The following is a 58,059-nucleotide window of genomic DNA, read 5'->3' as shown; positions in this document are numbered from 1 at the left end:
AGAAAAAATAAACACACCTAAAAAACCACCTATAGATGTGTAATCACCACCAAGCCATATGGGTTAGTCAAAGCACTTGTCCTTATCTTTGGGCCCTAGATCACACACATCACATCACCACATTCCGATAGCTAAGGCTACTCTCATGCAGAGTAAGGAAATATCAAAGCACTAGGGCTTAAAATGGGTTAGGTGGCCCGGCCTAACCCCTAAAATCTAGTTTCATGTTCCTAAAATATGGCCTCAGTGCTGGCCCAAAGCATGGGCATTGCTATGGTTAGGGTAGCCCCACCCATTTTTTTTTCTCATGTTTGTGTTCTTTTTTTTTTTCACTATCTGCTAGGCCCGGTCCTACCCAAACCAGGCCGGAGGTTGCCTCGAGCTACCTTGCCAATGGCCCCACACGAATCTTGGGCCAGGCAGGTGGGCGGGCCTAGCTCAGACTAAGTTCAACCCCGCAAGGTTTAGCCCAAATCCATCACCAACCCTATAGAGTACCATACCTTATTAGAGAGAAAGGAAGTACTCAAAACAAAATATGGAAATATTTTGTTCTCTTAAGAAAAAGTGAGTTTTTTAGTTTATTTAAAAAAAAGGTAATTTAATAAAGTACACCTAACATTTCAACCATTTAGTACCTTTTTCAACTATTGTGTATTTTGATGGATACTTTGAAATTAAATCAAAACAAAATGTTAAATAGTTGATTACTTATGTATTTTGATGAAATTCCTCTTTTAAAAAGCATTCAAAATATTCCATAAAAAAAAAAGAATGGGGCACTCTGGAAGGAAGCATGTTTAAATTGGAGCATATTGCTAACTTTGGGAGGGAATGGTGATAGGAGAGTAGAGAACAGTCATTCGTATGTGGGTCCAAGTTCAAACAATTTCTAAGCAAATAAAGCAATGTCTTTACCTAATAATGATAGTCATTCGTCCCAAGAAAACGCGGATTGGAAGCATTGGGTGACAGGATCGGTGTTCATAAAATCAAACCGAAACAGTTAACCGAACCTGAGATTGGAAGCGGTTTAATCGGCCTAATTGGTAGACTGGCCGATTCAACCGTTTTAACCGGACAAGTCCCGGGTGGTCAAAAAAGTGTTGAAAAAAAAAAAAAATCTACTAAAATATGAAAAGCATATAAAGAATGATTAAAACAAAACACATTTAAATGAAATTGAAAATTAATGAAAAAAAAAGATTTTAACCCATTTTTTATTTTCTTAGGGCTATTTTTAAAATTTTCTGAAACAAATGGAAAAATATAAAAGTGAGTATTAATGACCAAAATAATTTTAAATATTTACCATAATGTAAAAAATATTTAAAAATGTATTACAAATCAAATTCCTTATTTATGAGAATTTATATATATTTTTTGAATTTTTTTTTTTTTAAATACCGATTGATCACCCTAACCGCCCAAAATTGGAACCGACCACTGGCCGGTTCCGATCTAACCGCGCGGTTAGCAATTAGATCGAACGCTTTTACGAACAATGGACATGATAGAGCTTTAAAGGTGAGGTGCGTTATCCCGATGAAGAATTTGGAAACTCCTTTTGTGAAAATTCTGAATAAGAGCTTTCCTTTAAGAGCTCAATTAAAGTCTAAAGAGCTAGAGAGTGACCTCTTATTTTCGGCTTCCTCCGCATTTATTATTATTATTATTATTTAGGTGAGTCAGTGGGCGAGGGCCCCTACCCATGGTAGGAATTGAACCTAGGACATAGGGCGGCAAAACCTCAACATTTAATTAGCTCGGAAAACAAAAGAAAAAGAGTGGGGATTGAAGCACCTCCACCCTACTTTAATGTTTTTTTCTAATGGAGAGCACGAGTAAATAAGGAAAAGTACATAAGAAACCATTTATTAGTAAATAAGGAAAAGTATATAAAAAACCAATAATTTTTAGTACAAGAAGTCACAATCATTCTAGTCTATTAGATTTTCTATTGCGTGGTTGAAATTGTGTCATTGCCTAGGCTCAAATTTAAGAAAAACAAATTCGAACTTCGTGACATGTCCCAACCCCAAACCATCTAATTTGGCATCTAATGACTATGGGAAGTTGTAACCTCCTTGAAATAATACTAAATGATCTTACAATACATAACAAGCTATAGCGAATTCTCACATCTCATGCATACATTTTTAATTATTATTTTAGATAATTATATCTCACTCAAAAATTACAACAATGGGTAGTATGATGTTAATAAACTTCTGAATAATACTCTAGGAAATATGTGTAGCAGTAAATTAGTAAATAGTAAGCAACATTGTGCATGGGAAATGGATGGAAATAGAACCTGCATCTACTTTTGGAGAAGGTTAACATGTGAAATTTTCTTTAAAAAACAAACTACGAAAATCAAACAAACGGAAAAGGCTCTTTCTAATTGGTAGTGCAATAAACGGAAAGGGCTCCTTGAGAGTGCATAGCATGGTCTCGCTGGAGCATATTGTGTTTCTACTCCACGGCACAAATTTTCTATTTAGGATGATTTTGTGGACATGAAATTTTGAGGTCCCCTCCAGAATCGTGAAATGAGTAGTTGTAAAAAATAAAGGATCTTCCAAAGCACTTAGATTAGTAGTAAAATTAGATGATTTTTATTTGACATTAGGATATTATTTTTTTCTCGTTACATAGATTTTTATTTATTTATTTATTTATTTATTGAGGTTGATCACTAAAGAGAAAAAAAATTATATCCTTTTTCTAAAATACGCCTAGCTAGGGTTTTACTCATAGGACTGAATCTAGGATATTTGCTCCCTTGGGAGCAAAGAATAGCTTGGGTTTTTCAAAAACTGATCTTGAAAAGTGGGTCCCGTAACTACCAAGGTTAAGTTGTAGAGTGCATAAGTCCAATGAATCTCATTGGGAGCAAAGAATAGCTTGGGTTCCAAAAACTGATCTCGAAAAGAGGGTCCCGTAACTACCAAGGTTAAGTTGTAAACTGTATAAGTCCCAATGGGGCTATATATATATATATATATATATATATATATATATATATATATATATATATATATATATATATATATATATATATATATATATATACTTGGTAGGATTAGGTGTCTTCATATGGATAGGTATCGGTTATGATAAAATTAAGTATTCCATCAACCCATAAATGTTAGTAGTTGCATATTTATGCTAGGACTTATTTATTCTTTATTCTTTGACATCAATATACATTGAGTTATCTGTATATTCTAAGATTCTATAACTCCCTATGGTATTCTTTATTCTTTGACATAAATATACCTAGAGTTATTTGCATATTCTAAGACTCTTATCACTCCCAATGTAAGGAGCGAAAGTGCCGCACTAGCGTCGCTGGTTATTTTAATTTTTTGCCAATTCCAATTAGAATTGCCCGAGTTCTACAAAACTTTCATGGGACTATTCATCTCACATCACTTTTTTATCTTTTTAAGAAAAGTGCTTCTAGTCTTGCTTATTTGAACTCGCTAAAAACGTAAAATAAATAAATAAATAAATAAAAAATAAGAAGGAAAGGGAAACGATCGGTTTTGGGGGAAGACTGTCCCGCTATCAGTACCTTGAATCGGTTCAATCGTTGTTGATTTCCGGTCTGGATCAACTATGCCTGATCTCAATCGGTGGGTTTAAAACATTGCTACAAACAAAAGATTCAAATAAAAACCATTTTAGGGCAACATTGTTCTATCAAAAACTAGCCATTTTAGAGCACCTTGATTCTCCTCCACCTGAAATCTTATTTTCGTAATCACTCTCTTATTATTTCACCAAATTGATTTAAATTTGTCTCGAAGTCTTCTTTTCTATAGATCTTCAATAGATTTATTTTTGCAGAAATAAACAAATCATAACTTTGAACGATCTATGCTAGAAATTAGAGTTTGAGGCTTTGAGCTTTAGGCAATTTATAACAAAAATCAAAAGGAATGTTTTGATATCCTGGCTTTTAAGATCGTGAAATCAAACCTGGTAGAGAAAAGTCAGATTCACATATTTTTGCGTTAAATGGTTTGTATCTCAAATGGGTTTTTCTTTTTGAACTTTTGAAGTGTGCTTTTTTATTTAAATAAATCTATCTTGATTCAAATTTCAAAAACAAATTCACTTTTGATTTAAATCATTTCGAAACAATCATTTTTATTTAAATTATAAAGTTTAAAAATTAAATAAAAAAGAAATCGATTTCAAACCCAACGATTTGGGGTTTTATGCAAGAGAGTGAACTGACTGGATAGGGTTCTATGCAAGGGAGTGAACTGAGGACATGCTCCCTCAGGAGCATAGTATCTTTTGAGCAAAAACAAACTGCCACATATTCTTGATACCTTGAGATATTGGTACATGTGGGTGTATGAATGTTGTGCGTTCTTGTAAAATCATTCATTCAATAGTGACAACAAATGATGTGGGGAGACCCATAAAAACAGATTGGCACTGATCAAATCGCTCTTAAAGCATTTCTCATTCAATTAACAGAAGAAATTTATCAAGGTTACAACAGCTATGCCAGGTCATCAACAATGCTGTGGAGGAGGAAACTAGGACTTGGAATGACGATCCTAAGCTAAAGGTGTGATTTATCATTGCGAGGAACTTGGGGGTTAAGGCAATCATTCTCCTCCTCCTCATCATCATCATCCAAGAATCCTTGTATTTGCACTTGTGCGAGCTGTTGGAACTTGGGGGCCATCGATTCCGGCTTCTTGTAATATTTCTTGGCCACAATAACAGCCCCAGCAATTGCTCCTAGGGAACATACAATTATGAATGTCACATACCACTGCATAAAACATGGTAGAATCAAATCAGTTAACTCTTTCACAATGACAGACAATCTCAGCTTGAATTGCACAAATTCAAGTATCTGGATGCAAGAAGAGAGTATTAAAACTTATAAAGCTTGTCCTACTATCCCAGCTGCATCAGTAGCAACCTCATTACCACATAATGTGACTGGAAAAATGTAATAATTAACAATCCTAGAACTATAAATTTTGTCAGGAAGTAGTAGGGGATAAGATACACCACTTGCCAAAAGAAATATAAGCAACACCTCATCTTGAGGAAGGAAAGTAAAAAACATAGACATACCTGAATTGTTGGAAGAACAAATGGGAAGTTGTTTATTGATCAATAAGAATGCAAATGGAAGAAGAAAATAATAAAAGAGAATATAACATTTTCTAAATAACACATTTGACATTTGCATCTTTAGATAGTGCGTTAAACCAAGTGACTGTAGACCAATACCAAGATTATGCAATACTTGCCACAGTGCTGCAAATGCAATCCAAACAATTGTGGCATCTCCAAAACCAATGTCTTAGATTTCACATTTTACCTAGTTTGTGTTTGCATCCTGCTCAACCATCGCCCATCGCCCCAAGAAAAGTTACAAATATATGAGTGAGAAACCATTATTCACCCATGCTTAACCATGTTCCAGTTGTAAAATGATAGGTTGCTATTTACAGTTATTCACTTGGCCCGCCTTAATGATGGGTTAACCGCATGGGATTTACAACATTGTGACACACCTAATTTTCACAATTAACATGTGTGAGAAGAAAGTTTGCAGTAAATTACAATTTGTTTTAACAGAATCTCAGTTTCTTTCTAACCAACCACGTTAATAAGAAGTAGTAACAAATTTGCACTCACTGTATTTAGCAGTTCTTTGATAGGGCAATAGAAAATCTAAGATAATATTAATTCTCATGAACAAAATGAAGGCTGCCCTTCCCACAGTTTATTACACAAGAAAGGCTATTTAGTAACTCCTTAAAAGCACAATATCAACATTACTAGATTCAACAAAGTGTATCAGAAATACACGCTTCCATACAAGAAAATGAAAATATCATTGCACAGCCTACTTGGTCCCCATTGCACGAGCCAAATCAAGACCTACAGTAAACCAACACATGTAGGGAATAAACCCATTGGTGAACAGTCCAATAATCTAGATATCAGGATGTATACAGAGCATTACTCTAGGGATTAGCTTTCAACCAGCATATTCCTTGCTTTTACCTCTATAGGACCAGGATAGCAGAAATAGCATAGCATTACTTGCCCTCTCTTAATAGGGCCGAATGGACACCCAGTTCAACAAAATTGTATAACGCAATTCTATCCATAGGGTAATGAAATAGGATTTGGTTGGAAGACCCTTCTAGTTGTGAATTTATTAGAAAAACTATAAATAGGAGACAGTTTTATCAACCATATGAAAACCATCTCTCTCCCGCTATCTTGTGATTGGTAATGGAAACCTTTAGAAAATGAAGTGGAACTAGACTTCTTTTCCAATTAAAACAACTCAACTCTTAAACTATTGAGTTAATGTTAATCCCTAAAGACATATCAAACATTTCGAATATGATTTCTGAAAAAGAAATAAACTCCGTTTATCATTACAATATTGGAAGGGTTAATTTCAGCAATAAACTACTTTTATCACAATAAAATAACTCCCATTGGTAGAATTATCACTTCAATATTTGTTTCTAAGAACAAAGGTATCCCAATGGGTAAACACCTTATGCCAGGGCATGCAGCATGTTAAATGACATGGCATAAGGAATTAAAGAGGAGAACGCGTGACTTCAACTGGGATCACAAGAACAAAATCCAACTATACAACACTGGCTTGATAAATGCATTTTATTGGGTATGTTTGGAATTTTTGATGAACTCATTATAACTAATAATGCAATGTTACAATAAAAATACTTGCATAAAGACTTATTTGATGGTTTGTAGCATCCCTTATAAAATTATTTGCAATAAATTTATCTATTAATAAATAAAATTAGTTTGCGATAGTCTTCTTGCTTGCTTCCCATATAACTCAATCTCTTTAAAAAGTTGATTTTGCTGTACTGCATATGAAGTTATCCTTTTGTTGGGGCTTTGGTTTGAACTTCGGGTTTTGGGTGGCTGTAGGTTTCACTCAAAACCTTTCATCTTTCGCCTCTCTCTCTCTCTCTCTCTCTCTCTCTCTCTCTCTCTGTGTATGAGGACCGGGACTTTTCCGGCATTAAGTAGGAATGACGCTGTGCGTGCAAGTGATACCGCCGTGTGTGCAAGGGATGTTGCCATGCGAGCAAGTGATACCATCGTGTGTGCAAGGGATGCCGTCGTGCGTGCAAATGATACCGCCGTGTGTGCAAGGGATGTCGTCGTGCGTGCAAGTGATACCGCCGTGTGTGTGCAAGGGATGCCGCCATACTTGTAAGCCACCGTGCGTGACAAGGAAGCCGTCGTGCGTGATGAGGATACCGCCGTGTGCGACTTTGCCGTGCGTGTTGCTACCAAGAGTGAATGTATAGGGCTGTCCAGGGAACTTCTATGAGTGCCATGTGGCACATGTACGCCACTTGTATGCCACTATAAGCCACCTAGATGCTACTGGATGCCACTTGAAGCCCCTTGTATGCCACCTGCTTGATGCCTCCCCCTCTTTGATTATATAACCCCCCCTTCACACCCCTCTCAAGAGTTTTGTTCTCTCTCTCTCACAACCTCCTTTCAAATAGTTAGAACCTTAGGCTTGGCCGTCCTTGGAAGCTTGGCATTTGTGGGGAACTTGTGTCGCGAACTTGGAGTTCTTTTGGATACAAGTAAGTCGATCTAGCATCCATAATTTTGTTTGATTGCTTAGTATGAAATCTAAGTATACATGTGAATGTAATTGTAAATATGGGGTGGATGTATACTAATGAAATTATGCTAGATTGTGCCCTGTTTTTCTAGAACCGTGACTCTTATTGGTGTGATAGTTTGTGTCTTGAAGACATCTCTGTTGGTCATAAAAATTGGTGGGAAAGCACCAATGTGAATCTATTTTAAGATAGAAAATACCTTGTGTTAATGCCTATTCAGGTTGGGAAGTTATCAGTCATTCTTTGAAGTATTGCAAAACTTTCAAATAAATTTACAGGAACCTTGCATGTTTTTAATTGGAGCTGTTCACTGGCCAATATGTCCCTGATTGAGGCCAAACCACTTTTAAATGAAAGATGAGCGAGTTTATTTTCAAAATAGCTTTTGAACTATAACCAAATTCTGTGTGGATTGGAAGTTATGCCCAATTTTCTAAGAGACTTTCACACTGAAATTCCTGTTCTTTTCCAGGATTGTTATATGCTTTTATGTGGAACTGTTCACTAACTATTATGTCCCTGATTGAGGCCAAACCACTTTTAAATGAAAGATGAGTGAGTCTATTTTCAAAATGGTTTTGGAACCATAACCAAATTCTCTATGGATTAGAAGTCATGCCCAATTTTCTAAGAGACAGTCACATTGGAATTCCTGCTATTTTCCAGGACTGTTATATGTTTTTATGTGGAACTATTCACTAACCAATATGTCGCTGATTGGGGCCAAACCACTTTTAAATGAAAGATGCGTGAGCCTATTTTCAAAATGGTTTTGGAACTATAGCAAATTATTTGTGGATTGGAAGTTATGGCCAATTTTCTAAGGGGCTATCATACTGAAGTTTCTGCTCTCTTGTGAATTATTGTAATAAGACATGCTTATGAATTATTGACTATGCATGGTTGAAATATGACATGTCCAGGGAATAGTGAATGCTTATGAAATGGTGAATGCTTATGAAATGGTGAATGTTTATGAAATAGTGAATGCTTATGAGAAAATGAATGTGCATGGTTCTAATAAGACATGCCTATGTGATAGTGAATGTGCATGGTTGCAATCAGACATGCCTCAGATGTGATATGAAGCACTATGCAATGGGTCATCCATCGGTAGTACGATGTTGTATGATAAGAATGTGGAATAAGGCACTACGCAACGGGTCATCCGTTGGTAGTATAATATAATGTAATATGATAAAAAAGTTGTGCCGGCAGTTGAGATCTTTCCCTGACTCCTCATGATAGGACGGGAGTTAGGATGTGAATGTGAATATTTGGGTGGGTTGCACCCTCCAAATCTATATGGGCACTATGCATTGGGTCACCCAGTGGTAGTGTAACGCTCTCCCGTTAAAAGGGCATAAGGAGAGGGTCGTGTCTTGCAAGGCCTCTGCCTATCAAAAGCCCCAAAGTGCGTTGGGGACTGTGTGTGTGTGTGTGTGTGAAGATATTACGAAATGGGTCATCCATTTGTCATTGTCTTCCCTCCTGAAAAATGATAGAAGTCTTAAGCAATGGGATTGGCTTGTCCTGATTGATTGGGCTACTACTTTGGGAGTATGCAACATTAGGATTGCATATAGTTAATATATGTTTGTCTGAATTTATTGATCTGTTATTTTAATGGAAAAGATTTGATAGACTGTTAGCTCATGGGATATCTGATATATGATTTCTGCTTACTTCACCATGAAAGAAATCACTTACGACATACTGCTAATGAAATTGATATACATGATTCCATGTTGAAACCTGCATGAATCTTGGGGACAGTTGTAAATAATAGTGTATAGGCAAGAATGCATGGTGTTTTGCTGGGCTTCATAGCTCATTCCTTTGACTTTCTTAAGTGTAGAGTGATAGCTTGCGAGTCGAGAACGGACGGTCGGGGTGATCGCAACTGACGGTTGAAGACCCACAGTGGACGAAGAACTTCCTTTTGATTGTAGGTGTCAGATGGCAATTGGCCATATAGCTGTTTTGTTGTGAAGCTATCTATTTTTGTTGTTGGCCCTTTGGTGCCTTGGACAATTTGTATTACTCTGGAATTATATATAATTTGGCTTTCTTTCTCCAACTTTATGTATGGTTGTGGTTGGAGTTTGGCTTTCTTTAGTAGTTTGCTTCGATTCCGTCTTTTTAAAAAGCGCGCACTCCTCCCTGAGTGGCATTCGCTACCTTTGGTCACAGCCCCATACCCTGTTGCCCTACGGTAAGTACGACAAGGGGGCAAGAGGCAGGGCTGTGACACTCTCTCTTTTCTTTCTCTCTCACACATACACTCACTTCTAAAACCTCTCATTTTCACTCCTCTCTCTCAAGCATCTTCTCTTCACTTCGTCTCTCTCTCTCTATAACTTCCATTTATTCTCTCTTGGGATCTTTTCTATAACTGTCTCTCTATCTTTCTCTCGCAGTGCCTCTCGGTCTCTAACTTTCATTCTCTCCCCAAGATCTCCTCTTAAAGTCTTAGTCTTCTTCATGGAGCCATTAAAGAGAGAGAAACAAGAGCGTATTTGAGAACTTGGACCCTGAAAAGAAAGATGAAAGGTGAAATGGGCTAATTTTTATGGGTGTTAGCTGTTGGGGGGAGAGAGAGAGAGAGAGAGAGAGAGAGCTAAGTCCATTGAGCCATGAGAGAATATACTTCCATCAAAGGCTGAATTGAAACCTTTAAATTTGAATTTTAATACTAATAGGGTTTTTGTAAATAAACATAAATCTAGAACTTCTAATCAGAAAATACATAAATCATTGCTAGGAAGACTCTAAACTTTGCTTAGGGTCAACCCCTTAGGACTGAATACACCCCACACCTGATTACCACACCGACGATGCACTGCTTGAACCTTTGGCCCTAAGAATTCTATTTACTAGGAAGCTCCTTAGGCAATAACCTTTAAAGAATTGGGGTAGTAGAGCATGAACTAAGTCTAGGGGTTTTTCTGAAAGCTCTTAGGGTATGGCACGATATAGCAACACCTCACTCAAACCTAGGTTGGGAATGTGGCCTTCCTCAGTTGGCGTGCAACCCTTTAAGGAAGAAACATGAGAGAGATATTACCCGAAGTAAATTATAAAATATCAATCTTCCCTTTCTAGTTTTTTTATAGCACAAAATAAATATTTAAAATTTCTAAAAAATTTCTAAAAATCACATAACTATAATTAAAGCTGAAAAATAATAATTTTGAGGTTTTCAAAAAACATTTCTAAAAGACACTCAGAGATATATCTAGAAGTGGATTGGTACTAAGGGATCAAGAAAAGCGACCATCAGGGCACTCCATCTAAGCTAGAAACCGTGATCCGCAACTAACTTCTCAAACCAACCCAATGGGACCCATGACCTACCCATCAAAGACAGCCAATAAAAAGTGGAATCACGAATCCAATATGTGGACTACAGGTTCCCCCCTTAAAAGAAAGTCTAATGCATGTATCCTTACAGTGCAAAGGGGACTCTCTCTATGCACATGTACATGTATCTTTCTACAGGGTTACTTCTCAAAATATGGTTGTCATTTGTACATACCATTCGGGAGTCTACTGAGGATTTTGGCCCTTGGTCCAAGGCTACAACCACACACAGGAGATCACGAAGCTCTTCTACCCTAAACCACCTTTTGGCATCTCTCCAACCTCAACAAAGGATGAACCTCCAGAAACCCTTAACAGTAGTGCATATGTCCAAAGGAAAGGGTTTTGGACAATGCTAGGGCTATAGACTACCAAACCCTGGTCAATCAACCAATCATATACTACCACTGAAGTGTACAATGTACTATATTTATTACATTTACATGTTCTCACGGGCTTTAAAAGCAACCAAACCCATCAATTTTAAAGCAAATTCGTAAATAGCATGTTAATTTGCACTTGTTATTGCCTGCTGAAATTGTAGATATTCAACCTTATTTAAATTTGAAGTGTTCTCAAAACAAGTTTTAGGGTCTTTTAATTGAAGATTACTGAGTGCCTGATTTTAGGATACACCGACCTACCACTAAAAACAGATAGTTCTGAGGATGGGTAAATCTAAAACCTTATCCATTAATATTACATTCCTAGATATAGTTTATATTTCAGCAGCAGGCCAGAAGTACATAAGATTATTAGCTTTAAAATAGTAACCCCAGGACATGGTAACCCAAAAATAAATAAATAGTTTCCCCAAAACATTCATGCTGTTGACATTCTTATGATTTATCTTTTAATACCGATCTCTCATACATAATAAATACGGTCAAAAGATGCTATACTTCCCCAAGAACATTTCCTCCATTCACTTCCTCATGTAGAATTCAATCTAGGAGCACTATTAGGCTCCCAAAATTTGAGGAAGTAGCCTCTTCAACCTAGCGGCCAACATCCAAAAAGAAAAATAAATAAAAATTCAAATTTGCACTCTGCATATGCCCAAAAAAAATAATGTCGTAAAAAATTGAACAAAGACCATCCAATTTTTTCGATTGGTTCAGATATAAGATTTTGAGTTCAAAGAACTCAAAATCCAATTTTTTCTTTTTGGAAATGGTCATATGGTGATTTTGTGGATCCAAAAATTTAGATAAAAGAAATCCTCCTCAGTAGCGCTATTACCCAAGGAAGCAAGGGTATAATATATGCTCCGGTGCGAGCATAATATAAAAATCATAAAAAATAGTGGAACCAATATCATTCCACTTTCAAATTTCAATACTTTTTAAACACAAGTTTCTAACGATTCGTACCAAATAATGAGAACACATTCAAAATGTAAATCATTAGAATGTTTTTTACAAGTAGGTATCTTTGTTGTATTGGGTGTCTTCATTGTCAAATTCCAGAAAAGTCACACTCACCATCTACAAACCCTTGACCATCGTTACACTTTTTAAAACCATGTTCTTATCCATGCACCATGTGTCAAAATGGTAAGGATTCAAATGGAAGTTTCCTTATTCCTGGGTCTTTATATAGAATGTCTATTTATAAGTTTCAATAAATTCTCTACAAATAATGAAATTTTCCCAAGAGAAGAACCGGTGTTTACGAACATAGAAACAAGTGAGGGCGGCCCAAATTAGCTCGCCAAGTCTGAAATCTGAAGGTCACGACTGAGACTAGAATCACTGGATATTTTAAAGACTCGGACAGACTTGGGAATGCTTCAGCAAACTCAGTGAAAGACTTGGGTTACATGAGTAGGGATCCTTTGGAACTGACAAGGTAGTGGCTCACGCAAGTCCGAGTAGGACTCTCAAGTCTAAAACAATGAAAAAATTATTCAACTTCGAAAACTTCAATATCGCTATCGAGAATTTGCACCCTTGTATCAAAAGAAATTAAAAAAAAAATTAAGAAGGAAATTATACAAAAATTTCGTATAGAAAGCTATTCAGCTTCGTAAATACATTTACTTTCTCTCATCATCCTATATAAATTTCTAGTTATCCAAGTCAGCTCAAAAAAACTGAATGCAAGAGTTGTAGCAAACGAAATTAAAACAAAATTTAAATAAGAAGATTATACAATTTTTTTATATTTGTATACTACTATATAATGCCACTGAACATTGAAATATTAATTATTAGAGAGATACACAATTTATAACCAGATGTTTTAAGCAGTCCATCAGAGGCAATGATCATATCTCCTCTATCAGGGGCAATCAAAGGACAGGATCATATCTCCTAATATAGTCTAAGCAATATGTTCTACGATCCATTCAATATTGAAGACTAGAGGGCACTACCTGTTTCTTTGGCATGGATTTAAACCAAAGGCGATGTTTTCTCTTTAGAATAATGATGCAAGGACCTGGTAAAAAAAACTTCTAGTTTCCAAGATGGGCAAATCCAAAAGGATGTCCACAAATGTTACATTCCTCGGATAGTTTTCTCATAAAAGGGTTAGAAAGTTCATAACATTAATATCCTTGATATCAATAATTTATATCCCTGGTGGACCTTTCTTTATTTATTATAGGAAATCATAAATTCTGAGAATCTGTATAACAATGGATATTAAAATGGAGTTCCATAAGCACATAAAATATTGGATCTCTGCAGTATTTAATTTGAACAGATTCCTCATCTCTCATACATGTTACAAATTCAGAGTACCATAATTGAAAAGCTTTATTTAAATCTCTTTTTAACTTTCTTAGGTAACGATTTGTCTCATGTTTCCATTTCATAGAGTTGTTTAGGATGATTAGGTTAATATTAAGTTTTGTTGTCTTATTAAAGAGTTAGAATTCACTATAAGAAAATGAAAGCCCTTTTAGATGCTTGTACAATGTTGAATAATTTTCTTCAGCTCCAAGTTATCTTTTGTTTTTAGAGAATTTATTGAAGCCTATAAGTAGCTTCTTGTGTAAAGATACTTTCATTGAAAGAAACAACATTAATGAGCATATAGATAAAAAGATGGTTCTAGAAAATTGAATTGATGGGAAAAGATTAACGAAGGTGAGGAAAATGACAATAACGGCGCCAATCTAGCAAAAGCGCAACCTACAAGAAATATTATAATTGTTTCTATCACCATTTTGTTCTTGCAATTATCAATATAATATTAGAAATTGGGGATTATATATTATTGACATTGCAACAGCATTGGTTCCTACTACCTTCAACAAAGTATTAGAGGTTCTTAAGTATTGCAAGAGAAACTATAAGAACATCAACTCTTTCCTACTACCTCCAACAAAGTACTAGAGGTTCTTAAGTATTGCAAGAGAAACTATAAGAACATCAACTCTATTTTATTTTATGATCATATGAATCTAAGATGCGATAAACCTAGGCAACCTACGCCAGGCAGTCCCAAGAAATCGAGATAACCCTGCACAGCAGGTTTAAGACCTCTCTTAGCTCAATTTCAATGTCATCTGGATTTTATGTGAGAAGTGACAGCCACCCTTGTCGCAAACAGAATTTACCAAAACCTTTGCAATCTGAATTACAATATGATCTTCACTGCTGAACATAAACTGTTGAACTGTAGTTAAAGACAATACAGTGGGACAACTAAGAAAAGAATCCTTCCAAATATTTTGCTTTCATTGTTTCATTAACAGGGAATTGGAACAGTATTTTGAATTATCTCCATTGTAATGATGTTGGAAAACACTCGCCAATACCTCCCCATTGGACCACCATAGAACCTTCAGCTATATTGCATTTAATTGCAATAAAAGCTCTTTCCGAAACTAGCCTTATTTTTTGTCATGAAATTCATACCAGTTTAACAGTAGAATATCAAACTTAAGGTCATAGTAACATTGACTTTAACCTATCCCTTGCATGAATGAATGTGTTCTGACAAATCATAGAACAGATAGAAATGGGAATGAGCTTTGCGGAAAAATGTAATGTGAAGGATAAAATTACGGTCCATGGTGGAAATGTGAAGCCACTTTGCATTCTTCATTCAAGGCTATTTTCAGAAAGCATGAGTCTTCCATTGAAGAAGTTACAACAATTGAAACATCCCATCAGTCTCCGCAAACATTGACCATATTCACTCCATATGGGATGATGGGAAACTTCCATGAGTTCGATTTATACTTTAAGCTTGTCAAAGAGAGAAACCTTCTACTCAGAGGTCAATGAAATCCCAATTATATTTACCGGAAAATTCAGACACCGATCTATGCTAAATAATATCCATAGGAAATGTATATGATGAGACCATTTGCTTTCGATATAAGAAGGTCACAATTATTACTAACCGTTGGATGTGAAATTGGATGGTTGGTGATGTGTCACTAGTTGAGCACAAAGTCTGAAACAAATTTTCTCAAAAGCTATGATACATTTTAATATATTAGATCTCATATCCAATGGCCAAGAAAAGTTGTGACCTTCTTGTATCAAAAATAAATGGTCTCATAGTATACAACCCCATATCTTTATCAGGTAATTAAAAGCTCAATGTCTGGATGCTTGGCACTTTAACAGTATTATTTGAATTTAAGTCAGACATTCATGACAAACAAGCTAATTCGAATTTTCTCTTTGGTAATATGAAATTAAGGGGGGGAGTGTACCACCGCAAATGGTCCTTCAAGAAAATTATTCAATTTGTGCAATTAATCACAATGGATCACCAAAACAAAAACTCTAAGTTATAAGGAAAAGGTACTAGATATGACTTTTCAGGATGCTCAAACATGTATTCATCCATTAGATGAGAAAAACTTTCAACCCAATGACTCCCAGCTTGTGCTCAAGCATTATGACAGCATATAAGTATTTCGTGCCCCAGTTGTTCAAAAAAAACAGGGTACAAACAAACAATGGTATCAACCATATGCTTAAAAGAGTAATGTACAGGGAGTAAGGTCCAGAAAGCTTACATTTCCATCTCCATTTCTATCTTCATGAGGCGGATTGCTATGGGTCGAGTTGACAACTGAAGCAGCTGTTCTCAAGAAATAATGAGAAGTTATATGAGACATAATTTTTGTTTAGCAATACAAGGTCAATTTTACTACATCCTTTCCAGAAAAGATTTCATTATACCTATTCACACCTTATACGCATCAAGAGATGAGAAAAAACAAAAAAAAATCATGGTAGATGCTCTAAGAAGACTAGAAAGTATTGAGTACAGATAGAGATTCTGAGAAAACGCCAGTCCCAATTCCCAAGACAAACCAAAAATGTTTTGGTTCAATAAAGTTTCTATTTCTCAAATCAATCTCAGTTGTTTTCTTAATATCCTGTTTCCAACACTCTCCTATGACCCTGCAAATTTCTTATGCACATCCTTGTGTGTTGATCAAATAATGGACACAACCAGGCAGCCTACAACTCTAATCACAATCCTACAACTAAAAAATTTACGGAACCATAATGGGTGGAAGCCCTTGATGTAGTACAAAGGCTAGTGGCGAATGACAGTAGTTGAACTAATTTCTAGCAATACATTTCTTAAGTAATCTGCTCCTCAATTGAAGAGAAAGATAATGTTCAAAGGATTCTTGTTTAGAACCCCAAAATTCATCAATGATATTTGCACTTAAATAACACTTGAAAATTAGGCTGCATGGTGGCCTAGAAGCCCGCCTAGGGGGCCAGGACACATGGCCACAGTGTAGCGCCTTAGAAGGTGATATGCTTAGGTGCCGCCTAGGCACTATAAGCGTCGCCTAGGCACCTGCTGTTCCTAGGCGGTGCCACGATGCCCTTGGGGAGCGGGTGGAAAATGCTCTCAGCCAAGGGAAAAATATGGAATTTTCCCCATAGGGGAGAAGGGGTTTGGGGGGTATTCCACCACACCAAACCATCTTTGATGTTTTAGAGAGAGGAAAGTCTCTAAGACACGATTTTGAGATTTGTTTTTAAGATTGAAAGAAATTTTGAAGTTCAATTTCACAAGAATCGGAAGGCATTCAACTATATACTTTTTGTGGATTGAAGTGGTTGGCAACAAGGACTTCCGGCAAACAATGGTCACCTCAATTGGAGCCAAGATCAATTGAAGACTTGAAGTAATTACTGGATTTTGAAACACTGAATTCACCCAACGTAGAGGAATATTATTCTTATTTTTTTTAAGGAAAAACCTAGAGGAATAATTGATAATTTACAAAATCAAATGATAATATTCAGAAGCGTTTTAGGAACCGGCAGGGCAGAATCACAAGTGCCTGGAAGATTCCTATTGGTAGGAAGCATCATCCGTACATATTGCAAGAATCGAGCTTCCTAATTTTTTGGAATCGCACTCCAACCCAATTGGAATCGAGATTCTTACCTTTTCAGTATCACGCACCCACCCAACTAGAACCATGTCAAGAATTATCAAGAAACAAGTTTCATAGGGCAAAAGGTTCAAGGTTTTAGAGTATCGCAAGAATCCCTAAGTATTGGAATAGCCAGGGTTCCTGTATTATTCGAGTTGACGTCCTCAAACGGTCCTAAAGACCTTACCAAGGGTTTCCCTAGTATTGAAATCGATGTATTGAGTGACCTTAATCACAGTTCCGAAAGGGATTGGAATCAAGGTCGAGTCCTTGAGCTTAGATTAGATTTACTGAGGTTCTAGGTTGAAATAATTGAATAAAGAAAGTAAAACACATGGTTTATTTTTTTGAGGAAGGTTAACTTAAAAAATACATACAGTTTATTAATAATAAAATTTAAAACATAAGATACTTATTTTGGGATCTCAAAATTTAAAATAATGTTAAATAGAGTTTGTAGACACCCATAGAGTTTTTAGGCACCAATCACTAAGGAATTCATGTTTGTCTTCACAAAACACACAAGTATTATCTTATGTATACTTCAAAATGAGATTTTATTTTTTGATATACATACTTGAATATGAGATTTTGTTGAATCTGGATTCCAAATAACTCAGATCGATCCTTAAAAATTGGAAGCGAGATAGCATGTTGATCAAATTATGGTTTTGTGCTCCTATGAATCAAGGTATTTGATGCTGTATAATACTCCGAAAAATTTAAATAGAGATTCTATAAAGGTGGAAGTGAGATTCCTAACTTTAAAAAATCGGGTTCCTTGAAGATTCATTCATCCAATCACCGAATCAAGATTCTGAAGCAGAATCGCCACCTGAGGTAAAACATTCCAGTAACTATGCTAAATACTGCATAAGTAAATAGTAAATTATTGAATTTTGCATTAATACTTTTGGCTTTAAACTACTAAGCGCTTATTTTCTTGACATTCAGTAATAATGTCTTTTTTAAATAAATACTTCATTTTGTCTTTTAGTATTTGAGTAGGTGAAGATGTCTTCTTCTAGTTTTAATAAACAACCTGACCTAGGTGGAAATATGGATCATGGCCAAATCCTAATGACAAGATTTTTGTGAGTGCAAATTTTGTAAGAAACATTAAAATGCCATCATTAATAGATTGAAGAAACATTTGACTCGCATTACAGAAGATGTAGCCCCATGTTCTTAAGTCCCTGCAGAAGTTGACAAGAGAGATGTTGGACCATTTGCCAGGGTTCCTAAAGAAGAAAGAAGTAGCAAAAAAAAAAAAGGCCTAATGATATCACTAGATCAGCCAATGCTTGTGGAAAAGGAGAAGAAGTCTATGATAGAGAAGGGGACTCGAGTAGTAGGCTATTGGAGATTGGGTACAGAGGGCCTCAAGCAAGGAGGCCTACGGATTCTTACTCTCCCCTCCATCTTGAGATTGCAGTTCGAGAAATGAGGCAAAAACTATAAACAACCACTTCAAGAAAGAACTAAAGGAGAAGAAAGATCAATATCTAGCGAGCTGGATCTATCAAAGAGGCATTCCATTCCAAGCTGCTAGCTTGAAGAGCTTCCAGGTCATGGTGGAAGCATTGGGGCAATATGGGCGAGGATATAAGGTTCCTACACATAGGGATGCATGGTGTGGATATGGGATCAACATAATGTCCATTACATGGACCAATGAGAGGCAAAGGAGTACTACGAACTTGATGATGAAGTATCCGGTGAAACAATGTTCCTGAGGTCTATTGACACATCAGCCAAGATTCATAATGCAATGTTTATTTTTGATTTGGTAGAAAAATGCATTGAGGTGGGGGAGAGTCATGTAGCTCAGGTAGTTACAGACATGGCAGGAACCAATATGGCAGCGACTAGAATGTTGGAGATGAGGAAGCCACAACTCTTTTGGACATCACTTATGGCTCACTACATTAATCTCAAGCTTCAGGCGATTAGCAAGATAAAAGCAGTGGCCTCAACTCTTTAGAATGCAAAACCCATCATGGTAATCATATACAACCACACTTATGAGCTGACTATGATGAGGTTCACAGATAAGAGGGACTTGTAGTAGCCTGGGGTAACTAGATTTGCCACCTCATATCTGTCTTTGAACCCTATTGTGGCCCAAAAAGAAAAGCTCAAGGCTATCTTTGTATCTGAAAGGGGGTTAAAAGGAAGTGGGCCAAGACAACAAGTGGGAAAATAGTGGCTGACATAGTTTTGCAACCAAAGTTTTGGAATGGGATTATCCGAGTCCCCCCAGGCCTACAAGCCTTTAGTTAAGGTGTTGCACATTGCGAACAGGGAAAAGGAGTTGGCTATGGATCATATTTACCAGGCAATAGAGGTTGCCACGGAGGAAATTATGAAAAACTCTAGATATAGCAAAAGCATTATTCTCCTATTTTGAAGATTATTGAAAAGAAATAGAACCTCAAAAGGTATTATCTCAACCCTTCTTATTTTATAGCAATTCCCAGATTGATATTATGAGATGTTTTATATCCGCAATCAACAAGTGTTTAACAAGAGTCATCCCCAGAGTACAAGAACAAGATCAAGTGTCAAGGTAGCTGGACAAGCTTAGATTATCAATGGAGACAGCAAAAGAACCTAGTAAGTTTAAAATTTGCTTCTTCATTGTGAATTTGTGACTTGAGTACTTAGTTTCTAAGTCTAACTTCTAAGATCTAATTTGACTTCTAAATATAGTTATATACTATTATGCTCTGTTTATTTTTATGTAAGGAAAAAGTTTATATCAGGTTGAAACCTTAAAATGTAGAATTACAAATGCACCTCAAAAATCTATCGGAAAAGGTTGTTTTAATGTTGAAAAACCCTCTAATTGATCATCTCGATATCGAGACGTATGAATATGAAAAAACAAAGGATTTTGAGTCCCATAAATAGTGCATCTTACAACACATTATTTAAACCATCCATTTTTAAGATTATCGTATGTTTGTAGATCTACTTGATTTTAACTACTTTTAGAGTTTAAAATTTTATAATTGGATAAAAAAATAGATTTTCAGATAATTCTAAGAACTTTTAACACCAAAATTACATGTTATGATAAAATTTGGGGGTGCGCCTTAATTGGATTGTTTAAAGTTGCAACCTTATAGAAACCGCACCCCTTATGTAATATTGCATTGGAGGTTCATAACTCCGCCATTGCCTGTCCTAAGCCCGGATGAGAAAGGAGGTTGTGCTAGGTTGGCAGCCAGCAGAAAACACTTGGCACATCCCTATCATGAATCCTGATGATGAAAACGATGATCGTGTTGGAGGTTCACAGTGGACTAATCACGGGTAAAGTGCTAGTCCTTCTAGAGGATACAATACGCATATTGAGCTTGACATGTAGCTCATCTGATTGTAAACACAAATTTAATTCCTTTGAGATGGTAATTTCTCGACTTATTTGATTGATTGTCCACTTAACTCATGTATATATTTGTATATGTATATATATATGTATACATATATGTGTGTATATATATACACACACGCACATTATATGTGTGTACACACACATTATATGTGTGTACACACACACACACACACACATATATATATATATATATATATCTTCCTCATTTGGGGCGAGGAACTTGAAGGACGCCTGTAGGCAAAATGATATAGTGATTTCGTTTATAAGCTCATCATTTGTAAAAATCAGACAGCAAGGATAAAACGACTACCACGGACCTAGCATGTCCGTGATGGTATCGTCACGGACCTATCAAAAATTCACACGAAACCATCATGGACATTGTGCCGTCCGTTGTGGGTCCGTTCAATAAACCGCCATGGACTTAGCAAGTCCTTGGTGGGGCGAAAACTATTCATTTTTCCCTATAGCCGTTTTTAACACTTCTCTTTATATATATATATATATCATCAACATCATCATTAGAGCCTTTTCCCAACTATTTAGGGTCAGCTACAAGAATCCCAGTTTACTATTATGCTCTATTAAGGGCTATACCCACAGTGAGACTATAAGTCCCCACATCTTTTGTCATTACTTCCAACCATACTCTTTTGGGCCTACCCCTTGCCCTTTGAACCTTCCACTTGAACTAATTTGCACCTCCTAACAGGTGTGTTACTAGGTTTGTGCTGCACATGGCCAGCCGACCTAAGTCTATTTTATCTCATCGTATCGCCTAATGAAGCCACACCTAAGTTCTCCCAAATATATTCATTTCGAATACTATCCTTTCTTGTCTTGTCCCTAATCCATGTCAACATCCTTATCTCAGCTACACTCATCTTATGGGTATGTTGTTTCTTGACCGCCCAACATTCTGCCCTATAAAGCAAAGCCGGTCTCACAATTGTTCTATAGAACTTGCCCTTCAACTTCATTGATATTGCGTCGATCACATAAACTCCGGTTGCATATTTCTACTTTGCTCACACAACACTAATTCTATATGTGACATCTTCCTCAATCTCTCCATTTTCCTAGATTATCAGTCCAAGAGATCGAAAATACGCTCTTTTTGGTATTTATTGGCCGTCGATCTTAATTACTTCTTCGTCTATACTCTTGCTATTATTAAACTTGTATTCCATATACTCTGTCTTAATTTGGCTAATTTTAAAAGATTTAAATTCTAGAGCATCCCTCCAAAGTTCTGATTTTGTGTTGACGTCTTTGGGTCTCATTGATCAAAACTATGGTCTGCGAACAACATACACCATGGTACCTCATCTTGTAGGTGCCTAGTTAAGACGTTCATAACTAAGACAGGGGTATGGGCTCAATGCTGACCCTTGATGCAGACCTATTGTCACTGAAAACTCACTCGTCCCTCCACTAGTTGTTCACACACTAGTTAGCACTCCCTCGTATATATCTCTCCCCAAGTCGATATAGTATCTAGAGATTCCTTTCTTTTCCAATACCCACCAAATTAAATTTCGAGGTTCTATCATAAGTTTTCTCTAGATCAATAAAGACCATGTGAAGGTCTTTTCCCTTCGCCCTAAACATCTTAATCAGTTACCTAAATAAGGAAATAGCCTCAATTGTTGACGTATATAGATATATACATAGTATATGCATATATGTATATATATATATATATATATATATATATATATATATATATATATATATATGTACTTGTATATATCTATATATATATATATATATATATATATATATATATATATATATATATATATATATATATATATATGTGTGTGTGTGTGTGTGTGTGTGTGTATTTATGTGTGTATATGCACATATACATACATACTTTGAGTTCTACTCATACATGATGCTTGATGCAACAAATACATGCAAAAAAGAGAAACATGCTCAAGCTAAAATGACTGAACAACCTCATTTTCATTCATTATAATTAGAAACTTAACAAATGCTATTGACTATGAGGTAGTCAAACCCATTACTGTGTCAAACATATGGATGATACATGCGAGTGGCTGGTCAATGCTGGAGAGGATCCAAAATTCCCTAGTGAGGACTTGACTTTGACTCAAGTTCGTAAGGGAACTGGAAGCCAATTAAGCCCTGTGAGAGCCACAAGATCTCAATCTCGAAGGAAGAGATTCAAGACTGCAATGGAGGATAATAAGGAGGAGGCAGCTCCATAGGAGGAGGGGGAAGTAGAAGAACATGTGGAGGAGGGAGACAAGTCTGATGATGACAGCATGGCATCATCATCATCAGATGCAGCTAATGTTGGCAGAGATATAGACATTGTTTGTAGTGATTATGAAAATGTAGACATCATTGGTGGTGATGATGAAACTCACTTGCCAATTTGAGTTCATCATATTTGATGATTTGTTTAGATTTATGAGCTTTGTTGGTTATGCAAGTTGTAATTTGTCAGTTCTTACTTTTGTTTGGTAGAGATTGACTGAAAATGTACAATGTTGATTTTGAGGATATGGGCATGTTTTATCTTTTTGTAGAATTAAACATTTAGGAATTCAATTTCAATTTTAAAATTCATTTATGAATGAGAGTCTGAGGGATTTTTTTTTTTTTTTCAAATATAGTTTTGTAAGATCAATTTGGGGGATTCAATATCCAACCCAAACCCCCAAACATCCACCTCCGTGGATCAGCTTCCTGGGTAACTATGTGCCTTCCTAGTCATTCATTTGACGGCCTAGGTGGCCAAATCTGACTTATTTAATACTGCACACAAATGAGCTCTATTCAACAATATTTTTGTTGTCACACATAAATAAAATTAAGCTGACTGACAAACTTTTGAACCATATGACAAGTAATTTGGAAATTGTCTGCAAAGAGAAGTCATGATAAGGATTCATGTTTGGCCCCCATGCTTATTGATTTGCATGCATATAATTCCCAATTGACAAAACTTTGTTAGGATTTTAGTGTTTTGACACGATGGACTAACATGCAAAAGTATTATTTTTTATATTCATTAGGGCTGGCAATTGGGTGGGTGGCCCAGCCCAACCCGCCTGGCCCTCCTGGCCGCCCTAAAAAAAGTAGGGCCTGACCATAAACTGTGGCTCGAGGGCTGAGCTAGGATTAGTGCCAACTCCTTTTTTCTTGTTTTTCTTTTGTTTTTGGCCCGGTCCAGGGCCCAACCCAGGCCGGTTGCCACCTTCAATACTCATTCCAAAAGCCTACCCATACACTTCAATAATTATTCAATAAAAGCACATCAGATTGCTATAAATATTACTTTCACAGAGGATTATAAGTCCAAATACCTATCATCTTGGATTAGTATTATGTTTTTTATCTTGAGGGAAGAAATAAGATAAAACGGCTGGAACTTCTAGAGGCTCCGTGATCCCCTTAGGACTAGTATTCAAAGTCTCAGCCAAATCAACTCGGACTCGGCCTAGTTGCTCGACCTCAGTTGGGTGCCTAGCCGAGTTTAGCTGGACATACTTGCTAAGTGGGTAAGCTGCACTGCTCAACTGCTTTTACAGCTTTATGCTGTAATTTTTGGTTGTTCTGATCAACAATTGATCAAAACAATTATTCTTGGCAATGTTAAGCCCTTTTATTGATTAAAAAATGATCAAACTTTTGATCAATTTTGATCAAGGCATCGAGTGTTTATTTTTTCTCCTCCTTTTTTTGTGAATAGCACAAGTTTTTTGTTAAACCGTACCCCATTCTGAAAATGTGTAGATTTCTCCTGCATTTTTCATCCAATTTTGTTGAAATTTGATTCTGGTTCAATGCTATTCAAACTTCTGCAAAGTCTCTTTACTATCTATTGGATCAAAGCCTACAAATTTCTGAAAAAATCATAGTTTAGGGGGGAAAATGCACTTCTTTTAATAAGCCCTACCCCCTACCCGAATCTGTCAACGTTTTGATTTCTCCCTCATTTTCTATCCATGTTGAAACATGGTTCTAGTTGAACATGATTCAAACCTCTACAAGATCCCCATACTAATTTGTTGAGTTAAAGCCTAGAATTTGAGAGATTTGGCCTGAAAAATTTGGGTTTCAGGCTCAGGGGCTGGGGCTGGGGCAAGGGGGGCAGGGGGGAGGGAGGATGGAGTTTCTTTGTTAAATCCTACCCCAATCCACCAATGCTTAGATTTCTTCGTCATTTCTCATCCAAATCCATATGTGTTATTGACTAATTTTTTTACATTTACTTGAATTTTTTATTTATTTTGGGATTCTTTTTCGATTTTTTTCTTTTTTCCCAGGGCCCGTTGTAGACAAACGCAAAACTTGGGCACGTCCACCGTGACTTGCTTGAGTTAGTTGGCTTGGGCAAGGGCCAAGTCCTAAGCCTAAGCTTTGTTTTAGCTTAGGACCAAGGCATGATTCCATAAAACATTCCCAAAAATCCCTAAAACTTTCCTTTGAGCTTTACTCCCATAGAATTGCTCGAGTAAATCAACATCACCATGAGATTGCTAATCAATGCTAGAATAACTGGTCCTTAGGCGATTTCTATATATCAACATGTAGTCAATGGGCCAATTTGGGCGTACTCATGTAATCAATGGGCCAAATTGGGCGTACTCTGGGCCAATACTTTTTCTTTGGAAGGCACTCCAGAACAATAGTTGTAGGCCAGTTGGGGTGCTCTAGGCCAATACTTTCTCTTTGTTTGGAACGTGCCGCCTGTAGTAACAAGTACTGAGAAGAGAAATGGGCAATAGAATTACCAGCAGGACTTTTACCCAATTGCAAATTTATAATGGTGTGAGGTGGCTGCCAAAGCAGTCTCTTCCACCAAACCTAGAAGCTGCAGCATCCTTGGGGTAGCATGGAAACTACGGCTTCCCTAAAATAGTGTATTTCGTACTTCCCACACAACAAATGCAGGAAGTGCTACAGTTGTAGAAGGCGCGACATTCCATAACAGTTCAAATGGTTCAAAGTAAGCCACATTTATTCATTATAACCTACATATAAAACTACAGTGGCTTTTCCAAAGAATTCTAACATAATTACTGAGCATATGAGTTAAGTTTCATGATCAGTCCATAGAACAGTCAGGTTCTAAGAAGGGAAAAAAATCCGAGATCTCATACAGATCAATAAATAGTTGTTCATGAAAATGCACCCAATAAGCCTCAAATATAACCAAAAATTAAATTCTAAAATAAAATCAATGTAATTTGAGCCCATCTCTTCCAAAAACATGCAAACACAACAATGAAAAAGAAAAACAAAAATAAAAGAAATGAAATGCATCAAATAGATAACATGTCACGTACAAAAAGACATACCATGTTTTGTAGGCAACGAGCAGTCGAAGCTGCCCTTCCAATCAGGAGGGCACTCACAAACACTGCCCTCAACAAGGCACTCAGCATGGTGGAAGCAAAATATTTCCCCACAAGGGGCCCCAGTGTGCTCACAATGCACTCCTACAAACCCCGAGAGGCAGCGACAGCTGTAATTCTCACCATGCACAAGCTCCACACATGTGCCCCCGTGCTCACACCAGAACGAATTTGTTCCGTCGCACATCATCTGCACCTCGTCGCAAAACTGCCCCCTAAAATTAATTCCAAAATAAATTGAACAAAGGCTAATTAAATTTCCAAATCCACCAGTGCGACAAAAATTACTGAAAAGAAATAACTTGAATAGAATGAACAGAAAGAGGTGAACCCTAGAAAGAAGTAAACCTCTGAATGAATTCGTAAACAAATTGATCAAAAACCAGTTACAGCTGAATATACACAAAATATACAAATAAATCAATTAAATGAAATAACAAAAATAATAGAAGGAAAAAAAACTACAGCAGGAAATACACAAAATGCGTAAGAAAATTACCCAAATGAACTGACAAGAAAATCGAACAAAAAAAAAAACTAAACCTGGAAAATGGTGAACCCTCCTTGAATTAATGGGAAAACAAATTGACAAAAAAATAATTACAGCTCAGGATCCACAAAATGCACAATAACATCACTGAGAAATAACAAAACGTAGAAAAAAATAAGAATAAAACAATTACAGCTGAAGATCCACAAAATGTACAAAAATACACTGAAAAGAAATAACTAAAATAATACAATAAACAAGAAAAAGCTTTACCCTGACACAGCTGAGCATAACCCTGAATTGATTAAAAAATGAATTTACCAGAAATCACGAAAAATATTACAGAAAAAAGTTAACGAAAAAATAGAAGGAACAACGAAAGAAAAGGTCAACCCCAGCACTAGGTGGATCCCACTGTGGATTAATTCTTAAACCACCTGACCAAAAATTAACGACAGCTGAAATTCCAAAAACTGCATAAAAAAATACAAAAAAGAGCAGAAACAAGAAGAGGCTAATTCTTGCAACACACGAAGCTCCCCTTTAACTTATTCTAAAAAAACCAAAAACTGAAAACACCTACAATTACAAAAATGCATAAAAAAAATTTAAAAAAAAAAAAAACAAACAAAAGTACATGACTGAAACAAGCTTGAACTAGTTCCAAACAAATCAACCAAAACTACAGCTCAAAATCAACAAAATGAACACTAAATAATCAAACTGAGAAACTTCTAACCCTAAAAATGGGCGATCTCCATCCAAAATGGTGGAAGGGACGGGAATCCTGCAGATGCAGCTGCCATCTTCGTCGCAATTGCCAGTGTTGCACCTTGTATCTTTGCACGGGAGAGAAGAGGAAACGTTAAAGCGCAGAAGCAGTAGCAGTAGGAGGAAGGAGCAAAATGAATGCAGGTCACTTGTACTGTGAAACTTCATAGTGACATTGTAGGGTTTTCTGGTTTATTTCTTGATCAGATAATAGACAACCAGAGCTTCCACTCTCATAGAATTGATCCAGCCATTAGAGCTTGAAATTTGTGACAGTGAAATGATATAAAAGAGAAGAGGTGGTGGATCTAAGATGGCAAGAGATTCTTAGGGTTCAAGGAAAGGTAGGGACTGGGAAACTGCAACGAGACGCCAAGTAAAAAAAAATGCAACGTATTCTTCCTCAACTACGCGCGAACTACGAGATTGCATTTGATTTGAATGAAGCCGTTTATAAACATCCCGGAAATGCCCTCGCGGCTCCTAAAACAGTCACGATAGGAGGCGTCATTTAAGTGAGTGCTCCACCCATGGGCCGAGTGGGTTCCGAGCTAGAGCCGCGCGGGCCATTTTTCTAAGGGTGGGGTGTGGTTTGCACGAGTTTCTAATGAAGGTTTAAAAAATCGGATCATTGTCTGCCTCCCATTTCGATTTGGATCGGCTTGATTATTAATTTAGATCATTCTCAAATCTTCTTGATCGATGATCTAAATAAAATTTTAAAATTAAATAAGATAATATAAAAAATATAATAATAGTTTATAGAGTGGGGATTTAAGGGGACCACAAAAGCCATCAGAAAAGCTCAAAGACAAAAATGACAAGCCAGTTTTAGGGGAGAATCTATATGAGCCTCATACCATTTTTTGAACCGGTCCGAACAGATTTTGCATCTAGATCAGTGACCCGGATCGAAAATCATTGGGTTCTAAGCACTGGTTACAACCTTAAACAATCAAAGTATTGTGCACTAGCAAAGTTTGTTATGAGATATAATTTTGGTATTGAAAATTTTTAAGATGGTGTGAGAATCTATTTCATCTCTAATCATAAAATTTTAAACTTAAAAAATGGTTCCAACCAACATATCTATAAACACATAAAAATAACACGTATGCTTTTTAAAAATTGAAATCTTGTTTTTTTTTTCTTAGATCTATACATCTCGATGTTGAGATGATTAATTAGATGTTCTTCATCATCAAAAGCAAAACAACCTTTTTTTGAAGGATTCTAAGGATGCACCTTGATTCTACATTTTGAATGTCAATATTATAAACTGAACTTTTTTTATTAGCCATTTAAGTTAGTGCTCCAATGCCTTGAAAATTGTAGCCATGGGGCTAATGGGTTAGCCATTGATTTCAAGAAAGGAGCACCCGGGCCATTATTTTTAATGAAAATTTTGTGCAGTAAAAGAAATAAGAGTGGTGATCTTAGGAGACCCTGTCACAAATAGTGGTGTGAGGCCCCATAGAATCACGGGTGATCTTGACTCAAATATCAAGTAACGTCAATTATTAATTTCCTTCCCAGCACAAAAAAGTTAGAACAAAACTCACCGTGCAAGTTGTTGGGCCTCTCTCTTTCTCTCTCTAAATGAATGGCCTTAGAGGCCCGGTTGAAACCCATTGTCAGCTGCTCCCCTGCAACTCTCTCTCTATAGAAATGGTCTCAAAGGCCCATTTGAAACCCCTAGATAGCAGCTCCCCTGCACTCTCTCGCTCTTGTTTTGTTGTCGAATGACAACAAAGGAGTTAATGGTGGGGAAGAATAAGCAAGATTTAGCTTTGGAGGATTCTCCCTGTAAATAATAAGCATTATCAGTAGAAAGAGAAAGAAGCAAAACATCCATCTTGACTAGAACTGAAGGCTTACTACTATGAGATTGGACATGGAAATGTGATTCCTATGTGGGCAAGTGACTAATACGGTCCAGATTTTCTCGATGTTTGCTGGTTTTAACATGAAAGGATGTTCAAGGAGAAAATTTTGAGAAGATAGTAACAATTATTATTGCTTTGTGCCGGGCCATACTTTCAGTTTTCATTTCTCCTGTTTTGGGTCTTATTGCTCATGATGCATCCAATCTCATTGACAACAATCTGCCAGTTCTCCAACTAAAAGCTTGTAAATAACCCATTTCTATAGAATTTAGGGGGATTAAAAGTACCTGACGGAATGGTGCCCAAGTGTGTTTGGTTTGATTTAAATGGTTTAGTAAAGCTCACTAATTTGTTACCACCGAATACATGCTCCACTTCCCAGCAAGTGCACTTTTTTGTTGTTGTTGAGTCTAATGCTCAAGCTCCATTTCCTACTCCTACTCCTACTCCTGCAAAGGCTCCTACATCTCCAATTGTGCCAGTTCTCATAAGAAGGGACATTCGAATGTTTGGAAAATCAATGTTACTTCAGTTCTTCGTGAGCTTGTGATAATTAGTTTCTTGTGTTTTTTTGTAATTGGGTTATTAAAATACAAGAAGAAATCAAAGTTTGTAGCGATGGAAATGTATTCTGATCAAGGGGAAGCCTTGCACATGCCACTGTGGAGGTAGGTAGTAGCGAGAGAGACAGAGAGAGGTGGTCACGAGAGAGACATGACCACTTGTGGAGTTGGTGGTGAGAGGCAAGAGAGAGTGGTGCAAGGGAGCTTGAATGGGGCTTTTGAGGCCATGTCTTTAGAGAGAGGGAGAGGGAGAGAGAGAGGAGAGATGGCATGAGGGAGAGAGAGATGGTGGGGGACTGATTGCCGAGGAGAGAGAAGTAAGGGGACTGAGTTTTTAACTTGGGATTTGAATTGTCATTGCTCGTGATGCTATGGGGGTCTCAGGCCGGCAGGGTCTATAGACTCATTTCCCAATAAATAATACTCCAATGCAAAAATTGTTGAGGTGGAATACCACCGTGAGAAACTGAGATGGTTCTTAGAAATAAGAGCTTGAAGCTTTCCTAGAGCTAGAAGAATATTTAGTTTATGCTGAATCAAAAAAAATATGAAAGATCTTAAAATGGCTCTTGTGAAACTTAATAACGCTATCGTCTCCTATGCTTACCTAACATAACATAAGAGGGTGACTCAATTTATCATCATGAGACATATGAGATCAATGAAGCCAATCAAATAAAGACAATCTATGGAAGCAAAGATGGAAGCTCTAACAAAAATAAAACACAAACCTTATCGAATTACCACTGGGTATGTTTGTTTGTTTTGTTTTTGGAGGTGGTGCAATTAGCTGGTTGGTTATTGAGGTTGCAGTCTATGGCCACTTTGCCTTCTATAGAGGTTGATGATGATGCCATTTACTCATGCATATAAAGAAAGAGTTTAACTACATGTATCACTTGTAGAAGAAAAGATACTACTTCATTGCTATAACTAGAGTGACTTGTTTTTGGCAATGAATACAACATTCAATGATAGGACCCAAATATATTGATTCTCGATATCACTTGAGTGGGTATTCTCCATAGTTGCCAGTGCTTTTTTTAATTAGTAAAAGAGAGTTTGTTGCTTAGTGGATGTATACAATTGTCAAACCCCATAATCTTTGTATTTGCTCTTTTAATTTTCGGCACGATTTCTCTTTCTTTTTATTTTAACGCAAACCTTGCGACAATATTATCAACTAAATAATTTCCACAATTTGCATAAATAGTAAAACGATTGCAGTATTGTCCCGGATTACATATTATCAGCCAAACAGGCTTTGCAAAATTAATATTTGGATTTACTGACAAACATGAAACAATTATGATGGGGATAATAACCTTTTGTAGGGTAATCGGGTTTTTGGCTTCATGGGTTCGATGTTAACAATTGCAATACAGCAACGTAGATTCAAATTCTGAACCCCTAGTCATTTCGAACGACAGCATACTCCACGTTTCGTTGGAAGGGAATCAGGCATTTGGCTTGATAGTAACTGTGTTAACAAATGCGGCACAGCACTTCTAAATTCAAATTCCGACGACCGAGTCATTTTCCAAGACACCGTGTAACGTTTATTCGAATTTTTCTTGGCTTTAAAAAACAGGATCGGTGGTCTAGATTGCCCATTTGGATTTCTGATCTGATTTGATAGATCAATGATCAGGATTGCTGAATCAGAAAGTAAACAAAATTTAGTGGGATTGGTTCTGGCCAATTTAGTGATTTAAAATAAATATAAAAAAAGTGGATCTAATTCGTAGCAGTTCTCTGACAAAACCGATCAATTCTATTAAAGAACCGATAAGACTGGCTAGTTCAAGGAGGACCCAGCTGAATCCTGATATTTTATGGGATCAAGATTGGCCTTGACAGATTCCCAGTTTGCATTAGCCAGTTCCGATATGGATCATCGATTTTTTAAACCCTGATATTTTGATTGATATATATTGTAAATAGCACTCATTTTACCATTCTCTATAAGAATGAAATCTTTTTAGAGATCGGAGATTAATTCTTTTTTCTTCGTTTCTTTCACCAAGCAAAAGTTCTCTCATGGGCCAAAGTAGTACATTATGATGTGCGGAGTATCAAATTTTGACTATAAAAATATGGAGGAAAGTAGATCTCGGCCCGTAGTAAGAATGAAACTCAAGATGTCATCTTGGGCACCCACCACCCTGACCACCAATCCTATGAGCCCGTTCGGCCACTAAAGATATCGGAATATGCCTATCTATTCTCACCAAAGCCACATCTTGAAACTTCTAAAACATCGGTGTACAGGTTTTCAATCATCATTTCTCTAGTATTATCCCAAAAAGATCAAAATGCGAACTTCAAGCAAGGCATCTCAAACACTATTAGGAAGTTAGAAAGTAGGATATACAATTAATTTTAATATTTACATGATATTCTCCCTTTGAGAATATCAAATCGAACTCATTCATCTATCATACAATTCCCTTTCTTCTCTTGTATTTTACAATTACTGCAAATGGTGTTGTGGGTATACCTTTGGTTAAACCCACAACTTGTCTCTTTAATATTCCACCCACCAGAGGGATCACCTGCAAATGACATAACACACAAAAAGACAATTAATTATTTCCCCTTTGAGATTCCTTCCAAATCAGATATTCTTTCACATGCTTTGTCATCTTATCAGAATAAAAATGTTTTGATTTCACACGAATAGAGGGGAGAGAGAGAGAGAGAGAGGGGCATGGGTCATGTGAAGGGGGAGACCAAAAGCCAACACCGAAAGTGACTCCCATGACAAAGTTCCTCGCAATTGCACTCACGTTGACAAATCTGACGCTTATTTTTCTTAATGGCTAAGAAAAAAAAGAAATAAAATTAAAAAATGAGAGGCATATATTCTCTTAAATAAGACAGAGTAGGGCTGACAATTGGCCGGGCGACCTGGCCCTCGAGAGGTAGGGCCTGGCCCACTAACTATGTCATGAGGGCTAGGGCTAGGGCTAGGGCTCATGCGGGACAATAAGAGTAGATAAGGGCCGGGACTGGGTTCGGGTCCGGGTCAGGGCCAGCGCCAAAGCCAATTGCCACCCTCAAGAGAGAGATCAACAGGGATTTTATCGAGCAGGCAAGCCCAAAGATCACAGATACGTTTGAAAAATACCTATGAAAATAGCCAAATTTTCTATTTTATTAAATGGAAAATTGTTTCATGCGAACTGGATCGCATTTCTACAATATACGATCTCAAGGTATAAAGCATCCATCTTAAAAATAGATGCAAATAAGTGGACTATTTAAAAACAATTGAAACTAACCGATCCAAAAGTTTTTTTTCATAAAATCAATTTTTTTATTTTTAAAATTTATTTCTTTATTTATGTTCATGATCTCCATGTTAAAGATTAAATATTCTTAAAATTTGAGTCCAAAGCTCCATCTCAAAAATAAATTTTTAAGAGTCCGACTAATTCTACATAGACTCGTAGAAACCGTGTCTTTATTAAATTCCCGTAGTTTTTTCAAAGACCCACCCACCCAACCCAACCCAATCTCTTATTATGGCGAAGTGACTTGCTTATTATTGCTTTCCGAGTAAGCAAATGCGGTCCTTTTGACAAGATGGATGGCTATCCAACATCTTGGAATATTACCATTCTTTTCTCATTACAACGCCCATTTATTTTATTACTAAGGGATTGTCTTCAAAGATACCATTAATATATGAGTACCTTTTTTTTTTTTTTTTTTTTTAAAGATAATCCCACAAAATCCTTTTATTTATTTATTTATTTTTGTGCCTTATATGCAAGTTGTGGCTAACAATTGTTTAGAATTATTTTATATTATTGAAGTAAAGTGCACCTCAAAAATCTTGCATAAGAGAGTATTCTGGTGTTGAAAAATCCTCCAATTGATCATAGAGACATCGAGATATATAGATATATATATAAAAAAAAAGACTTTCAAGTCCAAAATATAATGTATCGTGTAATAAGTTATTTTGAAAATCTATTTTCAAGAATTTATTGATTGCTCTATCTGTATTATTTTTAAATTTTAAATTTTATAATTAGAGATACAGATACATTTTCAAGCCATTAGAAGGTTTGTACTACCTTGGCAACATCTCTAAACAAATTTTAGATGTCATAAAGAACAGAAACCAAATTTTATAATTAGGGATAAAAATATATTATTTTAATAATAAAAACAAATTATATAAAATTGAGGCCCTAAAGAATCAAATTAATACTCAACTCAAAACCTCACTAGAAGAGCTTGTTTGGATAACCTAAAAATCCTCAAATCAATCATCTTGATATCAAAATATATGAATATGAGAAAAAATAGATTTGAATTCTTGAAAAGAATGCTCCCGTAATGCATTTTGTGGATCGTCTTATCAAATGCTCATAGATCTATGCCATTTTTTAAGTTTTAAATTTTATAATTAAAAATAAAAATAAATTTACAGATTATCACAAAGATTTTTAATACTGAAATAATATCTTTCGACACCATTTTAAAATGCGTCTTACTTTCATTATTTAGGGGCCTCAGCTTTATACAATCCACACCCATTAATAAATAAATCGTGATATGTTTGCAATCAATGTGTTTCCTGGATCAATAATTCTACGGAAGATTTTGTTTGTGGAGAATATTAAAAAAAAAAAAAAATACACAAAAAGACATAAAGAAAAGAACCGTCACAGGAAATCTTCGGGGTTTGAAACTCTCTAATTGAAAAAAAAAAAGGGGTGACGAGACAATGACGGTCCAGATTCCACCTCTACGACCCAGCCCCTCTATCCCTACCGTCCATTTAAATCAAATAACTCATCAAATTGCAGTCAGAGATAGCACGAGTGGAGAACTTACAAGAAAAAATAAGAAGGGTCATGGCACGTGCGAAGAGGTGGGTGCATCTCCTTTGCTATGTTAACCTCTCCCCTCTCTCTCTCTCTCTCTCTTTCTTCACTGAACTCTGACCTCCTGTAAAACCTTTACCTTCTGATACCCACTGAAGCCATTTTTCTTGCTCCCAAGAACCTGTAAATATCATAGAAATTAACAAAAATGGAAAAACCACAACATTGAAAAACCCCAAAAAAAAAAAAAGAAAAAAAAAACCCTCAAAATCAACTTACTGCTTCAGGGTCTATTCTGTAAAAGATCAAGAGCTTGCGTCTCTCTCTGCAACTGATCCTATAAGCTACCACAATATGACTCAAACCAAGAACCATGGAGGCCAAAAATATGAGAGGGGCCCCTCTCAATTGCTTCAAATTCCCTTCAAAAACCAGGGCTTTGATCCATAAAAGCATCATAGATAACAGAGAGCAAACAGTAGCCGTGCCCAAATAAGGTCCATGAGAGAGAGCCACACCATCACAGATTGAATAAACGCCTGTAAAATCATGAAACATTAAAATCTTGTCCAAGAATGAAAATAAACTATATGGGGGAAATTCGAAAGGGAAAAGGGGAGGGCTGAGAATGGATGCTCACATGTTATGACGAGGGAGCGGACGATGGAGATGAGAGGGATGTCGAGGAGGGAGGAACGGAAGGTGTAGGAGGAGAGAGATTGATGAGAGAGGTGAGAGAAAGTGGAGAGAAGGGCAAATGGGAGGATGGTATCGGTGAGGAGTAAAAGAGCGGGCGCAGAGACCAGAAGAAAGGAGGCCGACATGCAAGCAATGAAGAACAGGGTCTTCGCTGCCCTGCCCAATGAACCCATCTGTCTATGTCTCTGCTGCCTTCGGATTCAACTATATGCCAAATCTTTCTCTCTCTAAGAGACAAGGAATTCGATCGAGAAAACGGTTTTCTAATCTTTGTGGTGAAGCAAATCTTGCAGGTTTGGGCGGTGGCATATATATTTCACGATGTTATGAAGGCGATTCATTCTCTCTCTCTCTCACTTGAAGATTCAGGCGAAATTGGAGAGCAGAGGAAGTTGCAGGGATGGACTCTGAGAGGTTTGACGAGAGAGGAGACGGGCGTTAAGGGCGTTGAAAGTTGAAACAAGGGCTTGGGCCCCTCTCTCTCTCTCTCTCTCTCTCTCTCTCTCTCTAAAATATGAAAATTCAAATGGAGGCTTCGAAGGTAGGTATGTTTGGCGCAAGACCGCATGTGAAAGAAAGAGTTTTATACTTCCATTTGGCGTTATATTGAGGAGGAGGCGTGCTATTAATTAATTGGATTTATTATGCATGGGCAGGGTATTACAGAATGGGTAATATTTTTGCAAAAATTACGTGGAGACCAGCGCTTCCTAGCGATTTTTTTACCCTTCTTTTTTTTTTTTTTTTTTTTTTTTTCAGAGTTGTCTACCTATCTACTATTTCGAACACCAAAATAGCTCACACATCCAATATTTTCAACATCATGTGAGAAATCCAACAAGTGTTCGGTTATCTCGATTAATTTTGGTACTACCAACACCGAACAACCACGTTATTCGGTGCTTCTAATGCCCGACATCTCAACTAATAAAAGATTTCTCTTACTCAGGGTTTGTCTGATATTTGAAAGACCACAAATTTTTTTTTTTTTGTACTTTTAATGTTGGATAGTTCAATTTCTTAAGCTGTCTAATATTAGAAATATGATATTTGTTATAAGTAATTATTATTACTATTATTATCATTATTATTATTTATTTAGTATAACAAAATTTATGTAAATTGTTATTTGTATTTCAATGTATTTTAGTTTTCAATAAAATTTCATGAAATAGAATTTAGGATAAGAAAATATTTTTTCTATTTTGAAATATTTAACATACAAAAATATTTAATTAAACTAATTTTTTATTTATTTTTTTAATTCGTGACTTTATATATATATATGATAGAATGGCAAAATAGAAATCTAAAAATAAATTAGAAAAAATAGAATTAAATAGAATAGAGATTTAGAAAGAGAAAATTAGGAATACAAAAGAAAATGATCAAATAAAAGATAAAAGAAAATATATAAGAAATCAAATAAATTCAAATACAAATAATACTAGATAAAATAAATATTATACTAATTAAATAATAAAAATTTATATAACAATAATTACTTATATTAAATATGATTTTTCTAGTACCAGACAGCTTAGAAAGTTGAGCCGTAAGGTATTACAACTACAAACACCAAATAGAGCGAAAGAAGCCCTTAGAGAAAGCCCAATATGTAAAGACTCCCAACCTATCGGTCTCGGAAATGAAATGCTCGACAAGTACAACAATACACAAGTGGGAAATTCAAAAGGAAAAAATAAAAAAAGAACCCATTTATATATGGGAAAAATTTATATAAAGCCGAGGCTCTAAATAATCAAATTTGAGCTTACTTCAAAAAGTTTATTAGAAGATGTTGTTTTGATGCCCAAATATCTTCAAATTGATCATCTCGATATAACGATATATGGACGTGAGAAAAACATGAATTTCAAGTTTTAGAAATAGTATATTTTATAATGCATTTTTAGATCGTCAATTTTCAAGATTTTCATAGATGTGTTGATCTACCCTATTTTGAAGGTTTAAACTTTATAAATAAATACAAAAATGTATTTTAAGACTATCACAAAGATTGCAGGTTGTAAAACCATATTTGTCGACACTATCTTAAGGTAGGTTCTACTTTTATTATTTAGAGCTTAGGCTCTATACAAACCGCACCCTTTATATATAAAAAAAATAACCCAAACCGTAATAAAAGCGTTGAAACCATGTCCGTACATCAATTTTTCCTGATTAAATTTTCTCAACGATGAATTGGATGGGAGTTAATCTTGGTTTTCGTTATTCGTTTATATCTTGTACAGCGTCGTTTTTGTCGGGTCTGTTGAAAAACTGATAAGAAATTTGACACAAAGTTTTTAAGGATCCTACCCTAGAAAGTAGCCAGATTAGAAATGTCAAATAGATTCCGTGGAATGGCATTTATCTCTAAAAAATGCCCCTCCGAAGTGCCTTTTATCCACCACCTCTTTGCACCGCCTGTGCATTAGATTCCTTGTTTTATTTCGGACGCTTACCCGTGAGGCTCAGAAAGGGGTGAAAACTGATAACTGACCTTATTTTAGACTTCTCCTATTTGACCAGTATACATCACTCTTAAAGTCCCACATTTCAGTTTATACTTTATACTCGTGTAACGATTTCTTTCTCTCCGGTCTACCCAATGTCGGAAAACGCGGTAAGAGCCGTTTCTTTCCTGAATTACCCCAAAAAAAAAAAAACCTAATATTTATTTATCAAAAAACAAAATCTAGGATATTATATGTCCGATGTTTTTGAATACCATTATCACCGGCCAAACTTTATCCTAATTATTTGGGATCCGTGTTGATGATAAGAAGTGTAAAATTTTTGCCTATCAAATACAATCTGCCTCTTTTATCTGGCTTGGGATGGGTTAAGAGAAAAATTTAAGGTCATCACCCTTATTAAACCATATCAAACAACTAGCGATGCAATATGTAGTATTTTACATATTTGCAGTTATTCCAAATGTATTTTTTATAGGTATTTCGAAATTGAATCAAAAGTTAAAATATTAAAGGATGAGGTTTCTATAAGGCCTAGGCATTATGAAAACAAATAAAGCCTCACCTCAAATCTTTATCCAGAAAGTATTTTCGGCAATGGAAAACTCCATGATGGCTCTAAAATCAAATTCCAACACTGACAATAAAATTCAAAATTAAAAAAATGGTACAGATTTTGTAGATCTATAAACACTAATTTTTAGGACAAAATGAACAGTCTATATAATTTGTGACAAATATATTGAAATCTTATTTTTTTTCACAACTATAATGTTTAATACAAAATGATGAAAGATTTTCTAACACTGAAATTACAATTTTCGATGAGGTATGAGTTGAAGCTTTATTTATTTTGATATACATGAAACCATTTTTTCAATATTAAATAGTTAATCTCTCGCAGGCATTTTAATTAATTTCCTTTAATATTTTATAATTTTTTCGGTTTATTCGGTTTTTGCCAGCCAACTTTTTCAATTCTATCTTTATGACACAGTCACATCAACTATCTCCCATCGTCTTTATCTATTCTCAATTTTAAATAGCTAGAAAAATAGAAAACTTGTTTTGACCTTAATCGTGTTTAATGTTAGTTACAATGCTTGAATCGGACGATCCAAATCGAAAATCATAAATCGGTTTTCCACGAAACCCTGCCAAGTAAAGCCAAACTACTTCGCCGGCGAGGAACATCTTTGGTGACAAACTCGGAGAAGAGTGGTGGCTTGGGCCCCGTTTCCCACAAAACGCCAAATCCTCTAATCATCCCTGGCGTGTGATCTAATGTGGGACGACGAGTTTATCTTCACCGTTCATCACAGATTAACGGCGATAGAAAGTTTTGATAGAGTTGCAGTATGAAAGGAGTAGGGTATCATTGATTAGGAGTATAATCGGAGGGGGGGAAAGGGTCAAGTGCGCTGCACCTGAGCGGCTGATTGCTGCCACGTGTCAGTAATGGAGACCAGTCCGCCTGCTGACGAGCCGGCGTGCGTGACCCTCCACGTGTTGTCACATCGGACTCTCTTTCTCTCTCTCTCTCTCTCTCTCTCTCTCTTACTGCGAGAGAGCTCTGACCACGATTCTCGTTTGGACCGCTCATTTTTTACACGCAAGATGCTTCTCATGAGCCCTCCTTTATTTTACCCTAATTTTATTACTATAGGTTGCCGTTTGTATTTGTCAATTTTAAGTTCTTAACCAAGTTTTTATAACACGGTAGAACAGCGATCCGGATTGTAAAATCGGGCGGGACGGTCAGTTTTGGCTTTAAAAAAAATCCTAAATAATTACTAAATTTTATTAAGTGTTTTAAGTTTAAAAAACTGGTATTGTATTTTAAATTTTCATTATTTTTTTAAAATATATAAATAATAAAAACATATTTAATATATAAGTGTTTGTTGACCATTATATTCATTTCATAATCAAAATATAACTTAAAATGCACTCTAGGTCATACTTTTTTATTTTTTGTGTTATTATAATATACAGTGGCACTTACAGTAGTAAAGAATAAAGATGCATGGTATTGCTTACTTATTTCTTACTTCCTCCTTTTCCCTGAAAGCTAATTTAATAAATTAATTATTTATTCATTCATTCATATTTTTATTAATTTTTATCTCTTTAGAGGTATCGTATTTATTTATATTTAGCTTTAATTTATATCTTTATTATCTACTTCACCTGCTCTCCACTGATTTAGCATCGAGATTTTTTTCTTGAATTGGATCATTTTCTTCTTAAAAATATTTGTCTCTTTATCTTTAAAAAATATTATTAGTAGTACCTATTTCTCGACTTGTTCTACTCTAATATGCATAGAAATGTTGTCAAAACCTAAATTTTAAAAGTACAACAAGAAGCATCATTAAAAATAGAAAAAAGATCTATAATAAATTTATAATTAATTCCCTAATATCTTTTTATTTAAGTTCTAAAAGCTAACCTATTTTTCTTAATAAAAATTGTGAATTCAAGTATCAAAATTCTTGTATTCTACTAAGATAAAAAGAGATTTGGTAGAAAAATGCATTTGATTTTAGCCTAACCTAACGTCTCTCACCTTTAAAAAGAAAAAAATAAAGTTATTATCAAAGGCGAGAGATATTGGGCCATTTAAAGGTTAATAAGAAAAAATAAAGTTATTATTATTGGTAGAGATGTTGGGTCATTTAAAGGTAAATAAGAAAAATAAGGTACTCATTAAATGTGAGATATGTTGGGCCATTTAAAGGGTTGTAGGCCCTTTAAATAAGAACCAGAAACCCAATATCTCTCATCTTTAATTAAAAAAAAAAAGTTTCTTGTTAAAGGTGAGAGATGTCGGCTAAATCTTTAATTCCATTGGTATTTGTTGTATTAACATTTTTATTTCCAAACAAAAGAAGTTTGCCCCATGAAAAATGAATAAGCAAGACTGAGCGAGAGAGAAAGAGGCTTTATCCCACATTGGGCATATAGCCAATATAAGGGACTCAAAACGTTTGGATGGATAAAGGTTCCCCTTGTGCTGACATGGTGGGGCCAAGTAAATATTATTTTTTAAAAAAATTTAAAATTTGAATCAAAATAAATAAATCATGGCCATGCTCACTTTTAGAACTGGCCAGTTCATTTATGACAAAAACCAAACGATTCTTTAACATATCATCCAATTCGTCAATGAACTGGCCAGTTTTTTGCTGGAACCAATCAATTCCTAAATATATTGGGAGAATTGGATCGGTCCCTTTCAATTCCTGTGTGGAAGGCATGTTGTCTCAAATATAATAATACCGAACTCAAAAAGTCACAATGTCTAGCCAAATACATTCATGGTACAATAACTACATGGGAATACTACAAGGACAACCGGATGGGCTACCATGGGTAGAAAACAACTTCGTAATAAACCCTATTATGAAAAATCCCCTTAATATGATAAAAGGAAGTTCCTTGTCAAAAATGAGAAAAATTCGAGTTTAATTATGCCCAATTGCTGTCAAACTGTAGTTAAACTAATCCAAAATGGTAAGTTGACTATTCAATAGTTAATCCAAAAAACCCCGAGGTTACCTGAAAAAAATCAGGCCATTCCAGAGTTGGAGGACCAAGATATAACTTGGCGAAACTCAACCATTCATACAAAAAAAAAACCTGAGGAATCAGTGGCTAATAAACTCCAAATTTCTATGAGATATGGGACATGATGGGAAATTTTTTTAGCCAAATCTGGTGTCGAGAAGTGCCCTTTCCAGCATCATCTTTGGGGCACCACAAGGGGACCACAAAGGAAAGAAAACAGACTATACTGTGAAAATCGTCCACCATGTTCATGAGAATTACAAGGTGCCACAAATTTTTTTGCAAAAATTCGGGGACCATATCTCTCAATTCTTGCAGCCAAACATGTCAAAATTTCAATATGCTGCCCTTTATTACATGAGCTTTTTATCCAAATATAGATTTATGGATTTTTCTACTTGAATCGAGGTCAAATCAAGCCAAACACATTGAACGATTGTAACCAGCGTTTTAAAAAACGCCGAGTCGAACCGGACTCGCCCGGTTCGACTCGAAAATCGTGAAAAGGGACCGGATCGCCTAAAAAATCGGAAATCGTCCGGTTCTAGAGAGAACCGGACGATTCTGTACAGTGAATCGCCTATTCACTGTACCGAATCGGCGAGTCCGAACAGTAAATCGGCGATTCCGTACGGAATTTATTTATTTTTTTTTTTTAATCCATGATAGATTTTTTTTGTAATACTTGATCGCTTTTTTTTGTAATCCATGATCGAATTGTTTTTGTTTTTTTGTAATCCATGATCGAATTTTTTGGTTTTTTGTAACCCATAATAGAATTTTTTGTAATCCATGATCGAAATGTTTGTTTTCTTTTCTTGTAATCCATGATCGATTTTTTTGTTTTTTTTTTTTTTTTGTAACCCATGATAGAATTTTTTGTAATCCATGATCGAATGTTTTGTAATACATGATCGAAATGTTTGTTTTTTTTTTGTAATCCATGATCGAAATGTTTGTTTTTTTTTTTGTGATCCATGATTGAATTTTTTGTTTTTTGCTTTTTTTGTAACCCATGACAGAGTTTTTTGTAATTCATGATTGAATTTTTTTTAATCCATGATCGAACTATTTTTTTCTTTTTTTGTAATCCACGATTGAATTTTTTGTTTTTTTTTGTTTGTTTTTTTTTGTAATCCATGATCGAATTTTATGTAATCGATGATCGAATTTTATGTAATCCATGATTGAATTTTTTGAAAATTTGTGATTTTTTTTGTTTAATCCATGATCGAATTTTTTTTTGTAATCCATGATAGAATTTTTTGAAAATTTGTGATTTTTTTTTTAATCCATGATCGATTTTTTTGAAAATTTGTTTTTTTTTTTTTTAATCCATATTATTCAAAGAGAAAACGAGAGAGATGATGATTCTGAGGCCACCCTATCCCAGCCATATTATTCACATATCGAGTCCCAACAGCAACAGTGTAGGGATGAGCACGAAATACCGTAAATTAAATGCTGAATGGCGGTTCATGCAGGGAAAGAACATATCAATATTCGCATATTCATTCAAAAACATGAAAATTCTTAATGGAGTACCCTCATTTTTTATTGAATTCCTAAAAAAAAATATTTATAATGAATTTTAATAATTTTTTCGAATTTTTTTTAAGCTTTATTCTGACTGATTCACCCGATTCCCGATCCGGATCGCCGATTCGCTGATCCGGATCTGTTTTTTGGAAGCCCGATCCGGTTCACCGATCAGTTTTTTAAACCATTGATTGTAACAAATGAATGTGTATCGATCCTCATGACTTCATAACTTCCACTCAGACATTGAAATCCGTGCAGTGGTTCGTGCCAAACGTTTGTAAGGAGCTTCCCAACTTAGAGACAAATACATCAATATACAACAATCCATGATCAAGCTCCAGAAAAACAGTTAAATTTTTGTAAGAAATCGCCTAAATTTATGAGACTACAATTTCTAAAAATAGTAAAATATAAAAGGACTATATCTCTCTAGTTTGGCATTGTCATTGTCTGGAGCTGAAATTTTCATCAAATGTTGGTCTCCAGGTCTTCCCTAAGAATCCACAAACTGATCGTTAATAATAGCCAAATTTGAGCTCAATAAAGAGGTGTAGAAGTGGGTATATAGATTTTACTGGAAAAGAAAAATCAAAACCCAAAATGAGTAAAACTTGACAATCTGTTAATGATTTTAATTCAAATTTGTTGCGAAATAGTCATGGTCGATTGCTTCACAATTTCACATGAAAACTTTTAGGCAGAAATAGTGGGAAAATGATCTAATTTGAGGTATTTTGGTGGTGGATGAAGAATGAAGCCTCTTAAAGGGCAAACTATCGAAAATTCTGAAGTTTGAGCATCATTTTTTGTCATTTTCAATTAATTTTGATTGTTCACCCTTCTTTGAGCAATGTTTTTAATTTTTCACTTACCCAATTTTAATATTCCACTCATATTTTTCCATTTCCATAAAAGCTAATTTAACTATATTTTCAAGGGATGGATAATTGAGATTAAGAGTCAACCTTAGAGAGAGAAAAATGCCCAATTTTGCAAATGGTGTAATTTGAGGTGTTTTGGTGGTGGATGAAACGTGAAGCCTCCTAAAGAGCAAACTATCGAAAATTCTAAAGTTTAAGCATCATTTTTTGTCATTTTTAATCTTATCCTGAATTTAATTTTGATTGTCCATTCTTCTTTGAGCAATGGTTTTAATTTTGCACCTACCCAATTTTAATATTCCACTCATATTTTTCCATTTTCACAAAAGCCAATTTGACTATCATTTTTAAAGGTTGGATAATTGAGATTAAGAGGCAACCTTATAGAGAGACAAATGCTCAATTTTGTAAATTACCCTCAAGCCTCTCCCATACTACTATAGCTTCCCAATATCTCCAAAATACCCCTCAAGTCCCGAAAGAACCTAAAACTCCTCAAGAACTTTTCACTTACAAGCCTAACTCGTAGGAAACCTAAAATATAAAAAAACCCAACTCCAAAAAAACCTAAAACTTCCAAATACCCAAACTTTGGAGCCTTTCACTTCTGGCCCACAGCCTCAGAGTGGGTGAAGGTCACGTAGGTCTTGAGTATATTCTGGTTGCTCTAGGAATCAAGGTTCTCTGGCCAGCTTGAGCGTTGCCCTCTTCAGTTCATATACCGTCGCCCATCCTATAGAGCAGGGGCATCCCAGTATTCTATAAGCCGAGGTCAAGAGGGCGCACATTCCCACTTTGTACGTGCTTTATCTTAAGCAATAAAAGATTGTTGTTTTAATTTTGTATCTCTGGTTACTGGTTTTTATCGAGGCTATCGAGTTCTTCAACACGCACACACGAGCACCTTTTAAAGCCTCACTATTTGCAAGGGGCCTTAGGGAATCAGCAATATTTGCACTGAACACCCCAACTGTGATAACTTGAGCTGAAATTTATTTTCGATTTTGGTTATGAAATCTGAAGCTCTGGAAATTGTACAAACATGAACGATTCATGAACACTTAAAAATAATAGTTCAAATAATGTGTTAAAAGGTACACTATTTACCGAACTTAATTTTTTTTTTTCGAGTTCCACAATGTTCAACATCCATCAGTTTGAGGGTTTTCCGAGTCCTGAGCTGCAATTTCCAATGACATTTGAAGTGTGGTTTAATTTTTTTTTTCTGGAGATTTGAGGTGCAGACTTAGTTGATAATACTAACCTTTTTTTAATAAGATTATAAAGTTTGGTGAATTCTAATCGCACCAAAGGCCAAACCGTCTAAATGGAACAGCCTAACGCATTTGAAAAAAAATAAAAAATGTGAAAAACATATTTAAAGTAAAATTAAACAAAATACTTTTAAATGAGGAAAGATTTTGAAAAAACAATTTGTAATAAAGGGTATTGTAGAAGTAATACAAAAAAATGGAAAAAATGTAAAAACGGCATTCATAGCCAAAACACTTCTCAATCTTTACCAAAATGATATAAAAAATAACTTAAAAAACATTACAAATAGATTTCTTATTATTTCAATTTTAATAACTCTTTTTAAATTTTTCTTAAGATCCCGAGTTTAACCGCGAAACACCGAGCTTCAAACCCCCATTTTTTCGCCTTCACTGATTTGGACAATTCTCCCCAGCATTTAATGTGCAATTGCACCATCCTTAGGGTTATGTACGTCACTCCTTGTGAGAAGTTAGAAGTTAGAACGTTATAGCCAAGTAAAAAGCTACTTTTATTCAGCGTGAAAATACTTTTTCTTGATGAAGTGTGGGAATATTTTTATCTCAATTAATTAGTGCATCTTTTTATGCCAATTGGCATATGATTGGTATGAAAAATATTCTCACAAAGGTTTTTTACCAAACGGGTGAAAGTCTTTGTCAAGACAAACTCTCAAACTCGAATTCAATTTGAAGATATTTCATCTCTGATTGGGCTGCTATGCGGCGGATATCAATTGATGGTGAAAATAAGTAAAATTTGGATAGAATTTGTTATTCTTTGAATGTGAATATGCAGTATTGCATTCGCATGTATTTGGGAATGGGGTTGATATCGTGGTGGTAACACCACTTATACCTTAGTTACCGGTTTAGGTTTCTATTTCATTAATGCATTTGAAAACCGTTGATTACTTTTAAAAACTTCCATTCTCATTGACACATTAAAAAACTGCTAATTATTCTAAAAATGGGTAGGGGTCTGCATTCCCATTGATCTCCCCAAAAATGTAAATTATGATACATGTAGCACACAAGTAGGCTCGGGTGAGATAAACCTACGTTTCCTTGCTCAACCGATATTGACGGATTGAAAGAAGGGACGGTTCCTTTTGACTGTCGATCGATTCGTTCAATATTATGAAATTTGGCTCGGGCCTCGAACTTAGCTCCAGCCTAAGTCTAGTTACTCGAGTTACTTGGGCTAGGGCAATTTGCTTTTTTGGGATAGATTAGTGGGAATATAAGTCTATACCTGCTATAGAAATAATTAGTGGTTTTCGAATATGTCAATGCGAATGGAAACTTAGGTCGTTAGCTGAGAGGCTCATGTGGTCCTACCACCATGACTTCATCCTCAATCCCAAGCTAAGGCAAGCTTGAGTTTCAAGTAATGTATATTCCTAAAAAGATTATAATTTTAAAAAATAAAAATTATTAAAAATGTTAAAAACCAGGCTAGACAATAAAAGTCACTAAAGAGTATTGAAAGAAAAAATATAAAAGATGAGACTTGAAAATTTTAGTGATAGCCGGAAATAATCTAAAACAAGGGAAAAATATAAAAATTGATCAAATAATTTAAAAAAGTCCACAAGTCATCATCAAAATCATTAGAATTACATAGGAAAATTTTTATACATTGATTTATTAAAGAAATATAAATTTCTGAATTTAATTTTTATGTTTTAAATTTAACGAGTTTGTATTCTACTTGGCTCGGCAAGGTGCTGAGTTCGAGTTACTCGTCTGACTGCCTGATCATTGGTTTGCATCATTCCGGTGACAAGAGAACGACTCAATTTTTTTACAGAATCAAGAATCCGTTAGATTTGGTGGACGCTAGAGAATACAACGATTCTGTGAGAAGAAGTACAGTCCGTGTTGAAGAACTTGGCAATTCCCACTTGATCAAATTTTAGTAGATTAATATTTTTTACCTAAAAAAACTATGAAAATTCAGCATTCGATGTACGGATCTGGATTTATTCAAGGGAGAGCTAGGTATAAGACCAGATTTCTGATTTTAAGATCTCAAGGACATTGCCGACTTTCACTTTGTCGACAAAAAGCTAATCCAACAAAGGGATTCTCCACAAATACTCTGGAACTAAATTTTGATAGAAGCTCCAAAGGCACCCTGGGACCTATTAAGGACCAAAGTGAAAGACTTGTGTCATGCTATGCAGGACCAATTTACGTATGGGGCTTGGTCTATATCTTTAAAGGATGGAAAATTGTTTTATGTTGGCTGGACCGTATTTCTATATATGCAGTCTAGAAAGTGTAAAGCATCCATCTTAACGATGGATGCAAGTAGGTGTTCCATTTAAAAAAAAATAGAAACAAACGGTTCAAATGTTTTTTTATTAGAATTATTATTTTTAGTTTTTAAAATTTATTTATTTTTTCATATTCATATTCTCCATGTTAGATATTACATGTCCTTAAAAATTAAGTCTTAAAATCTATCTCAAAAATAGATTTATTAAGACGACCGCATTTCTACATATGCGGGCTTGACCGCATAGAAACCGGGTCCTTACGGGATTGTATACAGCGAGACCAATTACCATTTGTATAGGGCGGTTACAATTACTTACAACCAATCGATGAGAAATCTCATAGCTTGGGTATGTCACAAAATTTGAAAAAATTTCTTTTGAACTTTGAGTTTGGTCAATGAAATAAATGCAACTACCCCATGAGCAAGATTAATTGTGACCACTTTGTACTAAAGATAAATAGTCTCATCATATACTTTCTCTTTGGCAAGGAAGGCGACCGGTATTTCAAACTCAACAGAGACCTCACCTTATGGGCAAGGAGAGTTTGAGCCGCTAAACGAGGTGTACACGATCTTTCATTTATTTATTTTTATTTTAAATTTTCTCATTCACTCTCTTTCTCTATCTCTCGCTCTCTCAGAAAGGGGTAGATCCGATCCCATTTCTTCTTCTCTCTTAAAGGGTTTGTTCCCTTCCCTATTTTCCTCTCTTAAAAACTCCGTCACTGAAATTTCCCATGTCAACTCTCGCTATAAAAAGGGGCCCCGATCCACCCCCTACATTCTCTCTCCAAAGAGCCCCTTCTCTTCTTGTTTTCTTCTCTCTCCCACTCACACGTCGTGAATTAACGCACCAAGGCATCCAAAAGTTGGTTTGTCACTATTTACACCCAAATCCGACGAAATCTACCATGAAATCTCTACAAATTTATGCTTTAAAATATGGATCGGTAGAAATTGGTGGGGTCCATCAAATTCCGGTTCAAAGGAGTCTAAATCTGAAAAGACTCGATTCAACAACTACACTAAAAATCTTACTATAAAACCCTAAAACTGAATTAAAACTAAAAATTAAAGAAAAAAAAAAGTTACTTGGCCAAACCGATTGGGCTGGCATACCCGAAGACCCATAGTTGGCGCTTATCAGACCACCGGTTGTTTGCATTGTGCTATTTTACCTTTTATTCTTGAAAAATACCTAGGTCGATCTCCCTAGAGCTTAGGTTTAACAATGAAATTATGAATTATAATTGAAATTAGATATTACGGTTTTTTTAATGAGCTAGGGTTTTCTGGGGTTTATACTTCTTGAGGGTTTCTTTTCTCTAGGCTGAGGCTTTGCCCAAGTTGTATTTGCAACATGGATGGGGTACATAAAATTTTTAAAAAAATCTCAAAAAATAGTATAAAAATTATGGCATTGTTTTATAAATATTTTATATAATTTGGATATTTTTGGAAAAGATTGATGAGTTTCTTTTAGCCATAATCCTTATTTTTATATTTTTAAATTTTAATTTTTTTTAAAATGTCCCCAACTATAAATAAATTTTGTTAAAATCTATTTTTCTAAATTTTTTAAAGCTTATTTGGACCATTGCTTTTGGTTTATATATCTTTTATTACCTTTATTTTATTTTTTCATATATATTTAAAAAAAAAAATCTGAACACAAAGTACCCAGCCCGAGTAGATTTCCTAAAGACTGATTTGGACTCAAAATTGTAGATTGTGTGTGGACGACCGCCATGATAAGGTTGTGGTTCAACCTTAAACAATCCAATTAAGGTGCACCTCCAAATTTTATTATAACATATAATTTTGATGTAAAATATTTTTAGTATTATTTCAAAATCTATTTTCATATCTAATTGTAAAATTTTAAACTTCAAAAATTAAAATCAAGTAGAGCTATAAATTTATGGAAATCTTGAAAATTGACGGTCTAGATAAAGTGTTGTAAGATGCACTATTTTTATGACTCAAAATTCTTTTTATTTTTCATAGTCATATATCTCGATGTTGAGATGATCAATTAGAGTTTTTTTCAACATTAAAACAATATTTTCCGATAAATTTTTGAGGTGCATCCGTAGTTCTACATTTCTACATTTTAAAATTGCAACCTTATATAAACTTTTTCCTTGTGATATTGCTGCCATTTGGTTGGGCATTGTTTATCATACACGCTTATTCATGAAATCTCCATTTTTCATGAATGACTTGGGTTCCGGCCAAATCTAATCCTAGGGGTGGCAATGCGTAGGGCACAGGTAGGGTCTGGCTAGACCTTGACTTGGACCTTAATAGTATTTGGGTCCAAAATTTGGATCCATATCCGGATCCGTTAAGTCCCGAGTCTAGTCGGACCTATTGCCAACCTATGATTATGAGGTTATTATTATTATTATTATTATTATTTTTATTATCATATACCCTATGATTATGAGTTTTTTTTTTTTTTTTTCCAATAATATTGTAAATATTGCCAACATTATGATAATATGAAGACCTAGTGCGTACCTAAAGGTACATAATTGCCATCATATGCCCTATGACTACAGGTATAGGTTGGACTCTGACCCGAACCCGAATAGCATTATGGTCCAAAATTTGGATCGATACCAAGACCCGAGGTCGGTTCTACCCGTTGGGCTTGGGTCTGATCGGGTCCAATGCCACGCTTACCCAATCCCCATTTTCCTCACACACACATGACCCCGTCAACACCACCTAAACCGTCCAAGTTTAACTGCCTAGGGCCCCTTCTTCTCTTACTCTTTTTACTTGATGTTAGTTATTTTCTTCATTTTCACTTTTTTCATTGTGTTTAAGAAAAAAACTTAAAAGGGTATGGTTAGCACAAGTTAAGCAATCAAAGTAGGACGCATCTTTAAATTTTATCATAAAATCAAATTTTGGTATAAATTTTTTTTAGGATGACTTTAAAATTTATTTTCATTTTTAATTACAAAAAATTGAACTAAAAAAATGGTTTAGATCAAGTAGATCAAACCTTAACATTGGACGGTCTAAATAATGTGTTGTAAAATGCACTATTTTTGAGACTCAAAATTTGTTTTTTTTTTTTTTTCATTTCTATATATCTCAACGTTGAGATGATAAATTAGATAGTTTTTCAACATTAAGATAACTTTATTGGATTTTTGAGGTGCACTTTTAACCTTTAAATTTTCTTTGTATTTTTGAAACTCTAAAAGAAGAACTACCAACCGTAAAAGACAGGAGTACGAGAAATCTCATAAAAGAAAAGAAAAAACGACACCAACGGACCCAAATAAAGAAAAAATATACAACATATAATTTAGGGTTATTTTTTTTTTTTTTGGTAATGTCAGAATGATTCTTTCTTCATTGTTTATCATTGGGCGTAAGATGTATTTTTTTTTTGGTAATGTCAGAATTATCCTTTCTTCATTGTTTGTCACTTGGTATAAACAGCACATGCCACTTGTACAAATATCGTCTTATATTGGGATTCTCTCTATCACTCTGGTCCACAATGCTGCAGTTGTTCACAGTTGGTACAATAACTTTGGAAATTGTAACAGCTGGATCAGTGTACGAAAGATCGACTCGGGTTGGGTTTTCGGCTTAGGCCCGAGCCCAGTATTTGGGCCGAGTTTTGGCTAAGCTAAAAACTGAGTGTTAAAAATGAAAAGCATAAAACTTTCAAAAGTAGGAAAACTTTGTTTCAAGTAGAATTCAACAAAGGAAAAAGTTTATATACCTTAAAATGTAGAACTATAGATGCCCCTTAAAAATCCATCGGTAAAGGTTGTTTTAATGTTGAAAAACTCTTTAATTGATCATCTTGACATTGAGATGTATGACTATGAAAAAAAAAAAGATTTTGAATTCTAAAAATGGTGCATCTTACAACACATTATCTAGACCGTCCATTTTCAAGATTTTCATATGTTTATAGATCTACTTGATTTTAATCATTTTTGGAGTTCAAAATTTATAATTAGATTTGAAAATAGATTTTGAGATAATCTTAAAAATATTTTACATCAAAATTATATGCTATGATAAAATTTGAAGGTCCTTAAATGGATTGTTTAAGATTGCAACCTTATAGAAATCACATTCTTCAACAAAACACATGAATGAGGTTAAAAAAGTAGTGAAAAAGGATTTTGAAAAAAATAAATTTGTGACCGGTGTATTTTAGAAATATTCTAAAAAGAAGTAACAATGTAAAAATAAGTATTTATGACCAAAATACTTTCTAATCTTTGCCAAAATGATTGAAAACATAAAAAAATATATTACAAATAAATTTGTTATTTTTTTAATATTTTTTAAGATCCCCTAGTTGGACTACCCAAGCCGGGGATACTTAAGCTTGCTAGGGTGGTGAGCTTCAGTTACTCGGGCGAGTCTGAGTTGGCTCGCCCGATTAATCAAACACTGAGCAGGACCATAGTGCCATAGAATGTATTGGCCATTTCTAATATATAAAAAACAAAGGTTTTTAAATTTGGTATCTGATCTTGAAATAAAACTCAAAAAACAGCAAGTAATTTTAGTCCAAATTCGAAATTTGGCAAGAATAAGATACATATGTATGACAGAAACACTTCCATTTTCTTATTATGTAAACATTCATTATCCAAAGTTATTCAGATTTTTAAGAGCATAAAAAATTAAAATGCTACGATAAAACCACCGAGAGGTCATCTTTTACATGAGTGTTTCTTTTTATTATTACCTGTGTATTTATTTTTGGGGAATAATAGCGAATTCCATGCATTTATGTTTTATTGTATCCATATGATGATCCAACTCAATAATTGCACAAGTCGAACCAATTGACTTAGAATTGGTCCACTGGGGATTTAATGTGGAATTTCGATTTTTAAAACCTGGATATGACTATGACTATAATATTATTGTTATTATCTTCAATATATATTGATGATATCTTCTACATCCAGATCATTTACCTTTGATATATAATATAGTTAACATACTATATTCTGTTAAATCCTACTACAATCCTCCAATCTGAACACTAAATCAAAACACTAAAAAACCGTTATCAAAACCCTCAAATGTTGAAAAATGTAAACCTTAAAACCATAAAATATAGGTAAAAACAAACCTAAAATAATCCATTGATCAGAGTGGTTAGAAGTTGAAGCTAAGCAAACCGTTAAAAAAAAAAAAAATTGACATCAAGCAACGTTACATCTTAAGTTTGATTCTTATCATTGAATATCATCATCATTTTAGCCTTTTTTCTAATTAATTGTGGTTGACTACATGAACCCTGGTTCTCCTTTCTATTCTATCTATTCAAGGCCATATATTCAGTGAGACCATAAGTATCAATATCTTTGCAGATTATTTACAACCATGTTTTTTTGGGCCTACAGTTTGCCTTTTTTAGTACTTCCACTTGAACTAAGTCAGTGCTGTAGTTGGTCGACACCATACATGACTAACCCACCTAAACCTACTCTCTATCTCATTTTATCGCCTATTGATGCTACGTCTAAATTGTCTCAAAAATTCTTATCGAAATATAAAAAAAAAACAAAATGCCTACATGAAAAACACATAAACAAAATGTCTATATGAGAAGTCAAACAGAGCCTTTCACAAAAACCAGACAATTACGCTATCACCTCAAATAAAACATTGACAAAAAACATGCATTAGTTTATTAAAATTATAAAGTATAATAAGCATCGAGTTGAATTGACTCTACAAGTCATTCTGACTCAAAACAAAATTGGGCAAGGTTGGGTACCGCCAGAGTTGCAAAACCTATCCTCTAGATCGATTGAGGTCATGAAACTCTTCAAATCGATCATCTTCATCCATTTTGGAGATAGATTTTGAACTCAAAATCACTTTCACCTTTAGTGTGCTCATCTTCTTAAATCAATCTCAGACATGAGTTTTAAATCCAAAATCTAACATGTCGATAATCTCGACCACCACGATTTTGAATGTCATAAAGATAACTTTAAACCGTAAAACCTATGGCTTTTAGACCTTTTTTGGACCATGTATTTTAAATTTTTATGTCATCAAATTTGCATCATTTTTTGAACTGCAAAATTCATGGATCTAATGAAAAATATTTATGGAGTGATTAAAAGGTTCCATAGAACACCAGGCAGAAGTGTACTTAGATAATTTAAAAGTAAGCTTTAAATCTACATTCATGAAAAACTTTTCCTATTCTAGTAACAATTTCAAGGTATACTATATTTTGGACAAGTGGGAGAAAAAAAACATTTCATGAATTAGGATTTTAAGGAGATGGGAGAAGCTTCTCACCAAGTTGTATTCAATTAAGCTTTAGGCTTGATTTCCATGGGTCATTGACTATGGACAAAATGAAACCCTCCCTCTCAAAAAGAAAAGCCTGTAGCTGCTTCTCTCTTGCTTGGAAGGGACCTGGATAAAAAAGATAAATGTAGGCGTCACCATTGCGTAAGGCCTCATGTAAGATGGCTGCGCCATTTGCTTAAACTTCTTGCATAATGAAGAGTATTCCTTGAAACTTTCTGTCGCCATTATTATAGGAAATACATGCCATAAGACTATTCTCTTTTGGTATAGGGAAAGGTTTCCATATTTTTTCTACCGTTCAATTTAGATCAAGTGAGACACCATCCATTTGATCGAGATCTGACGTCTCAGAGTAATTTATTTTTAATTTTTTAAAATTTTTATAAATATAAAATTTGGTACGTACCATTTTATCAATTGGGCACACCTAAAAAAATATTTAATTTTTTTTCACTAAAATATAATGTTTAAAACACCCTTTTAAACTTTAAGAGATATTTTGGTCATTTTACTTTATTAGGAGTATTTTTTCTATTTTTTGCATGTCGAGTTTAAGAGAGGAGTGGGTGCCCAAAATTTGGTGTCAAAATATTTTATAAAAAAAACTAAAATTAAAATAGTATAGAGACGTGACGTTGTGAGTGGGGCCATCTCAGTTGTTAATTCAGAATGGACGGTTGGATAGGGGGAAGTATATAAGTTCTATAAAGTAGGGAAAGCTTGCCCTTTGGTATAAAGAGGTTGAAATCACTTTTGACAATTGGATATAAAATACAACAGATTGAAATGTGTCACAACAACCGACAAAATTTTATTTTGGACTCTGTGGCTAGTTAATTATATATAAAAAAGGTTTATATAGGTTGCAACCTCAAAATGTAGAATTAAAGATGCATCAAAAAAATCTATCAAAAGATAATGTTTTAATGTTGAAAAACCCTTTAATTGATCATCCCGACATCGAGATCTATGAATATGGAAGAAAAAAATAAATAAATTAAGTCCCAGAAATAGTGCATCTTGTAACATATTATCTAGATTATTCATTTTCAATATTTTCATACGTTTATAGATCTACTTAATTTTAACCATTTTTGGAGTTTAAAATTTTATAATCAGAGTTGAAAATAGATTTTATGATAATCCTAATAATTTTTTATACCAAAATTACATATAATAAAATTTGGAGTTGTGTCTTAATTGGATTGTTAAGGTTGCAACCTTATTCACACCCGTTATATAAATACAACAAGTTGAAATATGTCACAACAAAGGAGAAATTTTATTTTGGACTTTGTACCTAGTCAATTATATATCCTCAACCACTCGATTTTACATCTAATAATCAATAATGATCGTGACCTCCATATACCATAAATAGACTTCTTGTATATAATCCCATTATTATATGACCCCATCGACTTGCTTCCTCCAGCATCTTTTTTATTTAAATGTTCGGATTCAACTTCTAATCATTATTAGACCCGCATTTCTTAGGAAAAAAAAAAATAGGATTTTGAGTTTTTAAGCACTTAGATCATCATCACCATAGCCTTTTTCCAATTATTTGGGGTCGGCTACATAAATCTGGCTCCGCCAGTTTACTCTTTAATTGCCATGCCTTTAGTAAGACCTTAAGTCCCTATATTTTTTCGAAATACTTCCAACCACGTCTTTTTGGGCCTACCCCTTCCCCTTTTCAATTTTTCCACTTGAACTAAGTCACACATCGTAACATGTGCTATATTGGGTCGGTGCGACACATGACCAGCCCACCAAAATCTACTATCTCTGATCTTATCTCCGATTGGTGCCACACCTAAATTTTTTCGAATGAAATTAATATTGAGCACTTAGATATAACCTCTAAAAAATTAATTAATATTGGGGCATTATTTTTTGGGATTGTATATAATGAGGCCATTTACCTATTGTACAAGGAAGTCACAAGTGCTTATAACCATATGATGTGAAATTTGATAGTTTCAATGTATCACAAAGTTTGAATTTTTTTTTTTTAAACTTTGTGCTTGGTCAATTGAATAAACCACCCAATTTCACATTGAAAAGTTAAGATTAATTGTGACCACCGTATGCAAAAGGTAAATGGTATCATTTTATACTTTTCGTTATTTTTTTAAGAATATATATAAAACAAGTGTGATTTTATGCGATTTTTTATCCCTTTAGTCACTAAGTTGAACGGCTTACATCCCGAAAATTTGGGTCATATAGCTCCTTCAGGGCGTTAACCCGAGGAAGCACATTCCATGAAGAGCATATAATCACTTAACTTATATATAATAAAAACATTATGTGCATCTATATTCATATCTCTTATCTCTTGTACTACCACTACCTGGTTTTGATGACTTCTCTTCAGCCTGACAATAATGTATTCGGCTCATTCCATAATCTTGTTGGATTATTTAGGTGTCAAATATAACTATTTTGGGTTGAAGTAGAAACCTAGAAAATACATAGATGGAGAAAGGTTATTTAAATGTATATTAAAAAAATATTTTAGAATTTAACATTGTAAGTATATAAATAAATATTTACCTGTATAGTAAATCAGGCGGCCTAATTGGGTGTCCCACCTTCTTTCAGTAATGTCGACTACTTTAGTAGTAAAACTACACTTCTCATGAATAGGTGCTTTAGCCCTCTCATTCCCTACATAAAGAATGGACATGATGGCTTTCGTGTCAGCATCCACCATTCTTGACACTATAATCAAAGTGGCAGTGACCTTTATGACACTGTAATACCGAAATCAGAACATCCTAATTGCCTCAGAAACACAAGTACTCGCATTGTCCAGAATAAACTGGACCGCATGCTTATCTCCTACTTCATCGACTATTTAGTCATATATGTACCAGGAATTTTTTTTCATTCTTTACCCTTGTGATGTCTTTGCTAGACAAGAATGTTGTACCTTTTGGGCAATAGGTCAAGAAGTTAAGATAATTCTTCTAGCTAACTCAGTCCCACCGATCGTCACTCATGAGAGTAATGTTTGTTTTTGGTCAATTCTGTTTTTGTTATTTAATCTACTTCCTAATTTCCTATCTCTTCATCCAAGATTGGCCTATTGAGCTCATATGCTGTCAGAGGCTTTACCCCGGCCCGGCTTTCTGGATTGCGGTGAACATAGGCATGAAATATGGGCTATTGGTTGCGTTAAAGGGAATTCCTTTATCATAGCGCCATTTACCAATATATCTATCCACCATTTGCCTTGTACATTTCACTATACCTTTGAGGGTTATCTATTGTAACTTGGGCTTTGAGAGGAATGGGTTTATGCGACATCTGACACTCTATGCGATACTTACACTCCTAGATAAGCCTGAAGTAGTTTCCTCAACATTTAAGGTCTAGGATGAGGTTACCCCAGCTGAGCCCTCTGCTGGATTAGAATTGATACCATGTGCACTTCTGCCCGTGTACCTTCTCATTCTAGGCCCTCCATAAGTACCCCGTGGATATATATTTTTTCCAACCCCTCCATACATGTTTGGGCTAGTGCATTCATACACGTTTGAAAATAATTTAACAAGCATAAATTAGTTTTTACTGGCAAAAATAATTTATTTATGTAATGTTATAGCTAAAAAAAAGTTTGTATCAGCCAAATATAAAAAATAAAATAAAATACGATGACATTGAATTTAGAAGAATATAAGGTATTGAGATAAATTTTTGCAAACACTATAATTTGTAGCATTACAATAATCAAATTGCATGTTTTAGTACAAGAAACTGAGGGCAAAGAAATCTAACAACATATATATATATATATATATAGGAGAATGATTCATGCAACAGTTGTATAGTAGTATAATGCAATCATCTTAAAAAACTATGTTAGAGACATTTGTTTGACACAAATTTTTAAATGTACACTTTTTTCATTCTAAAGAACAATCACAAAAAATAAAATTTTGAAAAAATGCTCTAGAAAGTGTTCATTCTTGCCCAATTACTATAAGCCATCAATTTTATTGAAATGGTTAGATATAGGCCTCAGAAGGGTTTTTTTATAGCCAAAATTTTTATATAGCATTATCATTATTAGATTAATAATTTTTTTTAAAAAAAAAACTGATTTTGAATTTGTTAAGGCTTAGATCTTATAATTCACCAAATGGTTGGTCGAGATTCATTGTTGGATGGGTACTAATTTTGAACATATCTAGGGTGCAAA

General features: G+C 34.9%; 2 protein-coding genes across 7 annotated transcripts; both read right to left on the bottom strand.

Annotated features, from left to right (window-relative positions):
• Window positions 1-4,452: 4,452 nt before the first annotated feature.
• LOC18424454 (uncharacterized) lies at window positions 4,453-30,329 on the bottom strand. Of its 6 annotated transcripts, XM_088846519.1 has the most exons (6): window positions 29,664-30,327; window positions 29,053-29,294; window positions 27,459-27,558; window positions 26,173-26,444; window positions 16,042-16,106; window positions 4,453-4,804 (listed from the first exon to the last, which is right to left on the bottom strand). In XM_088846519.1, the coding sequence occupies exons 2-6, from the start codon at window positions 29,120-29,122 to the stop codon at window positions 4,589-4,591; spliced, it is 723 nt and encodes a 240-aa protein (XP_088702645.1). In that variant the 5' UTR covers window positions 29,123-29,294; window positions 29,664-30,327; the 3' UTR covers window positions 4,453-4,588. The 6 variants fall into 6 exon arrangements, with proteins under 6 accessions (XP_088702645.1, XP_088702646.1, XP_020532284.1 ...); XM_088846520.1 differs by lacking the exon at window positions 27,459-27,558 and having other exon boundaries at window positions 29,664-30,329; XM_020676625.2 differs by having other exon boundaries at window positions 29,053-30,307.
• A 1,933-nt stretch (window positions 30,330-32,262) lies between these two features.
• LOC18424453 (uncharacterized) lies at window positions 32,263-36,055 on the bottom strand. Its single transcript, XM_006829040.4, has 4 exons — window positions 35,421-36,055; window positions 35,060-35,319; window positions 34,791-34,961; window positions 32,263-32,494 (listed from the first exon to the last, which is right to left on the bottom strand). The coding sequence occupies exons 1-3, from the start codon at window positions 35,650-35,652 to the stop codon at window positions 34,887-34,889; spliced, it is 567 nt and encodes a 188-aa protein (XP_006829103.1). The 5' UTR covers window positions 35,653-36,055; the 3' UTR covers window positions 32,263-32,494; window positions 34,791-34,886.
• Window positions 36,056-58,059: the final 22,004 nt, after the last annotated feature.

Source organism: Amborella trichopoda, chromosome 9 (genome assembly GCF_054954075.1).
Source record: "Amborella trichopoda isolate Santa Cruz 75 chromosome 9, AtrichopodaSantaCruz75HAP2 v2.0, whole genome shotgun sequence".
Classification (NCBI taxonomy): domain Eukaryota; kingdom Viridiplantae; phylum Streptophyta; class Magnoliopsida; order Amborellales; family Amborellaceae; genus Amborella; species Amborella trichopoda.
Note: the sequence above shows the minus strand (reverse complement) of the source record. Positions and strands in the feature narration are given on the sequence as shown.

Coding starts and splice junctions, on each gene's coding strand:
- LOC18424454 (XM_020676624.2), bottom strand. CDS start 27,658: ATGAAGTTTCACAGTACAAGTGACCTGCATTCATTTTGCTCCTTCCTC. Junction 16,107..26,172: donor CTCGTTGCCTACAAAACATG/GTATGTCTTTTT, acceptor TCTTGAGAACAG/CTGCTTCAGTTGTCAACTCG. Junction 4,805..16,041: donor ATAGAAATGGAGATGGAAAT/GTAAGCTTTCTG, acceptor TGTTTTATGCAG/TGGTATGTGACATTCATAAT.
- LOC18424453 (XM_006829040.4), bottom strand. CDS start 35,652: ATGGGTTCATTGGGCAGGGCAGCGAAGACCCTGTTCTTCATTGCTTGC. Junction 35,320..35,420: donor CCGCTCCCTCGTCATAACAT/GTGAGCATCCAT, acceptor ATGATTTTACAG/GCGTTTATTCAATCTGTGAT. Junction 34,962..35,059: donor ACAGAATAGACCCTGAAGCA/GTAAGTTGATTT, acceptor TGATATTTACAG/GTTCTTGGGAGCAAGAAAAA.